Source organism: Heterodontus francisci, unplaced genomic scaffold (genome assembly GCF_036365525.1).
Source record: "Heterodontus francisci isolate sHetFra1 unplaced genomic scaffold, sHetFra1.hap1 HAP1_SCAFFOLD_62_2, whole genome shotgun sequence".
Lineage (NCBI taxonomy): Eukaryota > Metazoa > Chordata > Chondrichthyes > Heterodontiformes > Heterodontidae > Heterodontus > Heterodontus francisci.
In genome coordinates, this window is record NW_027141112.1 from 2057948 (window position 1) to 2130036 (window position 72089).

Consider the following 72089-nt stretch of genomic DNA (forward strand, 5'->3'; position numbering starts at 1 on the left):
AGCATCGATATCCTGGGATATTTAGTTGCCAATCATGTCCTTCCCTCAACCAAGTCTCAGTAATAGCAATGACATCATACTCCCAGGTACTAATCCAAGCCCTAAGTTCATCTGCCTTACCTACTACACTTCTTGCATTAAAACAAATGCACCTCAGACCACCAGTCCCTTTATATTCATCATCTGCTCCCTGCCTGTTCTTCCCCTTAGTCACACTGACTTCATTATCTAGTTCCTTACAGGCTTTCGTTCCTACCTCCTTACTGTCAACTGACTTCAATTGGTTCCCATCCCCCTGCCACATTAGTTTAAACCCTCCCCAACAGCGTTAGCAAAAGCACCTCCAAGGACATTGGTTCCAGTCCGGCCCAGGTGTAGACCGTCCAATTTGTAATAGTCCCACCTCCCCCAGAACCGGTCCCAATGTCCCAAAAATCTGAACCCCTCCTTCCTGCACCATCTCTCAAGCCACGCATTCATCCTGACTATTCTTTCATTTTTACTCTGACTATCACGTGGCCCTGGTAGTAATCCTGAGATTACTACCTCTGAGGTCCTACTTTTTAACTTGGCTCCTAACTCCCTAAACTCTGCTTGTAGGACCTCATCACGTTTTTTACCTATATCATTAGTGCCTATGTGCACAATGACAACTGGCTGTTCACCCTCCCCCTTTAGAATGTTCTGCAGCCGATCTGAGACATCCCTGACCCGTGCACCTGGGAGGCAACATACCATTCGGGCGCCTCGTTTTCGACCACAGAACCGCCTATCTACTCCCCTTACAATCGAATCCCCTACGACTATAGCCCTTCCACTCTTTTTCCCGCCCTTCTGAACAGCAGAGCCAGCCACGGTGCCATGGACCTGGCTACTGCTGCCTTCCCCTGGTGAGCTATCTCCCCCAACAGTATCCAAAACGGTATACTTGTTTTGGAGGGAGATGACCGCAGGGGACTCCTGCGCTGCCTTCCTGCTCTTTCTCTGCCTTTTGGTCACCCATTCCCTTTCTCCCTCAGCAATCCTAATCTGCGGTGTGACCAATTCACTAAACGTGCTATCCACGACCTCCTCAGCATCGCGCATGCTCCAAAGTGAGTCAATCCGCAGCTCGAGAGCCGTCATGCGGTCTAACAAGAGCTGCAGTTGGACACACTTCCTGCACGTGAAGGAGTCAGGGACATCAGCCGTGTCCCTGAGCTCCCACATTGAGCAAGAGGAGCATGACATGGGTTTGAGATCTCCTGCCATTTTTAATCTTAAGCTTAACTTAGTTAAATGAAAAAGGAACGAAAAGTTTTTACCAATCACAATAAAACCAGAGAAATCGAAAAAGCCTTACCTTATAAACACCACACCGAGTCGTTTTTTTTTTGGTTAGAGGAGGAGGGCGGGTGGGAGACACGACAAGTGTGGTGTCTCGGGTTCAGAAACCGCCCAAATATATAGTGTTTTACTTACCCAGCAGCCCCCTGGCCTCCGCCGAAAAACAAAAGGAAATTAAATTTACTTTCAAACTTACCTTCCCAGCTGCTCACTCGCTCACTCTCTGCTCCCGAAAAAGCTGCTTCCCAGCTGCTCACTCGCTCACTCTCTGCTCCCGAAAAAGCTGCTGCAATGAAAAAATATTAAGCATTCTGCACAACGGCGTCTCACCTTGTGATGATGAGAATACTTGGCTTTTGGACCTCACTTCCACCCTCAGTACCTTCCTTCCTGTCCTGAGGGGGAGATCCAGAGGCCTGCCGCACTCTTCCTTCTTGTCCGCAGCTACTTGCTTTCCTTTCACTTTCCCTATTTATATCCTTCTTGCATTTGTGGGGATGATGGGCAAAGGGTCTGGGCTTGCCAACAAGCCTCTGTTCGTCAGCAATTTCCACTGCCTGTCTGGCTGTTGGTACCTTCTGGTTCTCTACATGGATTCTTTCCAATGGAAGGAATTTTTAAAAAAATTTTCCAGGAGAATTACTTCTCTAAGAACCTCATCCGTGGTTTCTACCTTTAATGCCTGCATCCAACGATCACAATTAATTTGATTAACCCGCTGAAATTCTACATACATCTGCCTAGGCTGTCTCCAGAGGTTGCAAAATTTTTTGTCAGTAATCTTCAGGGTCACCTCATTCACAGCTGGAATAGCCTTTTTGCCACCTTATAATCTGTGGAAGTCTCCTCAGGATACAGGGTATAAACTTCATGAGCTCCGCTCATCAACCTGCTTTGCATAAGCAGTGTACAGCTAATACTTGCTAACTTTAAAAGAAAAAAAAGAAGACATGGAAAGATGTCGCTTGCCCCTTTATGTCTGGCGTCCCAATTACACATTGACAACTTTCACTGGGATCTTCCTGGAGCAGGTCTTTGGAGGTTACGTTGAGAGCAGATTGGCAGGCCTCTCAGGAGGAATGTGGCAATAATTTCAGTCAGTTTCCTGCAGTTGTTTCTCAGTGCTCCTTAAAGAGTTTGAAAAGCTGAAAGCCATTTTTCTAAGAGGTGGAAGTAGCTGAGTTGGGGTTTGTCCGTGGAAGGTTGTTCTTTAAATTCCTTTTAGAACATTCTCCACACCCCCAATTCTCTGTCCAAAGCAAAACCAAAAATAATGTCTCCAAAAACCAAACGTCAAAGAGCAGGTCAATATCCTCCTGATCCTCATTGCTCTTGCCTTGTCACTTCTCTGTTAATACTTTCCAGTAAATGTTGTTTATTTATCTTAGCAGGTGATCTCCAGTAAGGGCTGTTTACAAACCAAGTCCAAAAAACCTTCTGATGACATCTTCCTTGAAAAAAAAAAACAAAAAAAAACATAAAGTCCTGCATCTGTGAAATCCTTTACAGTTTTAAAAAGACAAATCCTCAAAATGAAACAACAAGTGGAAGTACTTTCGCAACAATAGACATGTCTTGGTATTTCACTGTGTGGTCAACACTGTGAGGTCTCTCCTGGTAAATAATCTTTCTATGTTTATCAATATTTCAGCAGAATATTTATACACACTGAGCTCTAAGATCCCGAAGTGAAGAGCACACGAGAGGAATAATGCTGACCAGGGTTTACTTTCTCCAAAAAGAATGAGGTAACGATTTATTTGATGTGAGATAGAACTAGTTCAGCTGGGAGAGTGCTACACTCAGTGTCCCTGGCTTCAGTCGGGTTTCTGGCAGTTTTTAGTTATGTTGCATCTCTTCCACTGGTCGAATTATAAAAGTGTGATTTACACTGAAGTTATTTCTCCGCTACTAAAGGTTGTGTTGAAATAAGAATGTTCAAGGATGGGGAATATTAATATCGAATGAAGTGAAATTTTATTTATCTACCTGCTTTTGTTTATTTGGGGTGTACATTTGATTGGAACCTTTTTGTCCTATGCTGACGTATTCCTTACATCATGGGATATTCAGACACAATCAGTCTGTTTGTTACTGGTTGCGACCATTAAGATGAACAGGCTGTGAGTTAAACATTTATCAACAAGCCTAAGAAAGGCTAATTTAAAGAAAAAAGGTTTTACTCCACCCCAGCAGCAAAGGTGGAATGGATATTATTCAAAATAATCCCCCGCGCCCGTTCCCACCAATCAACGTTTTGTCTGAATTTATTTGCAATGTCCCGGCATTAAATGTTAGGAAAATACCCGTGCCTTTGGTATTATTAGCATAACGTTCGAACCAGTTGATCTAACCGACAAAAAATATCGCTCTGGATTAGGTTTCAGCCATACGCTGGGTGGATTCTGAATGTTACTGCTCAAACTGGGTGACAGAATTAATTTGGAAAAAAAAGAACACACACAACCCTTGAACGATGCTCAATATAAAATTGTGTTAAATGAAAATGGAGGGCTCAAATCGACAGTAAATGAAAAATAAAACGCGTATGACCATAGGTTTTTGAACATATTCATTGCAGCGACACTGGAAAAAGAACATCCTCAATTCATTACCCTGATGTAAAGCCAGGATGCTGAAACTGTGGAAACTCTATCATCTAGATGTGATTCAAAGACGCAGCTTCCTGTTCTGGACATAGATGCGCCACACTTATAGCACTCGGTCCACACCGAGCATTTACATCTGGACCAACAGGAGGAAGACGAGCACAAAACAACGCCCGGGATTTCCTCAGTAACAATTTCCAATTGTTACCGGCCGGTAATCTGAATAATAGCACAAGATCTTCACTTTCTAATCCAACTGCTCTCTAGGAGGGAGATTGGTACAGACCACCTCTCAGATTGTGAGAGGTACAAGCAGCAGCAGCCAGGCTGCCACAAAAAACATCTCAGGATCCCACTCTGTAATCGAACCCCTGATGGTGTTCTAGTTTTGCTGAGATTGACTGATCGAGGTGCAGCTTAAACCCACTCACAGGTCATGGAAAGCAGCTTTTACGACTGAGTGGAAGGGCCTCCCGTGATGACTTCATCTCATTGGCATTGGATCCGCTTGTCGGTGAATGTGGCGAAGCAGAAACAAACAGATCGCAGTCTCTTTTATTCTGTGGATCACTTTACAGGTTCGTGTTCATATTAGTTGCGATAGATCAAAGGTACTGTTGGTATTTGGGAACATCAAGTAAGGTAAAGCATTAAAAACGTTACTAAAATATCTGTGTGGATGAAAGGTCAAAATGGCGGCAAAGGTAGCATCAGATTTTACATTCACTGATGACACTCAGCTCTACATCACCACCACTTATCTGGACTCCAATTTTGCTAAATTATAAAACTGTCCATCTGACATCCAGTGTTAGTAATGTCTTCCAATTAAATATTTGGAATCCAACCCTCCTGAGGCAGGGTCATTGGATATTTTAAAGGCTGATTTACATACACACTTCATTAACAAAGGAGTTAAACGTTATAGCAGGTGATCAGGAATGTCGAGTTGAGGTGGCGATCAGGTCAGCAATGATATTATCAAATACAGAGCAGGCTCGAAGAGACAAATGGCCTGCTCCTCCTTCGAAGTCATATGTTTGCATGTTCCTTTTGATCCGCACTCCAAAGTCCAATACCTAACTACCAACACCACCCCTCTCCCTGGTAATAGTCTGATATTAAGCTGGCATCTTCGAAACCTCAGTTTAACATTTGACCCCGAGATGATCTTATGATCTTATATTTGTACCTTCACTAAGATCACACATTTCTACATCCACAAAGTCGTCCGATCTCTCCCATATCTCAGCTAATCTGCAGCTGAAACCTTCGTTTTTGCGTTCGTTACCTCTAGACTTGACTATTCCAACGGACTCCTGGCTGCTACACCACTTACCACTCTCGGTAAACTTGAGGTCATCCAAACCTCGACTGCCTGTGTTGTAACTCACACTAACTCCTGTTCAACTATCAGTCACCGACCTACTACATTGAAGCAACATCTGATTTTAAAATTCTTATCCTTGTTTTCAAATCTCTCCATGGTCTCATCCTTCCCGAACTCTGTAATCTCCAGCAACTCTACAACCCTCTAATTCTGCACTCCTCCAATTCTGGGGACTTGTGCATCCCTGATTTTCATCGCTCCACCGCTGGTGGCCGCACTTACAGTTGCCTGGGACCAAGCTCTGGAACATCCTCCCTGCACCTCTCCGCCTCTCCACCTCTCCACATCGCTTTCCTCCTTTGGAACCATCGTTAATACCTACCTCTTCGACCAAGCTTTTGGTCATCTGACCCAATCTGTCCTTTTGTGGAGCAGTGTGATAATTGATTCTTGATGCGCCTGTGAAGTGCCTTGGTATATTTTATTATGTTAAAGGTGTTATGTAAACATAATTTATTGTTGTTGCTGAAGTTTAACAAACACGATTTGCCATTATCATATCCGTGCTGCTTGTCATTTATTAACCCATGTCTTTCCAAACAACACATACTTTTCTCCTGGGTTATGACCTCTAGAAATTTCTCAGGCAGTGTCGTTAGACTGACTGGCCTTTCGTTACATGATTTGTCTCACCTGTTGAATATCGTTATATTTCAGGTAAAGTTCTAACAGCTAATTAGTTGAGAACTTATTGTTATAGGTAAGTGTGCTCCAGGCAGCCACATTCACTGCTGCACTGGAGTCATGTGATATGTAACACGACACCGGCCGCATGACAGTTTCTCCAGGATGAATAAAAGCGAATGAAATATACAGAGTGTTCAGAAGTTCTGAAGTATGATTATTTGACATTTGTGGGAACCAGAAGACATAAAAGGGTGGCAACAAATATTTAAATCAATTTACTGCTGCATTAAATACAAAAAAAAGCCCCACATTGGTGCCAGAGAGACATTTAGGATACGGTGAATTGTGCAAAAGCAAAAATGACCACAGGCACAGCTCTGAATGCTCAGCCATAGCTCATAATGAAATGGATGACTGGCGGGGTCATAGAGGCATTTAAGAAGTTTAAACAAAAGTACATATTGAGATTCAGCAGTTTTCTAAAAGGCAGTAATGAAGAGCAGTGGCTCAGCGATATCCTTCTGTGGGCAGAAGATAAAGGATTACATTTGTTTATTAGCTAGGAGCTGAGTAAAGAGGACACCAGAAACCCAGACAAAATAGTTGGAAGATTCAGCACCCATCTCCAGCCAAAATCAAATCAATATATCTGCAGATATGAATTTCAAGGCCTCATACAGGAGCTAGGTGAGCCTATTGAGAACGTAGTAACTTAGATTAGTTTACTTTAGTTCAGGGATACAGCACTGAAACAGGCCCTTCGGCCCACCGAGTCTGTGCTGACCATCAACCACCCATTTATACTAATCCTACACTAATTCCATATTCCTACCACAACCCCACCTGTCCCTATATTTCCCTACCACCTACCTATACTAGGGGCAATTGCTAATGGCCAATTTACCTATCAACCTGCAACTCTTTGGCATGTGGGAGGAAACCAGAGGAAACCCACGCAAGAACAGGGAGAACTTGCAAGTTCCACACAGGCAGCACCCAGAATTGAACCGGGGCCGCTGGAGCTGCGAGGCTGCGGTGCTAACCACTGCGCCACTGTGCCGCCCTTCTTATGAACTTATAAACTAGGAGCAAGAGTAGGCCAATCAGCCCTTCAAGCCTGCTCTGCCATTCAATAATTTCATGGCTGAACAGATTACTCCACATTTCTTTCTACTCCCGAACACATTCCACCCCCTTGCTTATCAAGAACCCATCTACGTCTGCCTTAAAATTATTCAAAGACTCTGCTTCCAATATCTTTTGAGGAAGCGAATTCTAAAGACTCACGACCCTCTGAGAGAAAAAAAACTCCTCGTCTCTGACTTAAATGGGCGACACCTTATTTGTAAACAGTGACCCCGAGTCCTCGATTCTTCCACAAGGGAAACATCCATTCCACATCTACACTCTCTGTCAAGACCCCTCAGGACCTTATCTGTTTCAGTCAAGTCGTCTCTTACTCTTCTAAATTGGAGCAGATACGAGCCTAGCCTGCCCAATCCTTCCCCGTGAAACAGCCTACCCATTCCAAGTATGAGTCTAGTAAACCGTCGCTATACTGCCTCCAGCGGATGTACATCCTTCCTTAAATAAGGAGACCAGTACTGTACACAGTACTCCAGATGTGGTCGCACCAATGCCTTATATAGCTGAAGCATAACCTCCCAACTTTTGCATTCAATTACCTTGGCATTAAGCGTTAAACAAGATTGTAAAATGCATCCAGAAAATGTAAGTTTAAGGACACTGATGAAAGACTGACAGATCAGCTAATTTGGGGTCTGCACTCCCATTAAGTACAAAATGTTCGAATTGGAATGGACAAGCTCAAAATGTAGCAGGCTGTAGGCTCTGCTAGAGCACATTACTCCACGAGCAGACAGAAGAAGACATTGACTTTCCAAAAGACCTGCCTTCAGTTAATTCAAGAGAAAGGCAGCAGGATTGATGCAGTGAAACAGCAACCAAAATGCACATTGGACAGACAGAAATGTGTGTAGGCGTTATGGATGGCCATATGAGTACGCAGACAGAAGAAAATGTCCCTCATATTTATCAATCTGCAAAACATGCAGAAAGACCAATCACTAAGTAATGATGTGCAGAAAAAAAGAACGTGGTGTAGGAGTCACCAGGGACAGAGCAACAGGGCGCATGAACAGGAAAAGAAATAAAAATGTCCATACCGTGGAAAATGACGATGAGTTTGAGCACACGGTATATATAGGAATCATACAACTGCATGAAATGTCTGGATGCGACCGTTTCCAGAGAAACAAAATTCACACAACCATGCAGATCAGGAAGAGGGTGAGAAATAAGGGCACAACGATAAATCTGAAGGTGATGATTAATACTGGAGCACACAGTAACTTTATCCTGCTCAGACTGTAGCAGAATATACTTCGAGAAAATTTGGATGACAATGGCTATCCAAGAAAAGATGCTCTGATAGCAAACAACGTCGTGCTAACAACATACAGGGGAATTGAGATTCGACTACGAGGAACAACGCAAATCAGAGGGACACACAAATGAAACGTTGTTAAGTGCATGTTCTACGTCCTTGAAACTGATGGTCCTGCTATGTCGGGTTGAGCAGTTGCAGCGAGCTGCAGATGATCTCAATAAAGCATGAGGAAGGAGGCGACACTGATGGTTGAAGACCGTACATCCATTGAAAGGCGCCCTCCAATCGAAAGCAAACAGGATCGGGGACAAATGTCCCCAAAGTGTTCTGATAAGACAGTTAGATGCTTTGAAGATTTTGACTATCACAACAATATCGACCCAACGATAAAGCCAGTCACAGGATACGGGGTACAGTCTCAGGATATGGGATATTCCATTTAGAACCGAGATGAGGAGACATTTCTTCACTCAGAGCGTAGTGAACCTGTGGCCTTATCTACTGCAGAAGGGAGAGGTGGCCAAGCCATTCAATATGGAGATAGATACAGTTCTAACTGCCAAAGGGATCAAGGGATATTGGGAGAAAGTGGGAACAAGGTAATGAATTAGATGATCTGCCATGATCCTTTTTGAATGGCAGAGCAGGCCTAAAGGGCCAAATGGCCTACTCCAGCTTCTATTTTCGATGTTTCTATGTTTCTATGTAAGCGAGTGATTCAGCCCCAACATAGAGTACCAATAGAGCTAAAAGATAAATTTGCAAGGTAGTTCAGGAGATGGAAGGAAAAAAGGTGATCACCAGAGTCAGAGAGCCTGCAGACTGGGTAAATTCCAGCATGGTGAGAACGAAGCCAAATGGATAGCCAGAATTGGCATGGATCCCAAAGATCATAATCAAGCAATAAAGAGTATTCGCGACCATATTCCAGCACAGGAAGAGATTCTACCTTCACTGGCAGGGTAACAATCTTTCCGAACGATTGATGCCAGAAATGCCTTCAGGAACGTGAAGCTTTATGAGGAATCTTCGTTGTTGATAATACTATAAACTCCTGTTAGTTCCAGAGATTGATGTGTTTAAAAATCGTGATATGTTCTTTTGAAGAAGATTATGATTACGTCAGCGAAGGAATGATTTGTACGAATGAATTGTAATGGATTATAATCAATTGATTGTCTGGATTTTACCCGCAATATCATGTGCTCTAAGAAAGGCTATGTATGCTAAGTTGAATGCAAGATGGGATATTAAGCCACGCCTGATAGTGTTAAAGTACTAGCCCGACCTTTGGGCAGGCGTCGGGGAGCGAGATGATAATGCTGAAATCAGAAAGTTTGCAGAACTTGGCTGATTGAAACCACAAGCATTAAATCATGATGCTGACGGCACAGGGCACGACATTTGGGAGGCTATGCTAAGATTTATCTGGAACAGATAGGTTCCACAAGAGGATAAATGTCTAGTAAATGATAGAATAGGCACAACGTGATCGAATCAAAGAAAACAACTGTACGGTGTGTATATGTCAATGAAGACAGTCCGGGGAAAGGAGCAATGGGACAACAGTGACGTTAGAATTAGGCAATCATACGAGGAATGGCAAAATACAGACGAATATGGTTAAAGAAGTAGCGGATAAAAAAGGGCTGAAAATAAGGAACGATGCGCAGTTATCATGAGAGAATAAAGAACAAACATGTTGAAGACGACATCAGTTGTGCTCAGCAGCTTCGGGAAGCAAGAACTGAATGATCGCTGAATGTCTACTGCCTGCTGATAAGCGTACTTTTACTTATTTAATAAACTCCGATTTGATTTGCCAGTGCACGGCTCATCCAACTGTCCTATTGGACAGATTCTGGTCCCAAAACCCAAAATAAACTTATACACCCTTTGGATTGCACAAATTCCTTCGTCTACGTTTTGGAATTGACGTGAGCCAGGATGTGTTCCAGCAGCAAGTTGATAAGGAATACTGAGTATGTAAAGGAACAGCTGGCCTGGCTGATGATATACAAATATATAAGATCATGACAGCCAACTACATGAAGCCATGGAGAGAACCAGGTAAACTGGGATCAATTGAATTGCAGGCAGATGCATTGTGAAGGTGCCCAAATGCCAATTCTTCTGAATGGTGTGCACATCTGATGGAGTTAAGACAAGTACTTAAAGAATCTTTACTAACTCCGGAATGGAAGCCCCAAGACACAACGGAGAATTGTGAAGTTTCCTTCGCTTGATCCAATGCATTAACTGCTAAATGTCACACATGTCAGAAGGCACCGCAAGCCAGCAGGATCTGATGAAAGAAGATGAAGAGGACCCGTGGTCAGTGTCACACGACAGGAGTGTTAACAAAATCAAAAAAGGTAGTGTGTTAGGAGACAGGTCTCCTATACTACGACAGAAAGAAACCTGCCAATCTGCAAGTAGTTGCTTCAATGGAAAGACTGGGAGTGACCCTGGTACAAGAAGAAAATCCGATAGCATTTGCATCGAAAGCTCTGGCATCAGCTGAAGCAAGATATGCCAACACAGAAAAAGAGATTTTGGCAGTTGTGTATGGGTGTGAGAAGTTCCACACATATCTCTATGGAAGACACTTCATAGTGGAGTGTGATCATCGTCCACCGGAGCAGATCAACAATATCAATCCAGGTAAATCACCAACAAAGCTGCAGCGGTTAGGCTTGTGGCTTTGCAGTTAGGATTTCACTCTGAAATTAAAGCCAGGAAGAAAAATGGTACAGTCAGGCACGGTATCTCGGTTGTTGCCACAGGAGAAACACAATATAAACGATTTGGATATAAAGGTTCATCACCTAGCGAACGTAATACCAGCAGCAAAAACGCAGTTACAGTTGCCCTCTCAGCAAGTGATCCAGGGAAGGCCGCATAAGATACATCAAACAGAGCCAACAAAACGACAGTACTGGTCAATCAGAGATGACATCTCACTAGAACACTGTATTCTGCTAGCCGGATCCGGAATGATCAAACCCAAAACAATGCAGGAAGAACTTCTTCAGAAGATACATGAAGGCCAAGTGGGAATGGGAAGTGTAAGCTGAGAGCCATATCTGGATAGGCACATACAAAGGTATGGAAAAAAATTGTCTACCTGCAATGTATGCCAGAATTACAGAAACACACTACAGAAAGAGGAGATGACAGCTTCACAAGTACCACGCAGGACATGGCATACTGTGGAAGCCAAATTATTCAGAAAAAATCAACAATGATACCTCATAGTCGCAGACTACAATATAATGTTCCCTTTTTGTCCAGAAGGTAAAAGAGTTGAGAGCTACGCCAAGCATTCCAGCAGTAGGAGGTTAGTTTCTTCAGCAAGTTATTCCTGAAAATTAATATGATGATGGCACCCAACCCACCTCCAGAGAATTCAATGACTTTGCTTAACAGCTTCACCTCACTTGCCACAGGGACACGGGTATCAATAAAGAGATGACCACGCGGTGAAAAGAGACCTTAGAAAAAATCGGAGAGATGAAGGAAGACCCAAACTTTGACTTATTGTGACTTCGATCCACACCTCTCAAGGCTGACATGAAACTGCCTGCAGAGCTGTTGCATAGAAGAATGTATAAGAGAACTCTGCCATGAAAGATACATCCTTCAAGTACCCAGGGGGAAGTGAAGCAACAACTCACTGAAGCACAGGCAGAAGATGTCAACGATATATCATGCATGCTAAATCCCTACCTGAGCTGTTGAAAGGATAAACTGTATACGTACAGTATCCAATCATAAAATCCTGGAAGATAGAGAAAGCTGTTATTGGAGCTCATAATCCAAGGTCCTGCACCAGTGAGGCAGAAATGAGAAGAAACAGAGTCCATATTCGACCTAGAACTAAGCTGGAAAAAACAGAAAAAAGTTATCAGCAACACCGGAAACATCACGAACCAATGGGATAACACAAACAACGTCACCAGAAAGTGGCACAACATTAGCAACAGCAAGTACGGCTACTACAAGATCAGGACCATCTCACACAACATCACCTGCACAGCGTGTGAATTCACCACGGAAAGTGCCAAATACCAAATCTACAAGATGGACGTTCAAAATATTTCCAGCTAGGTGCTACCGTGAATAAAATGTTTAGCAAAGAAAAGAAGCCTTAAATAATTTTCCAAAAGTGGTTTGGGTTATTTCTGATAGTCTGCTGTTAATTTTTTTTAGTTCCGAAAAAAAAGTTAGTGAGTGCAACAGTAATACTCATATGGAGGTGTCATTATTTTAAAGAAAGACTGATGTTTTATGTTGTTTGTAAAGAGTTAAAAACCAACGAGATAGGAACTTATTTTTATGTGTTAGGGTGCTCCAGGCAGCCACATTCACTGCTACACTGGAGTATGTGACATGTAACACTACATCACCCTAAAGGCAGTTTTCCCAAGCAGCATGGAAGCTGAGTGATACAAACAAAGAGCTCCAGCAGTTCTAAAGACTAATGCCTGATGATTTCTAACTTATGAAACCCGAGGACATTGCACTACCTCTCCTTTTGTTAAACAGAGTGTAACATTTGTAAATCTCCAGTCCTCTGTCGCCAGTCCTATACACAGGGAGGATTGGAAGATTCTGGCCCGTTCCTCTGCTTTTTCCCACAATTCCTTCCATAGTCAGCCCTCATATATCCCTTTTGGGCCTGCTAAATGTTATACTTAATTGTGGCTCGAAACGTATTGGATTGAGAGGACTTAACTGAACCTATTTGTTCAGTGACCGTACTTAATGTCAGTCTATATGGACTCTAATTGTATCACTGGAGGGTTTCTCTCTTCTATTAATAAGGGACTCGTTTCAATGTGTGATCCCATACTTTCACCTCCAGTACTAAAAGCGATCAGCGGCTCCAGAGAGAGGGAGAGGATAGATCGGAATCTGAGAGCAATAGATTGCAATGATACAACAATGCGTGAATATCTGAAAAAATAAATTGGACAATTACAACAATGGGCCAGAATATGAGAACAGTAGATGGGAATGTTACAACAATGGACCGGAGTTTATCCTGGGATTTTGATCATCTTTCTGCGAATTATGATGGGCTACCATTAAAATGGCGGATCTATTTTGCACTTCTGATTATTCAATACATTTACTACCCAATGCTCGCTATTGTTGGTGTACCTGGTAAGATGCTATATCCAGCTATTAATTCCATAGTCATGTTTAACTGCACTACTGTTCTTTTCATTTACCCCTCGCTCCTTGCTGATGTTGCTGCCCCTAGTAAGTCTTTCTTTCTAGCTATCAGATATGCAAACTATTTTTCATTGAAATACAGTTGTTGTAATTTACTTTCTCATCTTTGCTGCTGTTGCTGCCCCTGGTAAGTCTCTATTTCCAGACGTTAGATGTGCAAATGCTGTTTCACTGAAATAGTGCACTTGAAATTTTAGATTTCACCGATCTTTCTCACAAACTCTGTTCCCTATCCACGAACTGCATCTCCCTCCCTAGCCAATGACTGAACATGCAACAGACTGTCAACAACCCCTGTGTTCTATTCAACTCGGAGCTGAGTTCCGACCCCTTATGCTCTCCATCACCAACGCTGCCAACTACCAACATCTCGAATATTGCCCAGCTCCACCTCTGTCTCAGCCCATCTGCTACATTAACCCCTCATCTGTGCCTTTGCTAACTCCGCACTTGACTATCCCATTGCTATCCTGGCCATCATCCAAGTTACATAGCTTTCCAAACGTCAACTCATCCAAACTGCTTCTGCCTGTATCCTAGGGTTCACCAAGTCCCGATCACACATCATCCCTGTGCTCTCTGACCTAGATTGGCTCCGGTCTGGCAGACCTTAATTTTAATATTATATTTCTTGTGTTTAAATCCCTCCATGGCCTCATCGCAACAATTAGTCCCTTTCCCTTGTTTATTTTTTCATATTCCTGCAAATCCTTTGCCTTCAAGACTTTTTCTAATTCGCCTTTTAGAATGAATTTATTTTCTTCTGTATCCTTCCCTGGCACCGATGCTACGGAAACCTTGATCCATAAAATATCTCTTTTGTACTGTTGTACACGTCCAGCGTGTCCTGCACAGTTCCCCATGTTTTTCAGGACTCTAGTTCATGTCCACTGTACTCGCGTGTTAGTCACCCACAGTTGAACATGCGTTCAGTAGCACGAGAAACCACCTCCAGTGTTATTTAAAAGTCCCAGGTATCCAACATGCAGGCTTTTGACTTATGCCTGCTATTGCACAGTTAGTGGAGGTGCTGTGGATGGTTTTCTTGAGGTTGTTTTGTGAGCTGCTGCAGACATTCAGGGAGGCCATAGGATTTAGTGACCTTACTCCAGTCAAAGATTGAGGACTGTAATTGCAGTAGCTCTGGGTCTGCAACATTACCAATCAATTCATTAGAGGCTGCAGAGAAATTTAAGAGTTGCAAAAGGAGATGTTTTCCAGAGTTTCCAGGGCCGCTTTTTATACCTACACCTAACCAAGGAGCATTATGCGTGGTGCCTCCGATTCAACAAGAAACTGGTCATTTAGATTTATGCAACACAAAAGTAGGATATTCTGCCTGTTGTGGCCATTCTGGCTCTTTGAAAAACATTATCTAATTATTCACCTCACCTCCACTTTCCCCAGACTATGGCTTTGATATGTTTTATCTTTTCATTTTGATGTATTTGCTAAATTTCCTTTGGAAATATATATTTTTGGATCTGTTAGCAGCATGTTTGCAGGCAGGAAATTCCAGATGCCAACAGCTCATTATGTAAGAGAATTTTCCTCATTTCCGCACTGGTTCTTTGGTAATTACCTGAAATCTATGTTTTCTTAATACTGAACTTACTGACACGAGAAAACGTTTTGCCTTAATTACCCGATCAAAATCTTCTTGAACTTCTATATTAAATCTCCCCTTACCCTTCACTGCTCGAGAAACAACAATCCCAGCTTTTTCAATCTCTCCATGCAACTGTAGGTTCTGATCTCTGGTGCTACCTCCACTTCTCCACTAAGTCCTTGAAATCCTTGCCAAAGTGTAATGCTCAGAAGTGGACCCAATGCTCGAGCTGGGAACTAACAAATGATGGATAAAAGAAATATTATGATTTTTGTTACTCTGTGCCTCTATTTGTAAAGCCGAGGAGTCTATGTTTTTGAAAGACTTCTCAACTTGTCCTGCAACTTTCAAAGTTCTGGGTACGGATAACTCAGGTCCCTTTAATCCTGCATCCGCATGAAAATTGAACTGTTCAGTTTAAATGCCGTTTCCTCACATGTCTTAAGAGCAGGTATCTCATCACATTTCAGATTTAAATTGCATTTGCAAGGTGGCTGCGCATCTCACCAGTCAGTCTCTGTCTTCCTGAAATAGGTTACTGTCCTTCACACTGTTGATTAACATTTACCAGTTTCGTGCCATATGAAAACTTCGATATTATTCACCTGTGTACAAATGCCCATGACATTAACATACATCAAAACAGCAGCGGTCCCAACCCCACTGCATACTTCCCTCCAGTCTGAAAAAACAACCTTTCTCCACCACTCTCTGCTATCTGTAGTTCAGCCAAAATCCGAGCCGTGAAGCCATTGATCCTATCATCGCATGATTTCCAATTTGGTAGCAAGAATTTTATGTGTTGCTTCATCAAACACTTTGAATAAGATCGCCCAGTTCCAACTCCTTAACAGCACTTGAAATTCACTCTGCCACATTCGATCTGATGAAACCCTCCAGACTGGACTATTACAATGCACTCCTGGCTGCTCTCCCACATTCTACCCTCCATAAACATGAAATAATTCAAAGCGCTGCTGGTCATGTTTTAAGTTGCACCATGACCCGTTCACCTGGCACCTCTGTGCTCGCTGACCAACGCTGGCTCCCAGTTAACAAAAGTCTTGATTTTAAAATTATTTTCCTTGTTTTCAAACCCCCTCATGGTCTCGCCTCTCTATATATCTGTAATATCCTCCAGCTCCACAACCATCCTCGATATCTGTGCTCATGCAGAACTGGCTCCTCATGCATCGCTAATTGTAATCGCTTCACCATTGTCGGACTTGCCATCAGTTGTCTCAGCCCTAAACTCTGGAATTCCCTGTCCAAATCTCACCTCCCCTCTCCGGCGCTTTTCTCATTTACCACACCCATTAAAGTGTACCGTTTTGTCCATGATTTTGGCCAAATAGCTTAATATAGCCTCATCTACATCATAACAGCTCAGTGTCTTACTTGGTATTCTTATGCTACTGCCACACACCTTGGCACGTTTACTTACAATAATGGCGTGTTACCAATGCATATTGGTGCCCTTGTGTCCGCCCACACTACTGCTCAGCTATTCCCTTTAGAATTCCATTAGACTTAGAATTAGAATTAGAACATTACAGCGCAGTACAGGCCCTTCGGCCCTCGATGTTGCGCCGACCTGTGAAACCATCTGACCTACACTATTCAATTTTCATCCATATGTCTATCCAATGACCACTTAAATGCCCTTAAAATTGGCAAGTCTACGACTGATGCAGGCAGGGAGTTCCACGCCCCTACGACTCTCTGAGTAAAGAAACTACCTCTAACATCTGCCCAATATCTATCACCCCTCAACTTAAAGCTATGTCCCCTCGTGTTTGCCATCACCATCCGAGGAAAAATACTCTCACTATCCACCCTATCTAACCCTCTGATTATCTTATATGTCTCCATTAAGTCACATCTCCTCCTCCTTCTCTCCAACGAAAACAACTTCAAGTCCCTCAGCCTTTCCTCGTAAGACCTTCCCTCCATACCAGGCAACATGTTGGTAAATCTCCTCTGCACCCTTTCCAAAGCTTCCACATCCTTCCTATAAAGTGGTGACCAGAACTGCATGCAATACTCCAGGTGCGGTCTCACCAGAGTTTACTACAGCTGCAGCATGACCTCGTGGCTCCGAAACTCGATCCCCCTACTAATAAAAGCTAACACACCATGTGCCTTCTTAACAGCCCAATTAACCTGGGTAGCAACTTTCAGGGATTTATGTACCTGGACACCAAGATCTCTCTGTTCATCTACACTACCAAGAATCTTCCCATTCGCCCAGTACTCGGCATTCCTGTTACTCCTTCCAAAGTGAATCACCTCACACTTTTCCGCATTAAACTCCATTTGCCATCTCTCAGCCCATCTCTGTAGCCTATCTATGTCCCTCTGTACCCTCCAACATCCTTGGGCACTATCCACAACTCCACCGACCTTAGTGTCATCCGCAAACTTACTAACCCACCCTTCTACACCCTCTTCCAGGTCATTTATAAAAATGACAAACAGCAGTGGCCCCAAAACAGATCCTTGCGGTACACCACTAGTAACTAAACTCCAGGATGAACATTTGCCATCAACCACCACCCTCTGTCTTCTTTCAGCTAGCCAATTTCTGATCCAAAGCTCTAAATCACCTTCAACCCCAAACTTCCGTATTTTCTGCAATAGCCCACCGTGGGGAACCTTATCAAACGCCTTACTGAAATCCATATGCACCACATCCACTGCTTTACCCTCATCCACCTGTTTGGTCACCTTCTCGAAAAACTCAATAAGGTTTGTGAGGCACGACCTACCCTTCACAAAACTGTGCTGACTATCGCTAATGAACTTATTCTTTTCAAGATGATTATAAATCCTATCTCTTATAACATTTTCCAACATTTTACCCACAACCGAAGTAAGGCTCACAGGTCTATATTTACCAGGGCTGTCTCTGCTCCCCTTCTTGAACAAGGGGACAACATTTCCTATCCTCCAGTCTTCCGGCACTATTCCTGTCGACAATGACGACATAAAGATCAAGGACAAAGGCTCTGCAATCTACTCCCTAGCTTCCCAGAGAATCCTAGGATAAATCTCATCTGGCCCAGGGGACTTATCTATTTTCACACTTTCCAAAATTGCTAACACCTCCTCCTTGTGAACCTCAATCCCATCTAGCCTAGTAGCCTGAATCTCAGTATTCTCCTCGACAACATTTTCTTTCTCTACTGTAAATACTGACGAAAGATATTCATTTAACGCTTCCCCTATCTCCTCTGATTCCACACACAACTTCCCACTACTATCCTTGATTGGCCCTAATCTAACTCTGTTCATTCTTTTATTCCTGATATACCTATAGAAAGCCTTAGCGTTTTCCCTGATCCTATCCGCCAATGACTTCTCGTGTCCTCTCCTTGTTCTTCTTAGCTCTCCCTTTAGATCCTTCCTGGCTAGCTTGTAACTCTCAAGCGCCCTCACTGAGCCTTCACGTCTCATCCTAACATAAGCCTTCTTCTTCCTCTTGACAAGCTCTTCAACTTCTTTAGTAAACCACGGCTCCCTCGCTCGACAACTTCCTCCCTGCCTGACAGGTACATACTTATCAAGGACACGCAGTAGCCGCTCCTTGAATAAGCTCCACATTTCGATTGTTCCCATCCCCTGCACTTTCCTTCCCCATCCTACGCATCCTAAATCTTGCCTAATTGCATCATAATTTCCTTTCCCCCTGCTATAATTCTTGCCCTGCAGTATATACCTGTCCCTGCCCGTCGCCAAGGTAAACCTAACCGAATTGTGATCACTATCACCAAAGTGCTCACCTACATCTAAATCTAACACCTGGCCGGGTTCATTACCCAGTACCAAATCCAATGTGGCATCGCCCCTGGTTGGCCTGTCTACATACTGTGTCAGAAAACCCTCCTGCGCACACTGGACAAAAACTGACCCATCTAAAGTACTCGAACTATAGTATTTCCAGTCAATATTTGGAAAGTTAAAGTCCCCCATAACAACTACCCTGTTACTCTCGCCCCCGTCGAGAATCATCTTCGCTATCCTTTCCTCTACATCTCTGGAAATATTCGGAGGTCTATTAAAGACTCCCAACAGGGTGACCTCACCTCTCCTGTTTCTAACCTCGGCCCATACTACCTCAGTAGACGAGTCCTCAAACGTCCTTTCTGTCGCTGTAATACTCTCCTTGATTAACAATGCCACACACCCCCACACCCCCCTCCCCCATCTTTTACCATCTTCTCTGTTCTTACTGAAACATCTAAATCCCGGAACCTGCAACATCCATTCCTGCCCCTGCTCAACCCATGTCTCCGAAATGGCCACTACATCGAGATCCCAGGTACCAACCCATGCTGCAAGCTCACCCACCTTCTTCCGGATGCTCCTGGCGTTGAAGTGGACACACTTTAAACCAGGTTCTTGCTTGCTAGTGCCCTCTTGCGTCCTTGTAACATTTTCCCTGACCTCACTACTCTCAACATCCTGTACACTGGCACTACAATTTAGGTTCCCATTCCCCTGCTGAATTAGTTTAAACCCCCCCCCCCCCCGAAGAGCACTAGCAAATCTCCCCCCCCCCCCAGGATATCGGTATCCCTCTGGTTCAAGAGAAGACCATCCTGTTTGTTGAGGTCCCACCTACCCCAGAAAGAGCCCCAATTATCCTGGAAACCAAAACCCTCCCTCCGACACCATCCCTGCAGCCACGTGTTCAACTCTTCTCTCTCCCTCTTCCTCGCTTCGTTATTACGTGGCACGGGCAACAACCCAGAGATAACAACTCTTCCTCACTTTTCTCTGGACCTCCACACTTCACATCTTCTACAAATTTCGATATTGTGCTTTGTACCCCGAAGTCATTCATGGATATCATAAACAGCAGTGGTCAACGTACTGAACCCTGAGGAATGCCACTGTATAGCTCTCTCTGGTCCCAAAAACAGCTGTTCACTAAAATGTTGGTAAAAGATCTCCTGAATTCTGTTATCAATATTGAGTGTAGTGCTGATTTATTAGCAACCAGTTACTAACTTGAATCACAATATTCTATCTTCAAGTCCCAATCTCGGGTTTGAGCACAAAATGACAGTGTAATACTGAGGGAGAGATGCACTGTTGGACGTGCCAGCTTTCAGAAGACACACTACCCAAGGCTTGTTTAGCTGGTTACAAACGAATCCGTGGCACTATTTCAAATAAGAGCTTGGAGGCCATTCCTGGTCTCCTGGTCAATATGTGTCCCTCAGTGAACATCAGAAAAACAGGTATTTAGGCAGTTTCTGGCAGTTTGCTGTCTGCATACTGGGCGCTGCGTTTCCTGGATGAGAAGAGTGACTGAACTTCAAAAATGCTGCATTGTCAGTATAACGCTTTGAGATGTCCGGTGGTCGTCAAAGGTGCTATTTCAATGCAAAGCCTCCCTTTCTTACTCATGTTTAATGCAATCCGATAAATCCATGTTTTATCAAGTTCTGGATCAATTGCTGATTCCAGCTGAAATCGATGCTTCCTTTTAGTCTATTTGCCAGGCCAATCAGAATGATTTAATGTAAACGGAAGCTCGAGGGACAGCACCTCATCTTCCTTTTAGGCATTCTGTAGTCCTCACGACTCAATATTAAGTTTAGCAACTATGTTTTTATTCGATCATGTGCTGTTGGCGTCGTTGGCCAGGCTAGCATGTATTGCCCATCACTAATGGCCCTTGAGAAGATGGTGGTGAGCGGCCTTCTTGAACCACTGCAGTCCGCATCAGGTAGGTACATCCACATGGCTGTTAGAAAGGGACTTCCAGGATTATAACAAAGTGACAATGAAGGAACGTTGATATAGTTACAATGCACGCTGGTGTGTGGCTTGGAGAGGAAGCTGCAGGTGGTGGCATTCCCATGTTCACGGGTTTGGAATTAGAATTAGAACATTACAGCGCAGTACAGGCCCTTCGGCCCTCGATGTTGCGCCGACCTGTGAAACCATCTGACCTACACTATTCCATTTTCATCCATGTGTCTATCCAATGAAGGTGCTGCCGAAGGCGCCTCTTCTATTTGGTACACTCTGCTGCCACGGTGCCTTGGTGGTGGAGGAAGTGAATGTTGAAAGTGGTAGATTGGGTGCCACTCTGGATGATATCGAGCTTCCTGAGCGTTGTTGGAGATGCACCCTTCCAGGCAAAAGGAGGGTATTCCATCACACATCCGACTTGAGCCTTCCAGATGGTGTACAGGCATTGAGAAGACAGTTGGTGAGGTGCTCACCACAGAATTACCAGCCTGGGTGAGGTCCTAGAGGACTGGAGAATAGCCAATGTTGTTCCTTTATTTATGAAGGGTAGCAAGGATAATCCAGGTAATTATAGGACGGTAAGCCTTACGTCAGTGGTAGGGAAAATATTAGAGAGATTCTTCGGGACAGGATTTGCTCCCATTTGGAAACAAACAAACGTATTAGCTAGAGACAGCATGGTTTTGTGAAGGGGAGGTCATGTCTCACTAATTTGATTGAGTTATTTGAGGAAATGACAAAGATGATTGATGAAGGAAGGGCAGTGGATGTTATCTATATGGACTTCAGTAAAGCCTTTGACAAGGTCCCTCATGGCAGACTGGTACAAAAGGTGAAGTCACTCAGGATCAGAGGGGAGCTGGCAAGATGGATGCAGAACTGGCTCAGTCATAGAAGACAGAGTGCAGCAGTGTAAGGGTGCTTTTTTGAATGGAGGGATGTGACTAGTGGTGTTCCAAAGGGATCAGTGCTGGGACCTTTGCTGTTTGCAGTATATATAAATGATTTGTAGGAAAATGTAGCTTGTCTGCTTAGTAAGTTTGCGGACGACAGAAAGGTTAGTGGAGTTACGGATAGTGTTGAGGATTGTCAGAGGATACAGCAAAATATAGATCGGTTGGAGACTTGGGCGTGGAAATGGCAGATGGAGTTTAATCCGGAAAAATGTGAGGTAATGCATTTTGGAAGGTCTAATGCAGGTGGGAAGTGTACAGTAAATGGCAGGACCCTCAGAAGTATTGACAGGCAGAGAAATCTGGGCATACAGGTCTACAGGTCACTGAAAGTGGCAACGCAGGTGGATAAGGTAGTCAAGCAGGGATACTGCATGATTGCCTTCATTAGTCGGGGCTTAGAGTATAAGAATTGGCAAGTCATGCTGCAGCTGTACAGAACTTTAATTCGACCTCACTTAGAATATTGCGTGTATTTCTGGTCGCCACACTACCATAAGGACGTGGAGGCTTTGGAGAGGGTACAGAAGAGGTTTACCAGGAAGTTGCCTGATCTGGAGGGCATTAGCTATGAGGAGAGTTTGGATAAACTCGGATTGTTTTCACTGGAACGACGGAGGCGGAGGGGCGACATGATAGAGGTTTACAAAGTTATTAGCGGTATGGACAGAGTGGATAGTCAGAAGCTTTTTCCCAGGGTGGAAGAGTCAGTTACTAGGGGATTTATGTTTAAGGTGATAGTGGCAAAGTTTGGAGAGGATGTGCGAGGCAAGTTCTTTACACTGAGGGTGGTGACTGCTTGGAATTTGCTGCTGGGGGAGGTGGTGGAAGCAGGTACGATAGCAACATTTAAGATGCATCTTGACAAATTCATGAATAGGAAGGGAATAGAGGGATACGGTTCCTGGAAGTGCAGAAAGTTTTAGTTTAGGCAGGCATGAAGATCGGCGCAGACTTGGAGGGCCGAATGGCCTGTTCCTGAGCTGTACATTGTTTGTTCTTTGTTCTTTGTTCACTGACCTGCATTTGTGGATGAAGCATTTATCTGTCTGGTCGAGTTCAGTTTCTGCTCAATGGTGACAACCAGGATGTTGATGGTGGGGGATTCAGCGATGGCAATGCCATTGAATGACAAGGGGAGATGGTTAGATTCTCTCTTGTTTGAGATGGTCATTGCCTGGCACTTGTGTGGCACGAATGTCACTTGCCACTTATGTGCCCAAGCTGGACGTTTTTCAAGACTTGTTGTATGTGGCCATGGGTTGCTTCAGTATCTGAGGAGTCGCAAATGGTGTTGAACATTGTGCAATCATCAGTGAACATTCCCACTTCTGACATTATGCTGGAGGAAAGTTGGTTAATGAAGCAACTGAGATCATTCGCCCAGGACACTACTCTGAGCAACTCCTGCAGTGATGCCCTGGGACTGAGAAGATTGACCTCCAACAACCACAACCATCTTTCTTTGTGCTATGTACAACTCGAACCAATGGAAAGTTTCCCCCCTGATTTCCGCTGGCTTCAGTTTTGCTAGTGCTCCTTGATGCCATACTCTGTCAAATGTTGGCTTTATTTCATGGTCAGTCACTCTCACCTCACTCCTGGAGTTCAGCTCTTTAGTCCATCTTTTTATCAAGGGTTAAATGAGGTCAGGAGCTGCATGGCCCTGGCAGAAGCCAAATTGAGCATCAGTGAGCAGTTTACGGCTGATCAAGTGCTGCTTTGTAGCATTGTCAACGACCTATGCCATTCCATTGCTGATAATCAGGAGTTGACTGATAGGGCGGTAATTCGCCGGGTTGGATTTATCCTGCGTTTTATGTACAGGACATACTTTTTTATTTGTTTTATGTGATGTGGGCGTCAATGACCAGGCGGCATTTACTGCCCATGCCTAATAGCCCATGAGAAGGTGGTGGTGAGCTGTCTGCTTGAACCGCTGCAGTCCATATAGGGTAGGAACACCCACAGTGCCATTTGGAAGGGTGTTCCAGGCTTTTGACCCAGCAACCATGAAGGAATAGTGATATGGTTCCAAGTCAGGATGGTGTGTGGCATGGAGGGGAACCTGAAGGTGGTGCTGTTCCCACGAATCTGATGCTCGTGTCCTTCTAGGTGGACTGTGTGGACGGTGGTGCCTGATTAGCCTTGGTGCATTGCTGCAGTGCATCTTGCAGATTGTACACACTGCTGCCACAGTGCGTCGGTAGTGGAGGGAGGGAATGTTTGTTGACGGGGTGCTAACCAAGCGGGCTGCTTTCTCCCGGATGTTGTCGAGCATCCGGAGTTTTGCTCGAGCTGCATCCATCCAAGCAAGTGGAGAGTATTCCATCACACTCCTGACTTATGCCTTGAAGATGGTGGACATGCTTTGGGGAGTCAGGATGTGAGTTACTCCCCACAGGATTTCTGGCCTCTGACCTGCTGTTGTACCCATGGTATTCATATGGCTACTCCAGTTTAGTTTCTGGTCAATGGTAACCGCCATGCTTTTGAAAGTGGGGGCTTCAGCGATCGTTGACCACAAACTGAACTGGAGTAGCCATATAAGTACCTTGGCTACAATAGCAAGTCAGAGGCCAGGAATCCCGTCGTGAGTAATTCACGTCCTGACTCCGCAAATCCTGTCAACCATCCACAAGGCACAAGTCAGGAGTGTGATGGAATACTCTTGACCTGCTTGGATGGATGCAGTTCCAGCAACAGTCCGGAAGCTCGACCTGGTATTTTACACTGATTTGCTGCGCTACCCTATCATTGAGGTTCGGGAAATTTATGAATCTACTTCCTCCAGTTATTTATTGAAATATCCACCACCATTCATGACTGCAGAGCTTCGATCTGAATCGTTGGTTGTGGGATCACTTAGCTCTGTCACGCCCATGCTGATTATGCTGCTTTGGCATGCAAGTAGTCCTGTGTTGTAGCTTCAGCAGGTTGGCACCTCATTTTGAGGTATGCTTTGTGCTGCACCTGGCATGTCCTGTTGCACTCTTCATTGAACCAGGGTTGATACCCTGGCTTGATGGTAACAGTAGAGTGGGGAATATGCCGGGACATGAGGTTAGAGAGTGTGTTTGAGTACAATTCTGATGCTGATAACGATCCACAGTTCCTTATGGATGCCAGTTTTGCATTGCTAAATTTGTTCGAAAGACATCCCACTTCGCACGGTGATAATGCCACACAACACGATGGACGGTATTTTCAATGTGAAGGTGGGACTCCGTTTCCACAAGGCCTCTGCGGTGGTCACTCCTACCAATGGACAGATGCATCTACGGCAAGCAGATTGGTGAGGATGATGTCAAGTATATTTCCCCCTCGTGTTGGTTCCTTCTCCGCTTGCCGCAGAACCAGTCCAGCAGCTATGACCTGTAGGACTCGACCAGTCGTGGTGCTACCGAGCTACCAGGCATTGAAGTCCTCCACCTAGAGTGCGTTCTTCACCCTTGCCACCCTCAGTGCTACCTCATCGTGGTGTTCAACATGGAGGATTACTGATTCACAAGTTGAGAACGAGGGTGGGGAGCGGGTGCAGTAGGTGGTAATCAGCAGGAGGTTCCTTGACTATGTCATGAGACTTCATGGACTCAGGAGTCGATGTGGAGGACTCCCAGTGCAACTCCCTCCCACAGGCCCACCACCTCTTTTCGCTCTGCCCTGCCATGAATGGCGATAATCGTGTCTGGGACAAGGTCCGTTAGGAATTATGTAGAAAGTATGAGTTTGTCAGGCTGTTGTTTGACCAGTCTGTGGCACAGCTCCCCCACCTGTGACAGAATCTCCCAGACGTTAGTAAGGATCAACAAGGCTGGATTTGCTGTAGTCATTTCCAGTGCCTAGGTCGATGCCAGCAGGTCCGTCTTTTTAGTGTTTTTATTGCTTTCATGGGATATAGACATCGCTGCCCAGGCCAGCATTTATTGCCTATCCCTAATTGCTCAGGTGGTGAGCTGCCTTCTTGAAACGGTGCAGTCCATGTGGTGTTGGTAGACCCGCAGTGCTATTAAGAATGGCGTTCTGGGATTTTGCCGCAGTGATAGCGAAGGAAAGGTCATATAGTTGAAGTCAGAATAGTGTGTGGTTTAGAGGGGAAATTGCAGCTAGGGCTATTGGCGTGCATCTGCTGCCCTTGTACTTTCAAGTGCAAGAGGTCACATGTTTGGAAAGTATGGGCTGATTAGCCTTGGTGCATTGCATCTTGTAGATGGTACACACTGTTGCCACTGTACATCGCTGGTGGAGGGAGTGAATGTTCGTGGAAGAGGTGCAACTGAGTGGTTTGATAGACAATTTTCAGAGTCAACCACATTGATGTGGGTCTGTAGTCAAATGTAGGCCAGATCAGGTAAGAACTGTGGATTTCCTTCACGAAAAGGCAATTGTGAACCAGACTGTTTTTGGTGACCTTTAACAATGGTTTCATGACCATCATTAAATTAGCTTTTTAGTCCCAGATTTTTTTATTCATGGATTTAAAATTTCATCTTCTGCCATGGTGGTATTCGAACCCATGTCCACAGGGGAATACTCGGGGCCTCTGGGTTATTAATCAAACGACAATACCACTGCAGCAACACCTCCTCTCAACTTGGGCAGTTTTCTACATTGCTGGGTTGCAGCTGTACTGGAACAGCTTGGCTCAGGGCACAGCTTATTTTGGTCCACAAATAGGGTTGGTCGGGTGTGGCAGTGATTTACTTGTATTCTTTTTAATTTTCTATACTGCATTCGCTGCTCATAGTTCGGTCTCCTCTACATTGGGAGACAAACACAGATTGGGTAACCACTTTACAGAATACCTCCGCTCGGTCGACAAGCATGATCCTGAGCTTCCGGTAGCTTCCCGTTTTAATGCTCCATCTTGTTCCCATAGCCACATGTATGTCCTTGGCCTGCTGCAGTGTTCCAATGAACATTAGCTCAAGCTCGAGGAACAATGCCTTATTGTTTCATTAGGCAATCTACAGTCTACTGGACTCAATATTGAGTTCAATAATTTCAGACCATGAGACCAATTATTTTTGATTATTTATTACTTTTATTTAATTTATATATATCATTTCTTAAGCGTGTGCTATTCTCTAAATTACTTTTCATGTTTTTGCCTTCGTGCACAGCTATTCAATATTCTGCCTTTGCATTCTCTCTGGACTCATGCTTTCTCTTTTACTGCAACTATTTAGTACTCAATTTGCATTCTGTTGCATGGCATCTGCCATTTAATCTCTCCTCACTCTGTCCCATCACAGTGCTTCCTTCTTGCTCCACTTCCCCCGTTCCCCATCTCACTTGTTCATTTTGCCAGTTCTCATGAAGGATCGCAGACCTGAAGCTTTAAATCTGTTTCTCCCTCCACAGATTCTGCCAGACCTGCTAAATATTCCTGGTACTTCCTGTTCTCATTTTAGTGTTCCAGCTTCTGAAGTACTTTGCTCTTATCCCATAACCTTTGCAGTACCCAGTGCCTTCAGCCGTTTCTTTAAACCACGTGGAGAAAATCGGATTTCGACCTTGACTGCCATTTTGTTTTGCATTCTGCTGGGCTTAAACTTGTTTTCATGTTTTTCCTTTCAGACAGAGCTGTTCATTATTCTGCCATTAACACTCATGTTGGACTCATGCCTTGATCTTTTACTATTACCAATCCCTTTGCCTGCTGTTGCAGGATATTTCTTTCATTTCATCTTTCCTGCCCTATACTCTATCAAAGACGTCCCTTTTGCTCTTCTTTCCCCCTTCCCCCACCACCAATTACTCAAAGTTGATAACATTTATAACCGTTTCCAGTTCTGATGACGTCGCAGAACTGAAACGTTAACTCAATTCCTTTCTCCACAGATGTTGCCAGACCCGCTATGTCGCTCCAGCACTATAAAAAAGTATTTAATTCAAACCCTTTTTTCATCGGGAATTTCCTGCCAGAAATTATATGCAGCACTGAATCTGGTAACCAATGTACAAATGTCACCCCAACTTCTTCAAACGCATCTTTTTACTCATTACCTGGTGTACAATTTCTCTGACAATATCTGTTTACAGTTAACTTAGCAATTACAGAGATTACTTGCTTCAGTGATTTTCAAGTGGACTCATTTCCAATCATTGTTCTGAAATAACTGAATTCCGTGGTGCCTGTCACAGGTGAAGGAATCTCTCAGTCTTTCCAATAACTAACTTTCTATACAAAGCAAAGTGCTTCAGAACCTGGAAATCTGTTATAAAATCATAACATTCTGGAAATTTTCAGCAGGTCTGGAAGTCGCTGTGGAGAGAGAAAACATAACTAATATTTCTGGTCAGTGACCCCACCCCCCGTCAGAACTGGGAGTGCCGAGAGAGGGAACAGATTGTAAACCAGGCAGGGAAAGGAAAGAGAGAAGGAAAGTATAAGCGGAAAATTCTGTAATAGGGTGGAAAACAGGAGAGATTAAATGACAAAACGGATGATGCTATAATGTAAATTGGCAATGGGACAAGTAAAGAAACAAAGAATGGGTGTAGAGGATGTGTACATGGGAAAATGCCGATTCACCAGCAACAGCCGCCGTCCAATAATGAGATCAGATTTTATGATCTGAATTGTTTTTAACTTAATGTTGATGATTTTATCTTTCCCATTCCCTGCCTGGAGGAAAAACTATTACATCTCAAAGCACTGCCAGTTCTGGCGATGTATCACTGACCTAAAACATTAACTGTTTCGCTCTCCACAGACGCTGCCGGACCGACTGAGTATTTCCAGCATTTTCTGTTTCTACTTAACTTTCTATCATATCCTTCCCTCCGTTACTGTAACTGGTTGTATTGATATATAACTGAGGTATAGTGAATGGCGATGGCTTTGGATATTTTACTGTCTTGGCCCCTTTGAAAATTAATCCACTTATCACTGAATGAGAACAAGTATGTTAGCCCAATTTATGTCTATTAGATAGTTTCTGAGATGTCAGCTAATGTATCCTAGCAGAAGTATTGATGAAAAACATAAAACGTGTAAAAATAAAACACATTACTATCTGTCTGCACTTTTCTGATTGGATAGTGGCTTGATTTGCTATGAGGTGTCTGCTATACAAGCCTCGATTACATGGCTCCGGACTTCAGCTCTCACAACTGCCTTGCCTCGATTACCTGGCTCTGAATCTCACTGATCCCTCATCTCAGTTACCTGGCTCTGGCTTTCACTGCTGCCTTGCCTCAGGTACCTGGTTCTAGCGCTGACTGTTCTTTGCCTCGGTTACTGGGCTCCGGATACCAGCGATCACTGCTCACGCCCGTGAGTTCTGGGCTCTGGCTGGTTCCTGGTCCCTGTTACTGCGATTCAGCTCTTTCTTGGCTCGGACCTTGGTACTACGCTCCAGCTCTCACAGCTCCCCGGCCTCAATTACTGGGCTCTGGCTCTCACATTCCCCCACCCCCACCCCAACCACCCCGGCCTCAGTTACTGGGCTCCAGCTCTCACTGTTGTGCAGCCTCGGTTACTGGTCGCCAGCTCTCACCGCTCCCTTACCTCGAAAGCTGGGCTCCAGCTCTCAAGGCTCCCCAGCCTCGGTTACTGGGCTGCACCTTCAATGCTGTCATGCCTCGGTTACAGGACTCCGGCTCTCGTTGCTCCCTGGCCTTGGTTAATGGGCTTGGGCTCTCACTGCTCCTTTGCTTTGGTTACCAGCCTCCAGCTTTATCTGCTACACAACCTCGTTTACTCAGCTTCCACTCTCACTGCTTCCCGGACTCAGATAGCGTGCTCCATCTCTCATTGCTCCCCAGTTTCACTTACTGGTCTTCGCCTTTTCCTGCTGATCGGCCTCAGTTACTCGATCCCAGCTCTTGTGGCTCCCCAGCCTCTGTTACTGTATTCTGGCCTCCCACCAGCGGTCCTGATGATGATGGGAGAAAGAGGTGCGACGCCATTGTGGGGGAGGAGTGGAGACGGCATGGTATGATGGAGACAGGATGGCATGGGTGAGTTGAGGATGGACGTCATGGTAGTTTGGAGTGGGGCGGTAAGGGGTGGGAATGGCATGGGTAGTATATGACGGTGGTTGGGGACGGCATGGGAACAAGGTGTATGATGGGGAATGGCATGTAATGATATGAGAATGTTAAAATGTTTGGGATGATATGGCATGAGACGTATTGCATGGCAATAATGGCCAATTTACCTATCAAACTGCAAGTCTTTGGCATGCGGGATGAAACCGGAACACCCGGAGGAAACCCACGCAGACACAGGGAGAACTTGCAAACTCCACACAGGTAGCAACCAGAACTGAACCCGGGTCGCTGGAGCTGTGAGGCTGCAGTGCTAACCACTGCGCCACTGGGCCGCTGTTACAGCATCGATATTAATTTCAGCACTAACATTTCTGAATCTCTGCTCGCGGATAAGAAACAGCAGTGATACTCGGTCTGAACCCGGGGACCATGACTACAAATCTTGCTCCAGTCTGAAAAGCAACTGCCATTCACCACAATGTTGATACGAAAAACGTACTGAAGTTGTAACTGTACTCATTAATATTTACCAGTCGTCATATTTATTATAAATCTGTTATTGCTCATGTTAACTTTAATAGTTTTTTTTATTTACTTGTCAATCCATTCACTGATTCCAGCTGTTTTTTTATTGTATTTCCTAATACAGTCGTGATGATTTACTTTAAAACCTGTGTCCAGCAGAAATAACTGTCAAAGGTACAGTAATTAGATCCATCATTGGCTATGTTAATCAATGTATAAATGTCTCTCTCAACTTCTTTAAACTGATGTTTTTGCTCCCAACCTAATGTCTGATCCCCTATAATTTCCCGTGTTTACAGTTATCATAGTGACGATTGAGATTATTTGTTTCATTATTTTTTCAGTGGGCTCATTTCCAATTACTGCTTTAAAATAATTGAATTCCGCGCTGCCTGTCACAGGTGAGGGTATCTCTCAGTCAGTCCAACATTTAACTTTCTATGCAAGGGAAAAGTGCTGCAGATCCTGCAAATCTGAAATAAAAACAGAAAAGGCTGGAAATATTCAGCAAGTATGACAGCATCGGTGGACAGAGAAAAAGAAATAATGTTTCAGGTCAGTGAATTAATGTTTCCTTCGTCAGAACTGGGAGAGGTGAGAGGTGGGACGGTTTTTAATCCAGGTAGGTAAAGAAGGGAGTTGAGGAAAGTACAAATCACAAGGTATATAATACAATGGAAAACAGGAGAGATTATATCACAAAATGACGATAGTGGAACGTAAAATGGGATGGCAATGGGATAAGCAAAGAAACAAATGATGGGTGTAGAGAAGGTATATGTGGGAACATGTAAAATCACGACAAACAGCTGCCATACAATAACATGATTAGATGTTATGATCTGAAATTGACAAACACAATTTTGATGATGGCACCTGCCTCTTTGCTGGCTCTCGGTTCTCACTGCTCCCCAGCCTCAGTCGCCTCTGGCTGTCAATTCTACCTCACCTTGGTTACTGTTCTCTGGCTGTCGTTGTTCACCAGCCATGGTTACTGGGCTCCGGCTCTTGCTGCACCCCGACCTCAGTTACTTGACTCCAGGCGCTGCTACTGCCAGCCTCAGTAACTGGGCTACTGGCTCTCACTATAATTTCCATCCCTGGTTAATGGACTCCAAACCCTGATGTTACCGGCCTCGGTTACTAGACTCTGACTCTCACTGCTTACAGCCTTAGATTCTGGGCTCTGGCTGGCTCTTGGCCTCGGTCAATGTTATTTGTTTCCTGCTGCTCTCCAGACTCAGTGCCTCGGCTTCTGGGCTCTGGCTGGTTTCTGGCCTCGGTTACTGGGCTTCAGCTTTTGATACTCTTTGGCCTTTATTACTGCATTGGCTTTCGCTGCAGCTGGCCTCAGTTACCGGACACCGGCCCTTGCTGTTCCCTTTCTTCGGTTACTGCCCTCCTGTTCTCACTGCACACCAGTCTTGGCTACTGGATACTGATTCCAACTGCTGTCCGGCTTTCGTGACTGGGCTCCAGATCCCTTTTGCTTCCTGGATTCCATTACTTGGTTTTGGCACTTGCTGCTTCCCGGGCTGGAGAACTGCGTTCCAGAACTTAGTGCCCCTGGCATCGATTACTGGGTTCCAGCTCTCGCTGCACCCCACGCTCTGTTGTTGTGCTCCAGACTCCGCCTCTTGTTGTAGCCCAGCTTCTGTTACCAGACTCCAGCTTTTGCTGCTCTTGGCCTCTCATACTGGGCTCAGGCTTTTGATGTTCCCTTGCCTTGGTTACTGGCCACTACCTCCCGCTCTCCTAGCCTCAGTTAATGGCGTCCAGATCGCGCTGCTTCCTGAAATTGATTTGTGGACATTTCTTTTCTGTTTCCTGGCCTCGAAAACTGGGATCAGGCTCCATTATTGGCCTCTAGGCTCCGCCTTTCACTGCACCCCGGACTTGGTTCCTCGGCTCCAGCTCTCATTGCTTCCACCTTTGTTTACCGGGCTCCAGCTCTAGCTGCTCCCTGGCATTGGTTACTGGGCTCTGGCTCTCACTACAACCAGCCTCAGCAACTGCTCTCTTACTCTCAATGACCTCCAGTCTCGGCGAATGGGCCTCTGGCTCTCGCTGTTCACTGGCCTCATTTATTGGGCTCTAGCTTTCACTATGCCCCAGTCCGCTCATGGGCATCAGGGCTTGTTAATCCCCAGCCTTGCTGACTGTGCAGTGACCCGTAGACCTCACTGTTTCCTGGCCTCAGCTATTGGGTTCTGGCTCTTCCACTCCCCAGGCTCAGTTACTACGGACCTGCCCTCAGCTCTCGCTTCTCGCTCTCCTCGGTTAGTGGTCTCTGTCTCCTGGCCCTCGCTCTTCCCTAGCCTCGGCAATTGGGCTCCTGTTCTCGCTGATTCCCGGCCTTGGTAACGTGGCTCCAACCCTCTCTGCTCCCTGACGTTGGCTACTGGGCTCCAGTTTTCACTGCTCACCGGCCTTGTTTACTAGGCTCCCGCCCTGTATGCTTCCTGGCCTCAGTTACTGGGCTGCAGGTGCCACAGCTTCCCAAACCCAGTTATTGGGCTCTGGCTCTCACTTCTCCACAATCTCAGTTACTTGTGTCTTACTTTCACTGCTCCCCGCCCTTGTTACTAGATGCTGGCTCCTGCTGTTGCTGCACTGCCTCAAATAGTGGCCTCAATACCTAAGTTTCTGCAAGGAAAATGGGGGAGGGGTCGATATGATCAACAGTGAGTTGAACTATTTCAATATTGCTGAAAATAGAGACCAGTTGTTGAAGCTGTCCGTCGTGCACTCATCAGGACATTCCCAAGCATACCAATGTAATGGAAAACTGGTGCATTGTATCAAACATGTCCCTTCCACTGGTCACAACAGGCAATGCACAGGCTGAATCCAACAAGCCGGTGCTTGCAAAACTTAAAACACAGTGTCCAACATTAGATGTGATTCCGTAATTGGGCAGCATTTGCGAAATAATCCTCAGTGTGCCAAGAAGTGTACATTTGCAATTACATGAAGCTGCATGTATTAGTAAACAGAGCCCTGTTCTTTGCAGAAAGAAAGCACATGTACAGACATTGCTCCTGATTCAGGTAAACAAAATAAGTGGCTCTGTCTCTTGGCTCTCACTCTTCCCCAGCCACAGTTCCTGGACTCTGATTTGCGCTGCTTCCAGGCCTTCATAAATATGTTCCAGCCATCCCTGTTCCTGACCTTTGTTCCTGAGCGCCGGTTATTGCTGCTTCCCTACCTTGGTAATGAGACCCAACTCTTCTCTCTCCTCCTAGACCTTGGTCCAGCCATCTCTGGTCCCTGGTCTCCATTACTGGGCTCCGGCTCTCTGTGCTGTGGTCTTGTTCACTGGGCTCCAGCTGGCATTGCTCGCTGGCCTCAGTTGCTGGGCTCTGGGTCACACTGATCTCTCGTATTGGTTACCAGGCTCTGATTCTCACTGCTCCCTCACTTTGGTTACCTTGTTCTGGCTTTCAGTGCTCCCTAGCTTCGGTTACCATGCTCAGTATCCCAGCGCACGCTGTGCGCACCCTTTGGTTCTGCGTTCTGGCAGGTTCCTGGCCCCTGTTACTGAGCGATGGCTCTTGCTAATCTTTGGCCTTTGTACTGGACTCCGACTGTCAATGCTCCCTGTCCTCGGTTACTCACCCCACGCTCGCACTGGTCCTTGGCTTTGGTTACTTGCCTCTGGTTCTCACTGCTCCCCAGCCTCAATTACTGGGTTCTGGCTCTCACATTGGTACCCACCCTCCTGCACCCCCTTCACAACCCCCGTCCCCGCCCGCGCCGCCGGCCTCAATAACTGGGTTTAGGCTCTCATATTTCCACCTCCCCACCATCTGGCCTCGGTTTCAGACCACTGGCTCTCACCGCTCCCCGGCCTCGGTTACTAGGCTCCAGCTGTCAGTGCTCCCCGGCCTCAGATAGTGTGCTCCATCTCTCATTGCTCCACAATTTCACTTACTGGTCACCGCCTTTTACCACCCATTGACCTCAGTTACTGGCCTTCAGCGCACTCTGCTCGATGGCCTCAGTTAATCGGGTTCTACTCTAATGGCTCCCTAGCATCTGTTAATGAGTTATGGCTTCCACTGCTGGCTACTGATGATGAAGATAGAGCGGTGTCACACCATTATGGGGAGGAGTGGAGACAGCATGGTAGGATGGAGAGGGGACAGCATGGGTGGGTTGAGGGTGGATGTCACAGTAGTTCAGAATGCAGTGGTTAGCACCGCAGCCTCACTGCTCCAGCGACCGGGGTTCAATTCTGGGTACTGCCTGTGTGGAGTTTGCAGGTTCTCCCTGTGTCTGCGTGGGTTTCCTCCGGGTGCTCCGGTTTCCTCCCACATGCCAAAGACTTGCAGGTTGACAGGTAAATTTGCCATTATAAATTGCCACTAGTACAGGTAGGTGGTAGGGCAATATAGGGACAGGTGGGGATATGGTAGGAATATGGAATTCGTGTAGGATTAGTATAAATGGGTGGTTGATGGTCGGCACAGACTCGGTGGGCCGAAGGGCCTTTTTCAGTGCTGTATCTCTAAATTAAACTAAACTAAACTCAGTTAAACTAAATGGGGCGGCATGGGCTGGGAATGGCATGGGTGATCTACGAAGGTGGTTGTGTATGGCACGGGAGCAAGGTGTATTATGAGGAATGGGAGGTGATTATATGGGAGGCCTGAAATGTTTAGGATGTTATGGCATGAGTTTGATTGCATGGGAATGATGGATTGGAATCGGACGGGGAGTTAAAGGGAGTGCAATATAGATAGTCATTTCAGCACGAGCATTTCCGGATCTCTGCTGGTGTATAAGAAACAACCGTGATCCGAGTACTGAACCCTGGGAAACATCACTCAAAAACCCTTTCCAGACAAAACAACAGCCATTCACCACAATGTTGAGAAACAAGTTGTGACTGTCCTCATCTGTAATTACAAGATGTCAGATTTATTGTAAATCTGGTATTATGCATTTTAGTTCAATAATCTTATTTTGTTTATTTTTCGATCCTCTCTCTGATTCCAGTTGCAATTCCTGTTCTGTTAAAATTCTATTTCCTAATACTGTCATGATGTTTTAATTTAAATCCTGTCTCCAGCAGAAATACCCCGAACTTCTTTAAACTGGTGTTTTTACTCCCAACCTGATACATTATTTTTCTGGGAATTTCCCTTGGTTACACTTAACTTAGTAATGATTGAGATTATTTGTTTCATTGATTTTTCAGTGGACACGTTTCCAATTATTGCATTGAAATAATTGAATTCCGTGTTGCCTGTCACAGGTGAGGGAATCTCTCAGTCAGTCCAATATCTAACTTTCTATACAAGAGCAAAATGCTGCAGATGCTGCATCTGAAATAAAAACAGAAAATGCTGGAAATATTCATAGGTCCGACAGCATCTGTGGAGAGAAAAGTATAGTTATTGTTTCAGGTCAGTGATCCTTCGTCAGAACTGGGAGAGGTGACAGATGGTACAGATTTTAGGCCAGGCAGGGAAAGGAGGGAGTGGAGGAAAGTACAAATGGCATGGTCTGTAATAGAGTGAAAACAGGAGAGATTATATCACCAATTGATGATAGAGAAATGAAAAATGGAATGGTAATGGGAGAAGTAAATAAACAAATGATGCGTGCAGATGAGGTGTAAATGGGAACATGTGAAATCACCACACACAGCTGCCACTGACACCACTAACAGCTTAGATGTCATCGAGTCATAGAGTTATACAGCACAGAACCAGGTCCTTAATCCCATCGTGTCTGTGCCGGCCATCAAATACTTATCTATTCGAATCCCATTTTACACCACTTGGCCCCGAGTCTGGCGTTCAAAGTGCTCCTCTATGTACTTCTTAAATGCTGCGCGGGTTCCTGCCTGTACTCCACCTTCAGGCAGTGTCTTTCAAATTCGAATGACCCTCTGGCGGAAGAAAATCCTAAAATCCCATCTAAACCTCCAGCCCCTCATCTTACATCTATGCACCCTGGTCATTGACGCTCCGCTAATAGAAAAAAACTTTTCTTCCTATCTATCCTATCAATGTCCCTCATAATTTTCTATACCTCTGTCATATCCCCCTCAGCCTTCTCTGCTGTAAGGAAAATAACCGCGCCTTTTCAGTCTCTCTTCATTGCTGAAATGCTCCGGCCCAGGCAACATTCTGGTGGATGTCCTCTGCAACCTCTTCAGTGCAATCACAGCCTTCCTATAGTGTGGTTCCCAGAACTGTACACAGTACTCCAGCTGTGGCCGAACTAGCATTTTCTGCAGTTCCATCATAACCTCCCTGCCCTTATATGTTTTGCTTAAAAAGGCAAGTATTCCATATGCCTTCCTAGCAAACTTATCTACCTGTGCTGCTGCCTTCAGTGATCTATCGACAAGCACACCAATGTCCATCTGACCCTCTGTACTTCTAAGGGTCCTACCATCCATTGTATATTCCCTTACCTTGTTACCCCTCCCAAAATGTATCATCTCATACTCATCAGGGTTAAATTCCATTTGCTACAGCTCTGCCCATCTTACCAGCCCATCTATACTGTCCTGTAATCTAAGGCTTTCCTCCTCACTATTTATGACACCACCAATTTTCGTGTCATCTACGAACTTACTGATCATACCACCTATATTCTCGTTTAATTCATTAATGCACAGGAGAAACAGCAAGGGTGCCCGCACGGATCCCTGCGGTGCACCACTAGTCACATGTTTCCACTCGCATAAACAACTCTCGATCATTACCCTATGCCTCCTGCCACTTTGCTAATTTTGGATCCAATTTGCCAAATTGCCCTGGATCCCATGGACTCTTACCTTCTTGACCAATCTCCCATGTGGGATCTTATCAAAAGCCATACTGAAGTCCATGTAGACTACATCACTTATTTTACCCTCATCTACATATCTAGTTACCTCCTCGTAAAATTCAATCAAGTTAATTAGACACGATCTCCCTGACAAAACCATGCTGACGATCCCTGATTAATTCCTGTCTCTCCAAGTGGAGAGCAATCCTGTCCCTCAGAATTTCTTCAAATAGATTCCCAACCATTGATGTCAGACACACCTGCCTGTAATTACCTGGTTTATCCCTGCTACCCTTCTTGAATAATGGCACCACATTCGCTGCCCTCCATTCCTCTGGTATTTCTCCAGTGACCAGAGAGAATTAGTAAATTTGTGTCAGAGCCCCTGCTATCTCCTCCCTTGCCTTACATAACAGCCTGGGATATATCTCACCTGGGCCTGCGGATTTGTTCACTTTTAAGCCCGCTAAAACAGCTAATATTTCCTCCCTCTCAATGCTAATATGCTCCAGTATATCACAATCCCGCTCCCTAATCTCTACACCTACATCGTCCTTCTCCTTCGTGAACACTGATGAAAAATAATCATTGCAAACCTCAGCAGATCCGCACACAGATTGTCACTTTGATCCCTAATGGGCTCTCCACTTTCTCTGGTAATTCTCTTGCCCTTAACATAATTATGAAACGACTGAGGATTTTCCTTTATCTTGCCCACCAGTGTTTTTTCATGTCCCCTCTTAGCTCTCGTAATTACTCTTTTAAGAACCCCTACACTTTCGATACTCCTTTAGTGCCTCCGCTGTTTGCAGTGCTCTGAATCTGCCATAAGCCTCCTTTTTCCCTTATCCAATCTTTTATATCCGTTGACATCCAGGGTTCCCTGGACCTGTTGGTCCTACCCTTCACCTTAGCAGATACATGTCTGAACACTCGCTATTTTCTCTTTGAATGACTCGCATTAGTTTTATGTAGAGTTTCTACAAGTAGCTCTCCCATTCCACTTTGGCCATTTCCTGTTTGATCATATTAAAATCGGCCTTCCCCCAATTCAGTTACTTTATTTCCTGTGCATCTTTCCCCTTCTCCATAAGTACCTTAAATTTTACAGAGCTATCCACGAAATGCTTGATCACTGACACGTCATTACCTGTGATGTGACCACCTCACTAACCGTGCTATCCACGACAGCCTCCGCATCGCGTATGCTCCACAGTGAGTCCATCCGCAGATCCAGGTGCGCATTGCAGTCAACCAGCAGCTGCAGCTAGACACATTTCCTGCACACATGGTTGCCAGGGACATGGCAAGTTTCTCAGATTTCCCTCCTTCGCAGGAGGAGCATATCACAGGGCTGAGCTCTATTGCCCTGACTTACCCTTAGAATAAGCTCCTTAGTTACACCCTTTAAGACAGAGTAATAATTAGGGCAGGAACCTTATTCCACTCCATACACTACCACTCAGAATCTAAAATCCCTACCTTTACATTTAATTCAGCGATTGAAAGTAGTAAAAATAGGCTAGAAACACCCACCTGTTCCTACTTACCAATCAGCTGCCTCAACTTATCTTGCCCACCAGTGCTTTTTCATGAACCCACCCCTCTATACTTTCTATACACCTCTAGGGTCACCGTTGTGTTCAGCGTTCTGAATCTGAAATCCTGATACAATCGTCTATATCCCGTTTCATCCAGTGTTCCCTGAACTTATTGGTTCTACCCTTCATCTTTACTGGAGCATGCTGGCACTGAACTCCTCCTATTTCCTTTTTGAATGACTCCCACTGGTCTGATGTAGACTTTCCTACTAGTACTTGCTCCCAATCCACACTGACCAGATCCTGTTTTATCATATTGAAAGCAACCTTCCCCCAATTCAGTACTTTAATTTCCAGTCCCTCTTTGTCCTTTTCCATAACTACATTAAATCTTACAGAGTTATCGTCAAAATCCCCGAAATGCTCCCCACTGACACTGCCACCACTTTTCCGGCTTTATTCCCTAAGATTAGGTCCAGCCCTGCCCCTTCTCTTGTAGGACTATACGTGCTGGTTCAAAAAGCCCTCCTGGGTACACTTAACGAATTGTGCCCCTTTAAGCATTATGCACGGCGTTCTTCCCTATTCTGGTATGAAACTCTTGAAGTCAACTTTGATGATTACACCTGCCTCTTAACTGGTTCACGGCTTTCACTGCTCCCCAACCCCCGTTAGTGGCCTCTAGCTGTCAATTCTAACCAGCCTTTGTTACTGGTCTGTGGCTGCCGTTGTTCGCCAGCCTTGGTTACAGGGCTCTGGCACTTGCTGCTCCCCGGCCTCGGTTACTGGGCTCTGGGTCCTGCTGTACCGACCTCAGTTACTGGGCTACTAGCTCTCACCAAATTCAAAGCCTCGGTTAATGGGCTATGGCTTCCACTCCTACCCGGACTGCCTCTCACTGCTCACACCCTCAGGCTCTGGTCCCTGGCTGGTGCCTAAATAATCTTCAGTGTTCTAAGAATTGCGCTGACAACCAGTTCATGATTGCCAGTAGGGCTCGCAGTGTGGCGAATTTGCACTTACTGGAAGCTACATATATTAATACACAGAGCCCGGTTCTTTGAAGGCAGAAAGAACACGTAAATTAAATGCTCCTGTTTCAGCTAAACAAAATAAGTGACATCCATTCGTTGGCTCATTCCTCCGGGCAATGCCTTAACTGATCAGAGTCAAGCTCCCTGGTTTAAATTGCAAACAAAGCTGAGCAGTTAACGGTCAGTCATCGGAAACTGATGCATTCTCCATGGCAGTGCCTCTACCAATCAGATTTCACTTGCCAACTGAGCAGCACCTTCTTCTCATATAGCATAAAGTTACTGTTTTTTCCTCACATTCATATACTTTTGGATTGGCCTTATGAGTGTGTTTAAGCCGAAAAGCTGCGAGAAAATGTCTCTATTTTCAGAAATACTCAAGTTTTATAATATTAAACGACTATTTCAGTGTTTTCCTTTCATCATTTAATCTATCCTACCTTCCTCCGTTTCACAGACCATCCCGTTTGTTAGTTTAGTTACAATCACTTCAATGCATCACTGGACACAGGAACACATATCGAAATCTCAATGAGTCCTCAATCAAACTGGCAACTTTGCGCACAGCCTGATGTATAATTTCCCTGTTTATTTCCCTTCCTCACAGTTAACTTGCTGACGATTGGGATCATGTGTCGGCGAAAGTGCGGTCTCTCCAATTGTGTCACTCGCTACCTGGTGGCCATGGCAGCGGCGGATCTACTGGTCATTATCTTCGACCTGATATTGAGGCACATTCCCATTGTTTATCTGGAACAACTTAATTCCTTGCGGTCCATCCCCGTGTGTAATATCCACGCAGTCCTGCTGTTTGCAGCCACAGACTGTTCTGTCTGGTTCACCGTCACTTTCACCTTTGATCGATTTGTGGCCATTTGTTGCCAGAAGCTGAAAAGTAAATATTGCACCGAGAAAACGGCAGCTGTGGTTCTGGGAACAGTGACTGTGCTGAGCTGTTTAAAGAACATCACCTGGTATTTTATTTTTACAGGTCGGTATTCTAAGGTGAACATGCCTTGGTTTTGTTCTGTTACAGATGGTATTCGGTTCTCTCGGGTCTGGATAACAATCGAGCTCTTCCGTCACATTCTAACCCCATTTGCCCCATTTGTGGTGATTCTTTTTCTCAATGCTTTCACTGTCAGACACATTTTAGTAAGTAGCAGAGCACGCAGCAGACTCCGGGCTCACAGCATTGGGGAGATTCGCAGAGACCCAGAGATGCAGAGCCGAAGGAAATCGATCATTTTATTGTTAGTTATCTCGGCAAATTTCATATTGTTATGGGCAGTATTTATGGTGGTTTCGATCTGGAGCCAGTTGTATAATTTAGGAGATCGGTCTGTAATTCCACCAATGTTTCTGCTGCAAGTTGGTTACATGCTGCAGCTCCTGAGTTGCTGCACAAACACTGCGATTTATGCAGTGCCCCAGGCTCAGTTCAGAGAGCAGCTGAAGAATGTGTTCAAATATCCCTTTACTCAAATTGGTAAATTCATTCAATAATGAGAGGAAGCGAATCACTGACTATTTCCAACAGCATCTAATTTCATTACACATTTCCAGCAGCTGACGTATTGCATCTGTCACTATGATGACAGCGGGGTGGGACCTAAAACTGGCCCTATTATGTCAGAGCAGTGGGGCGTGCGGGTCTGGGTGGGAGGTGTTGTTGGGGTCATGGGGCGGGAAGCTTATCGTTATGGAGACAGGGTGCAGCCTGTTCCCATGCTGATGGCAAAATGAACAGTGAGCAGGGTCTGATGACTGCCGAACACGCCCATCGCGCTGACACAGCTCACTACGCTGAGAGCAGAGTATGCTGGGAGAATGCGGCAACAGCAGCCCCGTCCACCGCACTGACCCCGCCCAACGCGTTGAGGGCAGAGTCTGTTGCTGAAAAGCGTCACCAGCAGCCCGGCCAACCGGCAGTCTCAACAGCAACCAGGCAACAACCAAAACTGCAACACCAGGAAGAATAGAGCAAGTGGTGAGAAGATTCAGCCTTAAGTACTTCATACCCGTTTATAAATCTTTATGATAATTTCGAAACTTTATCATCGTTTACAATTCTTAGAATCATTACAAATGATCTTAAGAACTGCATAATCCTTTATAGTCCTTTACTCTTCTTTATATTACTTTCTCACCATTTTAACTATTTTATGACACGTTATAAACATTTATAATCCTTAATTATAGCCCTTTATAATGCTTTATAATACTATATAATCCGTTATAGAACTTGAGATACCTTTATAATACTTCGCGTTCCTTCAGACAATTTAAAATTATTCACAACCTTTTATGGTCCTTCAGAACCCTTGATAATCCGTTCTAATACTTTATAAACTTTTGTAATACTTTATAATCTTTATAATCCTTAAAAGCAATTTATAATGCTTAATAACTATTTTACTGATGCTAACTCTTTGTCCTCCTTTATAATCCGATAAACCAGCATAATCCTTTATAACCCTTTTTACCAGTTCATAATAATCTCTCATCTTTACAATATTTATACTCCTTTGCAGCCTTTTATAATCTTTCATAAGTCCTTAGAAGCCTTTGTAATTCTTTATTACCCTTTTTATTTTTATAATCGTTTGAATCGTTTATAACCGTTCATCATCTTTAAGAATTCTTTCTTTTTTTATAATCCTTTATAAACTTTTAAGCTTCAGAATCCACTGTAACATTTTAAAATACTTTATAGCATCTAATATCAATTTATATTTTGTAATCCATAATATGTTTTATATGTTATAACCCTTTACAAACCTTTATAATCCTTTATAACAGTTTATTATACATTGCAATTGTTTCTAGTCCTGTGCAATCATTTATAGCACTTTATAATCCTTCACAATCATTCACAATTCTTGACAGAAGTCTATAATCATTCAAAACTCTTTATTGCACTTTCTAACAGCTAATAATCCCTTAAACCCCGTGGTAATCCTGTATAACCCTTTTAATCCTTCCTAATCCTTTATAATTATTTATAACCCTTTATAAACATTTATAACACTTCACAATGCATTGCTATAATTTGTATTGCTTTATAATGATTTGAGAACTTTATAACACTTTATAATAATCGTAATCGTTTATAACACTTTGTGATTCATCATAGCCCTGTACACTAATTTATGGAGACTTTACCACTTCATAATGCTTTATGAACGTTATAACCAATTATAATCCCTTCTAATCCTTTATAACCCTTCATAATACCTAATAACCTGAATAATTCTTTGAAAATAATATATTCCGCTATAACCCTTTATCACCCTTCATAATCCTGAGTAATCCTTTATAACATTATATAATTATTCATAGTATTTATAATGATGTATAATATTTTATGAACTTTATAATAATGCATTGTAAGCTTTTATAGTTCATTATAACCCGTCATACACCTTATCGGTCCTTTATAGCGTCATTACGACATAGAGAGTCATTTACTACACAGGAGGAGGTCATTCGACGCACATAGGCCATGGCGGCTTTCAGCAGAAATCAGTCAGTCCCACTCCCTCGCTCATTCTCTGTAGCCTACGAGTTTATTTCCTTCAGGTGCCTATCCAATTTCCTTTTGGAATCATTGATTGTCTCTGCTTCCACTACCTACGTGGGAGGTGAGTTCCAGGACAGAAACACTCATTGCATAAATAAAATAGTTTCTAATATTCCCCCTGCCTCTGTTGCCCAGAATTTTAAACTGTGTTCCCTCGCCCTTTCACCAGCAGCTAACTGAACATTTTTTTTCCTTTTCTAACTTATCTAAGCCTGTAATATCTTGTTCACCTCTAGCAAAACTCCCCACAATCTATTTTGCACCAAAGAGAACAAACGCAGCTTTTCCAACCTAACCTTGTAACTCAGATCCCCCATTCCTGGAACCATTCTGAAAAGTCTCCTCTGCAAGCTCTCAATGACTCTCATATTCTCCCTGAAGTGTGACTGGAACTGGACGCATTGATCTAGTTGGGACCCAACCAAATCTTTATATAGGTTCATCATAGGTTCTACACCATCGTACACAATGCTTCTATTTATGAAGCCGAAGATGCAACCAGATTTACTAACCACGCTCTCAATAAATCCTGCCACAGTCAAAGACTGATGCACATGCTGCCCCCGGTCCCTCTGTTCGTACACACCGTTTTGAGCTGTGTCATTAAGTCTATATTGCCTTACCCTATGCCTTTTGGCAAAATGCATCGCCTCACACTTGTCTGCATTAAATGTAATCTGCCACTTGTCTATCCATTGTGCTAGCCTATCTAGTTCCTGCTACAGGCAGTTCACAACATCCGCACTGTTTGCAATCGCTCCAAGTTTGGCATCAAATAACAAAAACAAAGAACAAAGAACAAAGAACAACACAGCACAGTAATAGGCCATTCGGTCCTCGAAGCCTGCACCGATCTTGATGCCTGTCTAACTAAAATCTTCTGCACTTCCGGGAACCGTATCCTTCTATTCCCATCCTATTCATGTATTTGTCAAGACGCCTCTTAAACGTTGCCATCTACCTGCCTCCATCACCTCCCCAGGCAGCAGGGTCCAGGCGATCACATCATCTGCACATTTTGGAATTCTACTCTGTATTCCAAATCCTTGTCATTAATATATAGAGCAAAAGGAGCAGAGGTCCGAGCACTGATCTGGAGGAACAGCACTATCTACTATCCTCCGGTCTGGAAAAAAAAATAATTTAAGAAATCTCCCCGTTATCTGTCCTTGAGCCAATGTTTTATACAATTAGACACTGACCGGTCTATTCCATATGCTTCAATTTTGTTAACATGCCTTTTATGTTGTACTTTGTCGTAGACTTTCTGAAACTCCATATTGACCGCATCCACCACATTCCCTTCAACATTCCTTCACTGTTATTTCATCAAATACATTAATTGGATTTGTCAACCATGATCTGCCTTTAGGAATTCAGTGCTCGCTATCCCTACTGATGTTAACCTCTAACCAGTAGATGTAGTGCATTTGCATGTCCAAAAAGCATTCGATAAGATGCCACATAAAAGGTTACTACACAAGATATGTGCTTATGCTGCTGGGGGAAATATATTAGAATATATGTAGAATGGCTAACTAACAGGAAGCAAAGGCTTGGGATGAATGAGTCATATTCCGATTGGAAAACTGTAACCCGTGAGGTGCCATAGGGATCAGTGATGGGTGGCAACTATTTACAGTCTATTTTAATGAATTACATAAAGTGGATAAAGTGACCGACTGAATTGTAGCCAATTTTGATCACAATACGAAAATAGGTCGGAAAGCAAATTGTGAGCAGGATGCAGAGTTATATGAAGGGTTAGAATTGGTTAGGTGAGTGGGAAAAACATTGGCAAATGGAGTATAATTGTGAAAATGTGAGCTAGACTACTTAACTTGGAAGAATAGGGGGAAAAAACAAATATTATTAAAATGGAGAGCGATGGAGAAATTCTGCGGTGCAGGGGGACCTGGGTATCGTTGCACATGAATCAGAATAATTAAGCATGTAGAAATAGCAAGTAATTAGGAAGGCACATGGAATGCTGACATTTATTGCAAGGCGGGGTGGAGTATAAAGTTGGGAATTCTTGCTAAAACTGCACATAGCGTTGCTGAGACAGACTTAGAGTACTTTATAGAGGTTTGGTCACCATACTTAAGGAAGCATATACTTGTATTGGCAGCAGTTCAGAGAAGATTCACTCGGCTGATTCCTGGGATGAGTGGTTTGTCTTCTAAGGAAAGGTTAAGCAGGTTGAACCTATAGTGTTTGGCGTTTAGAAGAATGAGAAGTGATGTTATTGAGGCATGTACGATTCTGAGGGGGCTTGACAGGATAGCTGCAGAGAGGATGTTTCCTCTCGTGGGGGAATTTGGAACTGTAGGGCACAATCTGAAAAATACGGAAATCTCCCATTGAAGGCAGGGATGAGGAGGAATTTCTTCTCCTCCAGGGTTGTTAGCGTTTGGAATGCTCTTTCCCAGAAAGAGTTAGCGGCTGGGTCAATCAACGTATTCAAGGCTGGGATAGGCAGATTTTTCATTGACAAAGGAGCCAAGAGTTTTTGGGGCAGGCATTAAAGTGGAGTAAGGCCACAATCCAATCAGCCATGAATGATGCAGCAAGCTCGAGAGGCCAAATAGCCTACTCTTTCTCCTGTTTCTTATGTCCTTATGTTATTTTCTTATATTTCTAATCGTAGCCATAGAATCACCATCAATAACTACCCTTTCAGTTACCACATTGTAAATACTGGTGCCCCCAATGTCCGTGCCCCCTTCCTCTCCCTCGTCTAACTGCTGTCCCTCAGCGGTATCATTTGAAATCACAGCGTTATTTTTGACATGTATTCTTATGACACTCAACTCTACCGCACAGCCATTTCTCTTCACGTTTCCAGTGCTGCGAAATTATCAGACTGCTTATCCAACGTCCATGTTTGAAAATGCAACAAATTCGTCCAATTAGCTACTGTGATGACGAAACACAAATTTCATCAGCTCCGACACAAACTCAATTCCATACCTACTGATTACATGCCTTTAATATAAAATAAACCAATTTGGAAGACAACCAGATTCGATACATTTTTTTCAAGCAGCCTATGTGGTCCATGATAAGCTGCTAAATGGCCGATGAAGCCAAAGTGTTTGGGAAGATGGGCATTCTCCAAGGGTCAGGTTGTGAGGAAAAATTAGATAAACTAAACCTGTATTCCCTGGAATACAGAAGGTTACGGGGTAATCGCTCACTCTCTCAGTCACGGGAGGACCGTACGTAATGTTGCTTAGTCAACAGAAACTGATGAGATACATCCAAGATTACTGATGGAAGCAAGGCAGGGAATTCTGGAGATACTGGCCATAATTTTCCAATCCTTCATATATAAGTGTGCGGCCAGAGGACCAGAGAATTGCAAATATTACATCATTGCTCAAAAAGTGTGCGATTGCAACCTCAACATCGACAAACTAATCAGTTTAACCTTGGGGGTGGGAAATCATTTAGAAACAATAATCCATGAGAAAAGTAACAATTATTTGGACAAATTTGGATTTATTAAGGAAAGTCGCATGGAGTAGTTAAAGGAAAATCATGTTTAACTACTTGCTTGAGTTTTTTTTGATGAGGCAATGGAAAGGTTGATGAAGGTAATGTGGTTTATGTGGTGTACATGGACTTCCAAAAGACATTTTAAAAGGTGTCACATAACAGATATGTCAACAAAATTAGAGCCCATGGAATAAAAGGGACAGTAGAAGCATGGATTCTAGGTTGGCTGAGAGATAAGCGAGTAGTGGTGAACAGTTGTTGCTCAGACAGGAGGATGATATTTAGTGGGGTTTCCCATGGGTAAGCATTAGGGCCACTGCTTTCTTTGATCTAAATTAATGACTTAGAGTTGGGGGTGCAGAGCATAATTTCAAAATTTGAAGATGACACAAAACCTGGAAGTATTGTGATCTGTGAGGAGGGTAGTGAGAGATTGCAAGAAGACATAGACAGGCTGGTGGAATGGGCGGACATGTGACATGTAATTTAATGTAGAAAAGTGCGAAGTGATTCATTTTCGTAGGAAGAACGAGAAGAGGCAATTTAAAATAAGGGGTACAATTCTAAAACGAGTGCAGGAGCAGAGGGATCTGGGGATATATCAGCACATATCACTGCAGGTTGCAAGGCAGGTTGAGAAAGCAGTTAATACAGCATGTGGAATCCTGGGCTTTATAAATAGAGCGATAGCATACAAAAGTAAGGAAGTTATGGTAATGCTTTATAAAATGCTGGATCTGCCTCTACTGGAGATTGTGTCCAGATCTGAGCACCACACTTTAGGAAGGATGCTTACGCAGTTGAAACGGTACACAAAAGATTTACAAGATTGGTTGCAGGGCAAGGAAATTCTGATAGGTATATGCTGCAGAAGCTGGAACCATTCCCCTCAGAGAAACGTGAGAGGAAATTTGATAGAGGTGCTCAAAATAACGAAGGGTCTGGAGAGAATAGATAGGGAGAAACTGTTGCAATTGGTGGAAGAGGCAAGAACCAAGCAACACTGATTTAAAGTGATTGTCAAAAGAAGCAAAGGCGGCTTGAGGAAAAACCTTCTTTGTGCAGCCGGTGGTTAAGATCTGGAATGCACTAGCTGAGCGTGTCGTGGAGGCAGATTCAAACGTGTACTTCAAAAGGAAATTGGAGAAATCTTCTGAAGAGAAACAATTTGTAGGACTATGGGGAATTGGCGGGGGAATGGAACTTGGTGTGTTGCTCTTGTAGAGAGCCAGCCCAGCCACAAGGGGTCAAATGGTCTCCTTCTGTAAACATTCGACGATTCTATGGGAAACCATTTAAACGTTCTGACTATGAGAAGAGCTTTGAAAGCAAAAGTAATCTGTTGATACACAAACCCACTCACATTGGGGAGAGGCTGTTTATCTGCACCGCATGTGGGAAGGGAGTCACTTTATATCAACACCTGCTGATCCACAGGTGAGTCCACACCAAGAAGCGGTTCTTCATCTGCTCCGTGTACGGAAAGGAATTTAACTGATCATCGAACCTGCTGAGATTCCAGCAAGTTCACAAGTGACTGCAGGGGTTTATAAAGCTCTGGCTAGGCCACAAATAGAGTATTGTATCCAGTCGTAATTACCATACTTTAGGAAAGATGTGAAAGTCCTAGAAAGGGTGTAGAGGAGATTTGCCAGAACGGTTTTAGGAGTGAGAGATTTTAGCTACAAGGTTGGGTTGGAGAAGCTTTGTTGGTTCACCTTGGAGCAAAGGAGATGATGGGAAATCTGATCTAGGTGTTCAAAATTATGACAGGGCTAGGTAAGGTAGACAAAGAAAAGCTGTTCCTATTAACTGATAGTACACCGGCTAGGGAACACAGATTTTCGGGTTTGGTCAAAATATACAGGGGGGATGTGAGGAACTATGTTTTTACATAGTGAATGATAATGACCTGGAACTCGCTGCCTTGCAGTGTGGTAGAAGTGGAGAAATTTAATGATTTAAAAAGGCAAATGAATGGGCACTTCCCGGATTTAAACCTGCAGACCTATAGGGATAGAACAGGGGAATGGGATTATTAGATTGGTCTACAGGCAGCTGGCATCAAGCCAAAAAGCTGAATGTCCTCCTTATGTGCTGTATTTACTGTGACTCATTTGCGTAATCTGTCCTTGTAAGGTTTTAGTTTAGGCAGGCTTCAAGATCGGTGCAGGCTTCGAGGGCCGAATGACCTGTTCCTGTGCTGTACCGTTCTTTCTTCTTTGTTAATTTAACCGTTGGAGACAAGGTACCATTCAGGTAAATCTATACTGCACTGTCTCCAAGGCCAATATATCCTTCCTAAGGTGTGGTGCACAGAAGTGAACACAATAGTCCAGAAGTGGTCTAACCAGCGCTGTGTATATCTCAGTACTGATACTTGCTAACTTTTCTCATGGACAGAAGTGACTAACCTTTTTTCCTTCCACATTTAAAGGCGTTTGATATTCAGCTCCTCACGAATCAAGTGACAGTCAGACCTTGATGTGTTGCTTGATTTGAATTTCCCATTTGTCAATCTTCCCCTTCCAGATCCCTGTAAAAGGAGTTTACAAAAGCCATGACTGTCAGTCCAGCAGCGGAATTCACAATATTCTCTCCCCTTGCTTCCTGGTCCAGGATGGCTGCACAGGCGCCCTGCAGCACATTGTCCCCTACAAAAATGGCAGCCGTTAACCCGGGCCTGTCACCGGGTGAAACACCGCAGCTGCCACCCTGCTTGGTGTAAATGTGAGACCTGGAGCATGTTATGGGGGTTTGAGGACTACACCAGGTGATTGGAAGTCGGAAAATGTTCCCTGTTTTACACTGGAGTCTGGGGCTGCACTCAGTGAGTGTGAAGCTTAATTTGCCCCGGAGTTTATGAACCCGTTCCCTCCAGCCTCCTCCTTCAATTTCCATTCCATTTCCAGGACTTTATCTCAAATTCCTTTGCAGATATGGTTCTCCTTGTCCTCACCTTCCACCCCACCAGACTGTGCATTCAATGCCGCATCCTCCATCATTTCCCCCATCTCTAGTGTGATGCCTGCAAACACATCTTCCCCTTGCCTTTAAGTATTCCGAAGGGACCATTCCCTCAGTGACACCCTGCTCCAAACCTTTATCCCATTCAATACCCACTCTCCCTCCCATGCAAGAGCAGGGGATGTAGCAACTGCCCTAACACAGTCTGACTGTCCAAGGCTGTAAACACTCACTCAAGATGAAACAGCTATTCATTTGTACTTCATTAAAGTCAGCATACTGTATTCACTGCTCATGTTGCAGTCTCCTCTTCAATGGGGAGATAAACGCAGACTAGGTGACCACTTTGAACATTTCTATACAGAATACAAGCTTGACCCTGAACTTCTGATCTCCTGTCATTTTAATTCTCGACCTTGCTGCCATGCTGACCTCTCTGTCGTCAGCCTTCGGAACTGTTCTAATGAAGTTCAACAGCCGCTCAAGGAAGAGCACCTCATCTTTAATTAGGCATTACAATTCGGCGCAGACTCGTTGGGCCGAAGGGCCTGTTTCAGTGCTGTATGACTCTAAGATCAGCCACCCTCTTATTGAATTACAGAGCAGATATCAGCCTATGCCTGGAAAATGTCTGGGTCTTGCTGCATTTCTACATGCAGTCATGAATGGTGCTAAGCATTGTTCAACCAGCAGCGAACTTCTCCATTTCTGACCTTATGATTGAAGGAAGGTCATTGATGAAGCAACTGAAAATGGTGGGGCTTGGATACTATCATGCAAAACTCCTGCAGTGATATCCAGGAGTGGAGATGATTGACGACCAACAACTGCAACCATCCTCCTTTGCACGAGGTACATTTCCAACCAGCGGAGTGTTTTCGCCCCGATTCCCATTAACTTCAGTTTTGATAGGACTCCTTGATGCCATACTCGGTCAAATGCTGCCTTGAAATCAAGGGCAGTGGCTCTCACCTCACCTCTTGAGTTTAGCTCTTTTGTCCATGTTTGACCCAAGGATGTACTGAGGTCAGGAGCATAGTGGCCCTGGCGGAATCCAAACTGAGCGTCACTGAGCAGGCTATTGCTAAGCAAGTGCCGCTTGATAACATTGTCGATGATAACATCCATCACTTTACTGATGATCGAGAGTAAACTGATAGCGCGGTAATTGGCTGGGTTCGATTTGTCCTGCTTTTTGTGTACAGGACATAACTGGGAAATCTTCCGCACTGCCAGGTTGCTGCCAATGTTGTAACTGTCCTGGATCAGTTTGACTCGAGGTGTGGAAAGCAATGAACACAGGACTTCAGTAGAATTGCCGTTATATCGTCAGGGCCCATAGTTGTTGCAGTATCCTGTGCCTTCAGTCGTTTTTTTTTTAATATAAACCCAAGTCAAGCGAATTGGCTGAAAACCGGGATCCGTGATGCTGGGGACCTCAGGGGCAGGTCGAGATGGATCATCCATTTGGAACCTATGGCTGGGGATGGTTAGAAATTCTTTAGCTTTATCTTTAGCACTGATGTGATGAGCTCCCCCATCATTGAGGATGGGGATATTTGTGGAGCCACCTCCTCCAGTTCGTTATTTAATTGTCCACCACCATTCACGACTGAATGTGACTTGACTGCAAAGCTTAAATCTGATCTGTTGGTTATGAGATCGTTACGTTCTGTTTACTGCGTGCTGCTCACACTGTTTTGCATGCTGTAAGGCACAAGTTACCTGGTTGACACCTCATTTTTAGGTATGCCTGGTGTTGCTGCTGGCATGCCTTCCTGCACTCTTCATTGAACCGGGGTTGATACCCCGGCTTGATGGTAATGGCAAAATGAGGAACATGCCGGGCCATGAGATTACAGGTTATGGTTGAGTACAATCCTGCTGCTACTGATGGCCCACTGTACCTCAAGGATGCCAGGTTATGAGTTGCTGGATCTGTTTGAAATCTATCCCATTTAGCATGGTGGTAGTGCCGCACAAAACAATGGAAGATATCCTCAATGTGAAGGTGGGACTTTGTCTCCACAAGGACTGTGTACTGGTCACACCTACCAATACTGTCAGGGACAGATGCATCTGCGGCAGGCAGATTGGTGAGACGCGGTCAAATAAGTTTTTTTCCCTTGAGTTGGTCCCCTCACTTTCTGTCACAGGCCAAATCTAGCAGCTATGTCCTTTTGGACTCGGCCAGCTTCGTCAGTAGTGGTGCTCCTAAGCCACTCTTGCTGACAGCCATTGGATCTTCCCAACCAGAGTACATTCGGCACACATGCAACCCTCAGTGTTTCCTCCTAGTGCTGTTCAACATGGAGGTGTACTGATGCATCAGCTGAGGGAGGGTGGTAGGTGGTAATCAACAGGAGGTTTCCTTGCCCATGTTTGACCAGATGGCATGAGGTTTCATGGGGGCCAGAGTCAATGTTGTGGACTTACAGGTCAGCACCATCCCTACTGTATACCACTGTACCTACACCTCTATTGGGTCTGTCCTGTCGTTGAGCAAGTGCTGTTTGATAGCACTTTCGATGATCCCTTCCGTCACTTTGCTGCTAACTAAGAGTGGACTTCTCGAGGAATAGTCTGGGCCTTTGTGTTACTGGTCTGGTGACATCACCGCTATACCACTGGCTTCTCTGCATGTTTCTATGTACGTGAAGCTTATCCAAAGTTCTAACTAGGAAGCAAAGTGAAACATAACTTTGAAGTAAGTCTTTTTCGGTTTTGACTCAAGTTGTATGACCTTTCCGCTTTTTGTTAAATATTCCGCAGCATGAATGTGGTTTTTTTTCTTTCACTAGTGACTCCGTTAATCTGCAATGCAAACTGCTTGAAGCAATTAACAGGTTACTTTAGCTTGGAGAAAAAGCCCTTTCGGCCTTCAAAATTCATGCTGGTCAGGTTCGGTCCGTTTCCTGTACACCTGTATCAAGCATAGGGCACATCAAGGGCAATTTGGGTTGGGAACAAATGCTGGCCTTGCCAGCGAACCTCACATCTCTTGAAAAGATTAAAGAAAAACATATCTTCCTCTATTTGTTTTAAAATATCGATGTTCCTGAGTTGAATAGTACAGCAAGTAAAAATCACAAATGTTGCCGAAAATAATATTACCATCTCTTACCTTGTCTGACTGAAGTTAATAAGAGGTCCTTACCAGTTATAAGCAAAGGGATGACCTTATGTGCTGGGGGCTGGAATAGGAGGCGTCCACCTTGGGTACCTGGTCCCTTGGTAATTGGACCATTGAATGAGAAGATGTAATTGGTCAAGAGATTGGCATAAGACAACCACCAGCCCCCAAAATAAAGTACATAAATGGGCATCAGAGAATAGAAAAACACGGACGAGATGAGGAGGCTCCTCAAGGTGGATCCATGTTCACTTCGGCTCAATACCGTGATCAGCCGAAAGGCACGGCAGTGAACAGTATGGCAGACAGCAGAGGCCAGGCCATTCCATCCATTCGATCCCGGAGAGTAAACCATTCTCACCTGTCACAGGTCAGACAGCAGAGACCAAGGTGCAACTGCAATTATGGGTGATGTTAATCTGCATATCGACTGGACCAACCTAATTCTCAATAATACTGGAGAGGATAAATTTCTGGAGTGCGTACATAATTTTTTTGGTCCAATCTGTTGAGGAACCTGCTACAGAACAGGCCATCCTAGACTGGGTATTGTGAAATGAGAATGTGTTAGTTAACAATCTTGTTGTGTGGGGCCACTTGGGAAAGAACGACCATAACATGGTAGGATGCATCATTCAGATGGAGAGTGAGAGAGTTGATTCCTAGACTAAAGTCCTGAACTTAAATAAAGGAAACTATGCAAATATGAAGCGCAACATGGCTCTGATGGATTGGGGGACGTTACTTAAAGGGTTGACAACGGATAGGCAATGGCTAGCATTTAAAGAGTGCATGGATGAATTACAACAATTGTTCATTCCTGCCTGGTGCAAAAATAAAACAGGAAGGATAACTCAACCGTGGCTGACAAAATCAGGGATAGCATTAGATCCAAAGAGGAGAAGCATAAAATTTCCAGATCAAGCAGCAAAGCTGTGGATTGGGAGCAATTTAGAATTCAGCAAAGGAGGACAAAGTGATTGATTAGGAAGGGGAAAATAGAGCATGAGTGTACGCTTGCGGAGAGCATAAAAACTGACTGTAAAAGCTTCTATAGATGTGTGAAGAGAAAAAGATTAGTGAAGACAAATTTGGGTCCCTTCCAGTCAGAAACGGGGGAATTTATAATGGGGAAAAAAGAAATTACAGACCAATTAAATACATACTTTGGTTCTGTCTTCACAAAGGAGGACACAAATTATCTCCCAGAATCTTGGGGAACATAGGATCTAGTTAGAAAGAGGAACTGTATGAAAGCAGGAAATGGAGTTCGGGAAATTGATGGGATTCAAAGCCGATAAATCCCCATGACCTGGTAATCTGCATCCCAGAGTACTTAAGGAAGCGGCCCTAGAAATAGTAGATGCATTGCTGGTTATTTTTCAAAATTATAAAGACTCTGGAACAGTTCCAACGGATTGGAGGGTAGCTACTGCACCCCCACTATTTTTACAAAAGGAGGGAGAGAGAAAACAGTGAATTATAGACCGGTTAGCCTGACATCATGGTTGAGGAAAATGCTAGAGTCCAGTATAAAAAATGTAATAGCAGAGTACTTGGAAAACAATGTCAGGATCGGACCAAGTCAACATGGATTTACGAAAGGAAAATCATACTTTACAAATCTACTGGAATCTTTTTGAGGATGTAACTAGTAGAATAGATAAGGGAGAACGAGTGGATGTGCTGTATTTGGACATGCAGAAGGCTTTTGATAAGGTCCCAAATAAGAGATTAGCGTGCAAAATTGAAGCAAGTGGGATTGGGGGTAAGGTACTGATATGGAAACAGAATTGGTTGGCAGACAGCAAAAAAAGAGTAGGAATAAAATGGAGAATGTTTCCAAGTGGCAGGCAGTGACTAGTGGCGTACCGCAGGGATCAGTGCTGGAACCCAGCTATGCACAATATCTACAGTCATAGAGAGATGCAGCAATCAAACAGTCTGTGCCGACAGACAACCACCCATTTATACTAATCTTACGTTAATCCCATATTTCCTACCACATTCCCACCGTTCTCTTACCTATTCTAGGGGCAATTTACAATGGTCAATTTACCTATCAACCTGCAAGTCTTTGGCTGTGGGAGGAAACCATACCACCGGGCAGAAACCCGTGCAGTCACAGGGAGCACCCGGGTCGCTGGAGCTGTGAGGCTGAGGTGCTAACCACTGTGCCACTGTGCCACCCGAATATTAATGATGTAGATGAAGGAATTAAATGTAACATATCCAAGTTTGCAGATGAGACAAAACTGGGAGGGAGTGGGAGCTGTGAGGAGGATGCAAAGAAGCGCCAGTGTAATTTGGACAGGTTGAGTGAGTGGGCAAATGCATGGCAGATGCAGTATAATGTGGATAAATGTGAGGTTATGCACTTTGGTGGCAAAACAGAAAGGCATACCATTATCTGAACGGCGATATATTGGAAAAGTGGGAGGTGCAGCGAGAACTGGGTGTCCTTGTGCACCGGTCGCTGAAAGAAAGCATGCAGGTGCAGCCAGCCATTAAGAAGGCAAATGGTTGTTCGCCTTCATAGCGAAAGGATTCGAGTACAGTAGCAATGGCGTTTTGCTGCAATTATACAAGGACTTGTGAGACCACATCTGGAGTATTGTGTGCAGCTTTGGTCTCCTTATCTGAGGAAGGATGTTCTTGCTATGGAGCGAGTACAGCGACGGTTCACCAGACTGATTCCTGGAATGGCAGGACTGGTGTATGAAGAGAGATTGGGTCAATTCGGCTTGCATTCGCTAGAGCTTAGTAGAATGAGAGGGGAGCTCACAGAAACCGACAAAATTCGAACAGGACTGGACAGACTAGATGCAGGAAGGATGTTCCCGATGGCAGAAAGCCCAGGACAAGGGGTAACATTCTTAGGATAGGGGCTACGCAATTTATGACTGAGATGAGGAGAGATTTCTTCCCCCGTAGACTGGTGAACCTGTGGAATTCAATACCACGGACAGCAGTTGAGGCCAGTTCATTAAAATATCTTCCAGAAAGGGTTTTATGTAGTTCTTTGGGCTAATGGGATCAAGGCACATAGCGAGAAAGCGTGAACAAGTTACTGAGTTTGGAGGAACAGCCTTGATCGTATTGAATGGCAGAGCAGGCTCGAAGGGCCGAATGGCTTAATCCCAGTACGATTTGTCTATGTTTTCTATTCCATCAATCCAATCCAGGATAGCAAACCATTCTCCCTGTCGCAGGTCAGAAAGCAGAGAACAGGCCGTTCCATCCAACCGATCCGGGATAGAAAACCATTTTCACATGTCACAGGTCGGATGTCCATATTGTCTATTCTGACTTTGTGTTGTATTTGAACTATTGCTCCTAAATAAACTGCTTATAAATCCACGATCTCCTTTTGGGTAATCTTTAACACTTGAACAGATCTTACAGAAGTGTTGGAGAGGAATGACAGGGTGGAAAAAAAGGCTTGGTTTACTTGGTTTGTGAGAAACGATAATCTCAGTTTGCCATGAGGGATCATTTTGAAATTTTGAGACAGATAGAGCTTACACTCGGTGAAACGTGTGTGACCTTACTAAGAGGGGGTCCAGAACGTTGAGAGAACTTTGAATGCATGAAGCCAGAAGTACAATGCCGTTAGCACATCACTGGGAATAGTTGATCAGCAGCCTGACAAAAAAACAGTCACCAAAATGAAAACAAAATACTGGAGATGCTGGAAATCTGAAAAAAAAAACAGGAATTTCTGGAAATACTCAGCAGGTCTGGCAGCATCTGTGGAGACAGAAGCAGAGTTAACGTTTCAGGTCAGTGACCCTTCTTCAGAACATGCAAATATTAGAAATGTGAAAGGTTTTAAACAAGTAAAGCGGGGGTGGGGCAAGATATAACAAAGGAGAAGATGTAGATAGGACAAGATCACAGAATAGCTGACAAGAAGGTCATGGAGCAAAGGCAAACAATATGTTAATGGTGTGTTGGAAGACAAAGCATTAGTGCAGATAGGGTGATAACGAACTGAGAATTGAACATCCACAAGCACAAACATTAAAATAGTGGGTAAGGAAACTGAACAAACTAAGATTAAATAAAATAAAATAAACACTAACAAAATATAAAAAAGAAAAATAGAAAAATTAATTCAAAATAAAAGTAAAATGGGGGCCCGTAATCCTCTGAAATTATTGTGAAAAACAGTCACACCTGGAATAATGTATTTTGGAGGATTCCAGTGGGGTTTACAATTCCATTCCCAGCGGTAGCTCTGAGAGCATCCAGAAATGCAAATTTGGCAAAAAAAAAGGAATGAGAACAGTTGGGCAACGGTGATCATCTCTGCACCTCACAGTTCAATAAAACAAACACAAAGCATTGAAGGGACCAGTAGATAAGTTATAGAAGGAAAATAAAGTTGGCAGGGGAACATTTGCTTCTTGCACAATAAGTTCCTCTGGGATCAGGAGGTAATGACACTGCACATTAGATGTGGAGAAAATGAGAGCAAATCTTGGATTAAAATGATTTATAGACAGAAAATACCAGACTAGATGAAGAGTTAGAAGATGTGAGGAGGGAATTTACCGGAATTAGACCAGTGTTAAAGCTCTGCCTCTCCTCAAGCTGAATCATGGGGAGGCGGTGGCGTAGTGTTGATACCACTGGACTAGTAGCGCCCAGAGGGCCAGGCTAATGCTCTGGGGACATCGGTTCGAATGTTACCGTAACAAATCGGAACATTTAAATTCAATTAATAAACGTCTGGAATTCAAATATCTATTCTAATGGTGACCATGAAACCATTGCCCATTGTTGTAAAAACTCACCTGGTTCACTAATCTACCATCGTAACCTGGTCTGGCGTACATGTGACTCCAGACCCACCGAAATGTGCTTGATTCTGAAATGCCCTAGCAAGCTACTCAATTGTACTGAACGACTACAAAATCTAAGAAAAGCAATGAAACTGGAGGGACCACCTTGCATCGAGCTAGGCGCCAGAAACAACAAAAGCAAACCCAGCCTTTTCGACCCTGCGAAATCGTCAATGAACATCTGGGGGCTTGTGCCAAAATAGGGAGAGCAGTAGCACAGACTAGATTAGCAGCAGAAAACATACTCATATTCACCGATTCGTACCTCACAATGTTCCAGGCACCACCATAACCATCCCTGGGCGTGTCCTTTCCCAGCGGCAGGACAGATCCTTGACTGCAGACCCCATGAAGCTTCATGGCATCAGGTCAAACATGGACAACGAAACCACCTGTTGATTACTATCTACAGCCCTGCCTCAGCTATTGAATCAGTGCTTCTCCTTGTTGAACACCAATTGGAAGAATCACTGATGGTAGCAGAGGCACAGAATGTACTCTGGGTAGGGGACTTCATTGTCCATCGGCTAGAATGGCTGGGTGGCACCACTACTGACCGAGGTGGCCGAGTTCTAAGGAACACAGCTGCCAGACTGGATCTACGGTAGTCGGTGGCAGAACTAGCAAGAAAGGAAAATCTATTAGACCTCGTCCTCGCCAATCTGCCTGTCACAGATGCATCTGTCAATAACAGTTTTAGTAGGAGTGATCATCACACAGTCCTTGTGGAGACAAAGTGCCGTCTTCACACTGAGGGTACCCACCATCGTGTTGTGTGACACTAGCACCGTGCTAAATGGAATAGCTTTCATACAGACCCAGCAACTCAAACCTGGGCACGCATGAGGCGATGTGGGCCATCAGCAGTAGCAGAATTGTACTCAATCAAAATTTGTAACCTCATGGCCCGGCATTTACCCAACTCTACCATTACTATCAAGCCGGGGGACCAACTCTTGTTCAATGAAGGGCATGCCAGGAGCAGCACCAGGCATATCTAAAAATGAGGTGTTAACCTAGTGGAGGTACAACACATGCCTAGTTGTTTGCAAAACACCGGAAGCAGCATACAGTAAACAATTCTAACTGATCCCACAACCAATGGATCAGATCTAAGTTTTGCAGTCCTGCCACTTCCAGTCGTGAATAGCCGTGGACAATTCAGCAACTAACTGGAGGAGGTGGCTCCTCACCTTTCCCCATCTTCATTGATGGGGGAGCCCATCACATCAGTGTAAAAGATAAGTCTGAAGCATTTGCAACAATTTTCAGCCAGAACCGCCAAGTGGATGATGCATCTCGGCCTCCTCCTGAGATCCCTAACATGACAGATGCCAGTCTTTCGCGCCAATGCTATTCACTCCAAATGATATCAGGAAACGACTGAAGGCACTGGATACTACAAAGGCCATAAGCCTGACAATATTTCAGCAATAGTACTGAAAACTTGTGCTCTGGAGCTTGCCATGCCCCTAGCCAAACTGTTCCAGAACAGCTACAACACTGGCATCAACCCAGCAATGTCTAAAATTGCCCAAGTATACCGTGCCCACAAAAAGCAGTAGAAATCCAACCTGGCCAGCTCCCACTGTTTCGGACTACTCTCAATGCTCAGAAAAGTGATGGAAGGTGTTCTCATTAGGTCATGGGATGTGGGAGGCGCTGACAAGGCCAGCATTTATGGCCCGTCACAAATTGCCTTAACACTGAGTGGCTTGCTCGACCATTTTAGAGTCAACCACATTTCTGTGGGTCTGGAGTCATATGTAGGCCAGACCAGGTAAGGACGGCAGATTTCCATCCCTAAAGAACATTAGTGAACCAAATGGCCTTTACAACAATTAATAATTTTGTATTACCTTTTCACAACAATGGCACCATGAGACCAGCTTTTTAATTCCGGATTTTATAAATTGAATTCAAATGTCACTATCTTCCCTGGTGGGATTCTAACTCATGACCCCAGAGCAATAGTCTGGGCCTCTGGATTACTATTGCAGTGTCATTATCACAAAGCCAACGCCTCCCCTGCCATCAACAGAGCTATCAAGCATCACTTACTCAGCAGTAGTGTGCTCAGTGACTTTCAGTTTTGTTTCTGCCAGGGCAAATCAGCTCCTGACCTCAATACAGCCTTACTTCAAACATGGATAAAAGAGCTGAACTCAAGAGCTGACATCGAGGCAGCTTTCGACCGAGTAGGAAATCAAGGAGCCTTAGCAAAACTAGAATAAATGCAAATCAGAGGCAAAGATCCGACTTTGGCTGGAATCATACCTCGCACAAAGGAAGCTGGTTGTAGTTTTTGTAGGCCATCAATCTCAGTCCCAGGACATCACTGCAGGAGTTCCTTCACGTTAGTGTCCTCGGCCCAACGATCTTCAGCTGCTTCCTCAATCACCTTCCTTCTAACCTACGGTCAGAAATGGAGATGCTCACTGCTGAGTGCCCAATCTTCAGCACCATTTGTGACTCAATGTGTAAATGCATCAATACCTGGGCAATGCGGCACGACCCGTCATCCACCTAGGTACCAGAAGCAACAACGACAAATGGAGGCCTGTTAACCCTGCAAAGTCCTCCTCACTAAAATCTGGGAACTTGTGCCACAGTCAGGAGTGCTGTCCTAGAGACGAGTTAAGCAACAGCCTGACATAGTCATACTCATGGAAACATATATTACAGATAATGTCCCAGACACCTGCATCACATTCCCGGATATGTCTCGACCGTCCGGCAGGACGGACCCAGCAGAGGTGGCGTCCCAGTGACATATGGTCATGAGGGAGTAGCCGAGCTGCCAGGGTGTTCTCCACATACACTCCAGACCCCATGAAGCCTCATAGCCTCAGCTGGTGACTCAGTACTCCTCCACGTTGAAACCCACTTGAAGGAAGCACTGAGGGTGGCAAGGGCACGAAATGTACTCTGGTGGAGGACGTCAATGTCCATCACCGAGAGTGACTCCGTATCACCACGACTGACCGAGCTGGCCGAGTGCTAATGGACATAACTGCTTGACTGGGTATGCAGCAGGTGGTGAGGGAACCAACACGAAGGAAAACATACTTGCCTCGTCCTCACCAATATGCCTGCCACAGGTGCAACTGTCCATGGCAGTATTGGTCTGAGTGGCCACCGCACAGTCTTTGTGGAGACGACGTCCCACCTTCACATTGAGGAAACCCTTCATCTTTTTATGTTGCACTACCACATTGTTAAATGGGATACATTTCGAACAGATATAGTAATGCTAAGCTGGGCATCCATGAGGCGCTTTGAGTCATCAGCAGCAGCAGAATTGTATTCAACAACAATCTGTAACCTCATGGCCCGGCATATCTCCCACTCTACCATTACCATCAAGCCGGGAGATCAAACCTGGTTCAATGAGGAGTGCAAGAGGGCATGCCAGGAGCAGCATCAAGCATAACTAAAGATGAGGTATCAACATGGTGACGGTACAATACAGGAGTATCTGCGTGCCAAACTACATAAGGAGCATGTGATAGTCAGTGCTAAGCCATCCCATACCCAATGGATCAGATCTAACCTCTGCAGTCCTGCCACATCCAGTCGTGAATTGTGGTGAACAATTAAAGAACTATCTGAAGGAGGTGGCTGCACAAATATCCCCATCCTCAATGATGGGGGGAGCCCAGCAAATCAGTGCAAAAGATAAGGCTGAAGCATTTGCAACAATTTTCAGCCAGACGTGCTGAGTTGATGATCCATCTCAGCCTCCTCCTGAGGTCATTTGCATCACAGATGCCAGTCTTCAGCCAATTCGATTCACTCCGTGTGATGTCATGAAACGACTAAAGGCATTGGATACTGCAAAGGCTATGGGGCCTGACAACATTCCGGCAAATGTACTGAAGCCCTGTGCTCCAGATCTTGCCACACCCCTAGCCAAGCTGTTCCCGTATAGCTACAACGCTGGCATCTACCCTGCAATGTGAAAAATTGTCCAGGTATGTCCTGTACACAAAAAGCAGGACAAGTCCATCCAGGCCATCTTCGCCCCAACAGTTTACTCTCAATCATCAGTAACGTGATGGAAGGTGTCGTTGACAGTGCTTTCAAGCCCCACTTGCTCTGCAATAACCTGCGCAGTGAGCTCAATTTGGGTTCTACCATGGCCATTCAGCTCCTGATATTATTAAAGCCTTGGTTCAAACATGCACAAAAGAGCTGAACTCAAGACATGGGTTGAAAGTGACTGCCTTGACATCCTGAAAGTGACAGCCTTGACATCCAGGCAACATTTGACCGAGTGTGGCATCAAGAAGCCGGAACAAATCTGAAGGCAATGGGAATTTGTGGGAAAACGCTCTGCTGGCTGGAGTCACACCTAGCACAAAGGAGGAAGGTTGTGGTTGTTGGAGGCCAATCATCTCAGCTCCCATATATCACTGCAGGGTAGTGTCATATGAACATACAGACATACGAGCATACGAATTAAGAGCAGGAGTAGGTCACTCGACCCTTCGAGCCTGCTCCACCATTCAATAAGTTCATGGGTGAACTGATAACTGCACATTTCCATGTACCACGATAACCTTCTAACCTTTGCTGCAGCACAACATTTTTCAGTTAGGAAGAAAATTCTCCAGCAGGGAAGTTTAAGTCTGTTTCTCTTTCTAAAAATGCTGCCTCGCCTACAAAGTAGGTCCAACATTTTCCGTTCACAGCTCAGATTTCCAGCATCCGCAGTATTTCGACTTTTCTGAAGAAGATGGTATCAGGATGGCAAAGGGGAATATGATGGGATTAGGAAAGTGATCTCTTTAGGCACACACTTGTTCAAATGGGGCCTTGATGTTGAGGGCAGTCCCCTCCATTATCATTACCAACATTACCAGGAATACAGCAATCAGTTATTTTCTTGGACAGTTTTGCTGCATTCGCCAACTGGAGAGTGGCAGAGTGTTTCTGAACCGTTCTTCTCAGAAATGCTGCACAACTATACTCCATATAAGGACTGTGTAGCTTTAGAAGGTAACTTGTGAAATCTTTGCGGAAACGTGGCCACTCAGTGAGACTGTCGAGAGAAGCAGAACACAAAGACACACTGACTGGTAATCAGAAGTTCCAAAAATTCACCATCGTTGAATTGTACGGGGTGGGACGTGGTGTGTTCCCTGCAAGCAGACAGGAATGCGCTTTATTAATTGTTATCATTTAGAATCAAAAAAATAAGTTCCATTACCGAAATATGTGAAAAGCAGCTCACAGTCTGCAGAGCCTCAGAACTGTATGTTTTGTTGTTCTGTTGAACTGACAGGAAGCGCCTGACATTGTGACAGTCACTAAACATACAAGGTCAGTGACATGCTTTCATCTGAACACCTTATATGTCAAACAGTGTACTTGCCCAGATATTGCACAGACAGGAATTGAAACGTTCCAAAGCCCAGAATATAATTTGATTGACTATTCCACTGCTGAAAACTGCACAGCGCTATAGTTACTTTGATATAATACTGTCCATATCTGCCTGTGGATTTTGATCAGTGCCATGCGTGCATTTAACAAGTACTGCCTCCCTCTGCTGGTGAATACTGCATAGTACAATTGTTGCATTTATACAGTAATACCTCCATTCTTTTGTCGGTATGACAGTGCAGTATTATAGTTATATAGCAACGATGAGCGCAAAGATTACATTGATATAGTAATGTCTACCTCATTTGGTGAATACCAGTTTATACCTCTGGTGGGGAAGACTAAACAGTGCACTGGCTACATTTGCACAGTGATATCGTCGTCTCTTTGGAATACGGATGAGTGCATTGGTTATTGTTACGATCAGGTGATGAGGGTCACACGACTCCCCACTTGTCCTTCCTCTTATTTAACCGCAGCAGGGTTTATTCCTTTCTAAACACTGGATGTATTTATCACTTCAGTGAGTGTTTTACATTTTTCCTTTGTTGTGATCGTAAAAGAAACAATTGGACAGGTTTTCTTGAGGTTAAACAAGGAAGAGGTGAGTTTATTATACTTAATAATACGATCTAAGAAAAAAATTACACCACACATTCACACACGCACACAGGCACACAAACAAACAGAGGCACGCAAACACACACCTAAATTACAGCGTGATAATAAGTTGATCGGTGTTTGGATTAGAGTCCAGAACACAGTCTATCTTGCATCCAGCAAACAGCTTTACTTGCCCCACACGAGGTCTTCTGGAGCGAGGTAAAGAGACACCCTTCATGGCTTCTGCACATGGCTTGTGTGCTTTTTCCAAGGGGTAACTCCCAGCTTTCACAGAGACGGACCGACGGTCACATGACTGCCTCAGTGTATTGCCTGGAACATTGTAATGGGATTCAAGTTTAGTAATTTCAGTCCCTCAGGCCTCAGGATGTTAACGTTTACACCTGGAGGATTGGCTCTTTCAAGGTTAATGTTGTAGGCTGGCTCTGTACAGCCTTCTAATGAAAGGAATCTCCTGTGATTAACTCAGTAGAGCAAGTCATTATTTTGGGTACAGACCCATCAGACATGTGTCTCCTCTTTGAGGCCTTGGAATGTGCAAGGTTTTCAAATATAAATTGTGGTGACCATTTTGTCTGCCAGCGTTCCAAACAAGTTAACTGTCGAATTCCAGCTTCTTCTGTTTCATTAAACGTTTAAGGTAGGTTTCCAGTCCATGATTTTTTTAAAAATCCCCTTTTTACAGCAGGTTTTCTTGACATTATGCTTAATAACATAATGCTTACCGCCACTGGTAGATCCTCCTCCATAAACTGCACTAATGGCTCCAACTGATGCAATAAGTGTTTTCACACGAGACACCCTAAATTCATACAGTATTTCTTAACTGTTTCAAGGTCAAGAAAATAAATGTACATGGCATCTATAGAATGGCACATAGAACATCAACTGGTGACTAACTATAAACAGACAGTAGTTAGTTAGAGATACAGCACTGAAAAAGGCCCATCGGCCCACCGAGTCTGTGCCGACCATCAACCACCCATTTATACTAATCCGACACTAATCCCATATTCCTACCACATCTCCACCTGTCCCTATATTACTTTACCAACCACCTATACTAGGGGCAATTTATAATGGCCAATTTACTGATCAACCTGCAAGTGTTTTGGCATGTGGGAAGAAACTGGAGCACCCGGAGAAAAACCACGCAGACACAGGGAGATCTTGCAAACTCCACACAGGCAGTACCCAGAATTGAACCCGGGTCGCTGGAGCTGTGAAGCTGCGGTGCTAACTACTGCGCCACTGTGCCGCCCATATTTTCATTGACCTACAACGGACAAACTGACCAAGTTCATATAAACTGACCCCAACCATACATCTAAGCTATTCATAAAATGCTGCGTGACTCATTAACTGAACGGGTCTCTAAAGCTGACACAACGAAACAAAATACATAACCATCGACATCGATTTGTTTTGTGATGGGTTCTCTTCTTTTCTTGTCCTAAAGGTGCATCTCTTTAAGGGAGTTGCGGAAAATTGTGTGTGCCTCTCCACTCTCACAGCTATGTGGTTGCTTAGTCTGCCTCGTACTCATATTTCACTTTTACTGTCTCCGCTGACAGAATCCTCTGCACGGCTCGGCCCTTCAGAAGCAGGAGAACCCAGCCAGCAATTCCAATCTGAACAGTCACCCCTCATACTTCAGCACGCACCAGTTCAGCATTTAGCAAAATGCATGGGACTGATGGTGAGATAGCACAGTCTGTACAGGGTGAAGTTCACATTACAAGTGAGTAGCACTGGCAGTGTTGAAAGGTACAGCAGAGGAGAGAGGAGGGTGGTGAGTGAGCCCTGACACAAACTAGTGTCGGGAATACCAATTCAATGCCTGAGTCTTCACGCAAAGGAAATTGGAATACTACCAGCAGAGAACGGTTGTGTGGGAAACAGTCAAAGAGTTTCCACATCATGGATGAGACGATGGAGGAGCCAACAGTCTATGACTGGCACCTGGACGTTCCTGTTCATGGGACGAGTTGCCTGTGTTCTGTTATGGAGAATGTGCTGTCCTCTACGGAAGCTGCAATTACGCTAACAATTCAAGAGCCCTGGTAACCACCAAGGCCAGCTTTGATTGAATCCCAAACTGCTGCTATTCAGGCTGTGGTTTCAACATTATCTTCCAGCCTCGAAAAGTAGAGAAGCAGCGTTGACAGATTTAGTGGTTTGATTGGAGAGGAGCTTTGGTCGGATTACTGATGTCCTTTAGTTTTCTCTCATGCAGATCAGTTAGAGATAATGTGCAGCCCCATGGGATCAGACTGGCGCTACAGCAGCTGCAGATAGTATCCTCTTTCAAGAGGGAAGTTCATCTGTGCCCTTGACAGACCCTAGTCCCATGCCCATGCAGGCATCAGCAAGTTAGTCCAGATGCACCAACCTGAACCCAGTCCCATTCTCGGTCGCACCGCCGAAAATGCCGGTTGTAAATATCTGCAGTGCCATTTTTACGACTGCAGCAAGCGTTCACCACGCTGAACTAAAAGGGGCAGCTCTATAATTATAAAATACCAGCCTTCAAGGAAAGAGTATTATTTGGCACATGAATGAATGTTAATTTGAGTGCAATTTATTAACGGAGTCTGAGTCAATCGTCTATCCATGTCAATTTGTGCAAAATGTTTTGTTAATAATTTAGGGCCTTCACAGTATGTTGGCATGTGAATGCCTCCTGCAGGGATTTTCTCTGTCATGGTGCAGTGGAGATTTGAGCAAAATGTAGGGGAAGAATCAACTTCGTGAATCATTTGGTGCAGGGGTGGGAGGAAGGGGTGTGAGAAGCATTTCAATACAACCGATATTTAGTCACTTGTTCTCAGACTTCACATGTCATTCGCTGTTTCACCGTGCAATGCCAGGCACCACAGGGTCAGCTTTCGGTGTGGTCTCCAATTCTGCTGCACAATGACAGTGCAGTGACTGGCACGTCAGAGCCATCTCTCAGTGTGGGCTCCAGGTCTGGCTGCTGACACAGGGCAGTGGGAGGGAAATATGAAATATCAGTCAAAGAGGACCACATATCTGCCAGTGTGATAGGAAAGAGGAAGGTTGATCCCAGGGTAACTGCTACTGTCGTGAGTCAATAGGGGATCCCCACACCGAGAACGAACCCACACTTCCTCCAATTCAACTTGTTTGTTCATTACCAATACCCGCTATTCAAAAATACAGGAGCGCTTTTAAGGCTGAAAAGTGCCAATAGAAACTTGACGTGTTCATTGAAGCCTCTTCCAATCGCGGTTGGGTCTCTGCAGAATATGCTCCATTGGGAGTAATGAATACCATGAACTCAGTTGGAAAAAGTACAATTAGATGCTTGTTTCATCCAGAAAGAATGTTTGCGACACTCTCTGTGAAAAGGGAGGAGGGGAAAGAACAGGTGTCGCATCATCCGACACTTGCATGAGATGTTTTTGTTTAAAGAGGATTGATTCTGGGATTGATAGAGGACTAAACTAGGGCTTCACAGAGGGAATAGAGCCTTTGGATTGTTGAAAGGAGATGGGGGAATGATGCCTTTTGTGGTCACATGTCACTGGAAGTAGCAGAAATTGCAGAAAACTGTTGAATATGTAAGTGTTGCTGTGGAAAGTGAGGACAAGGTGAACTGGATCATGGCTCTGGTGCCGACGAGAAGGGATGAGGGGGGAATTGCAGGTGATGTGCCTGAAGAAGGGTACTCTTCAGCCGAGCAAAGACAGAAGCCAATTCGGAAATGATGTTGTGGAAGGTGGCATCGTTGGAACTGCTGTAACAGAGACGTAGATACCTGGAAAAGGCAACAGAGACCTGACACGTAGCAGAATGGAGGAAGTAGTGGTGCATAATCAAGGTAGGTCTCCGAGTTCGTGGCAACAGATAGACATTGTGAGCTACCTGCCTATCCTCAGTTATGAAGATACCAATTCGAGGAACCGAATTGGAGATGGGTCGTGTAAAGGTAAGGTAGGCATGGCAGTTAGAAGCAAAGTCCCTTCCTTTCAGTTGAGAACGAGGTCAGGAAACTACACTGAAATAATCATCAATGTACCCAAACAAGATGCCGTGTGCTGGTGGGAGTTAAAGGTGTCAAAGGACTGGATGGCGAGGCAAGTGATAATGATGCAGAGAGGCTGCACGTCGTAGTCAGAGATACTTGTGTATGTGGAAGATACATCCTGGTAAAAGATGGACTGTAAAGCGACTGGACATCCAGGTGTGGGGTGGTAAAGTAGAGAACTGAATATTTTGAATGGGCTAAGTTGCAGATGGTTTGAACATCCTGGTAAGTGATGGAAGTGTTGAGGGTATGGCCACCCTGATGAGGGATGGAGTAGTAGGGATCCGAATTTCTTGAATGGATTGAGTTTTAAAGGGATTGATCATCCTGGTGAGTGATAGAGTTTCAGCAGTATTACATGCTCTGGAGAGAGAAAGAGAAGTTTAAAGGGAATGAACATCTTGGTGGGAGATGTAAATGTAGAGTGGTTGGACGGCCTGGGGAGGGATGGCGTTGAGGGAGTCTACACGTCCTGTTTACAGTGTTGGACTGGATGTCCATGGCGAAAAGTAAACGCTGCTGGCCAGGAAACCAGAGTAGTTAAAATCGTGGTTGGCGACAGCAGAAGACAAGGGGAGAAAGTGCATTGGAAAGAGTTAAGATCCATCGGAAAGGAACAGATTGAAATGTTGAGTCTTTCGAGGTAACCTTGTTTGTGGATGTTTGGAGGATTTAGAAGGGACTGTGCGCAGTTACAGGCACGGGGTGAAGAACTCAAGAGGAAATGAGTTCAATGATACTCTGTCAAAGGATGACATGATGTTCGGTGGTGTGGTCATGGTCTGGGGGAGGTGGAATGATATGTCAGAGAGTTCGTGTTCAGGCTCCCCAAGGTTGAGGCCTTTTCAGAAAACAACAACAGCGATTCCATTGTCAGCAGGTTTACTGACAACGTCAGGGTTTGGAGAAGAATTGCTGCAGATCACAGGGACATTGATAAGAGAGAGTAAAGTGGGGCGGGATTCAGTTAATCACACTTGCCTCCATCTTAACACAAACCTTCACTATTTTACTCTCTCCAGTCCCCCTTTTTCCATGGTTCTGTATTTGCTAAAAGTAATAAATTTCGACTAATATATATTTCTGAAGAAATCACATTAACGTTCAAAGCTAGTTCTGTGTCCATCGCCACAGATGATATCTTAGCTGTTAAGTATTTCCAGCATGATTCGTTTTCAATTCAAATGATGGTCGTCGTCTGCTGGTGGATACGGGTATTTCAAAAAAGCCAACGAGTCAGAAAAATCACAATTTTCTGGAGAGTAATGCATGGTGTAGCTGCTCTCCCGACAGAGTAACAATTGCGCTCTGCTGATGACTCACTGAAATGTTTAAAATTGACGGCAAAAACGCATGGATTTCTGACCAGATTCTCCTGCTCTGCCGCCATACTCTGGGATAGTGTAGCACAGTAAAACAACATTGTATTGTATCTGTGAATTGGTGTATATTTAGCACTTGAAACATCAAAGAGTTATTAATATTGACAAAGGCACAAATTCCAACTGCAACATTGAATAAATGCTTTTTAAAATTATTTTTAAGGTTATTCCTATTGTACATCAGCACTTACATTATAAACTGCAGTAATTTGTCCACATCGAGTATATGGCGATGGAGGAAGCAGTTACAATAAATGCAGATTAAAGAGACAGACCATTTATTTGTCACCTGACGTGTTCTAAACCTTTTTTTAACAGGATATGGAAAAGTGAATCGGTTACAAAACGAACATTGCATCAACTCTTTATTAATAAGCAATGGTTTTAATCTCTGTGACAGTGTTGGTAATTACATGCGGAGTAATATATCTCACTATTTGTATAAACAGAGAAATGATCCGAAATCAATTCTGTTTGGTATTTTAATTAAACAGAAAACACACACCTTCAAACAAAATATGGAGAAATGCCAAATCCAGTTATTTCAACACAAAGTAAAATAATGGTTAATTAAAATAAAGTGATGTTTATATAGTAAAGCAAAGCACATTCATCATGTTCACACTGTTGGGAAAGTTCATGCCATTCCCTCAGATTTAACACAGATCCGCCTCCAGACATCATTCACAGGATTTGAGGCTGACTTTTACCTGAAAGGACAACAAAAACGACTTGAGAGGTTTACAGCAATGTTACCCATCAAACAAATACGTCAAATACCGTATATGATCTCCTCAGAATATTTCGGCTTCAATAAGCCTCCTATATCTTTAGTAAGTACAGAAAATGTTCTCTTCTGATACTTTGGAATCACTGACCGTTGAAAACACCATTAATTATCATATTAATATCGGAAACAGCCGGGATTCCACAGTGTCAGCACAAATGCATGGAACAAATAATAAAGCATTCGTCTTACCGGTGTGATGGAGATGTAAGATGTTGAACCACACAACAGTCACTGCCCATTGTTAGTGGAATGTCTGCTATTGTGAACGTATCACAGTGAACATCCTCATTGTTTTCAGGACTGGAGGGAACCAGCAAAGCGGTATCAGTGCGGGTCTGAGGGCTGTATTCTGTGGGGGGAAATATTATGGATTAATGATTGGACTGAAAGCGGGAACAGTGCGGGTCTGAGAGGTGTAAACTGTGGAGAGAAAGATGATGGATTAATGATTGGACTGATAGGTGGAACAGTGCTGATATAAGAGCTGTATATTGTGGAGAGAAAGATTATGGATTAATGATTGGACTGATAGGTGGAACAGTGCTGATATAAGAGCTGTATATTGAGGAGAGAAAGATTATGGATTAATGATTGGACTGATAGGTGGAACAGTGCTGATATAAGAGCTGTATACGGTGAACAGAAAGATTATGGATTAATGACTGGACTGAAAGCGGGTTCAGTGCAGGTTATCTATATCTGTGTCAATAACGTAGAGGGGACTGGAATTTGTTGGCCTCTGAATGTTCTCCAGCTCCATTCACCGCTGTTTTTTTACCGCTGGGTGATAGCAGATGAAATGGATCAGCTGGTGACTGTGGGAGTTTAACTCACCGAGAGTGGAGAGATCACCGCCGGCACTTGTCAGTGTGAAGAGATCATCGGGACCACTCTCCAGCAACAAGTGACCATCCTGAGTGTCAATGGCTCCAATATCAACGTCATCATAATCACCGGGAACCGGACCTGAGAGGAAATAATGATTTTCACTGAAATTAAATGGCAACGCTTAATACTTAGAATTATATTATGAGACATCAGTCTACACGGGCCGGCCAGGGTAGACTGTGATCTTCAACCATAGTGAGATTAGAGGCTGGCGAATGGTGGGAACTTGTCGTGTCACGACAGGTAAGACATAGCTCATGCTATGTTTAAAATGCAGCCTGCAATCGAATGAAAGAAAGGGCAGAGTAGGACATTGGTTGGGAGACTGACAACCTGCATGTTTGGCAGATGGCAGCAGCCAGAGCAAGGGTGGCGCCCAGATTTTCGCATGCCTCCATGGAAGTGCACCTTCAGACAGAAAGGGCAAGGAGGGAAGCGCTTTTCAATCGGGACGGGAGGAGGAGGCCAACTAGGCAGGTGGGGAGGGGGGTGGCAAGGCAGGAGATTGAGCAGGAGGTGACCAGCCATGATGTGGTCCTATGTAAGAGGTTTCAGTACAGAAACAGGATCATTGCCCTGATGTAGTATGGCAAGGTGAGTGCAGTGCCTAACATTAAGCTGACGGCCTCAAATGTCGGAAAAGATGAAAATATATTTGGGGAAGGGGTGCCCCCACTCATTGGTTCAGATCCTCCTCCATCATAGTGCACAGCTCAGTGACCGCCTCCCTGGAGAGGCACAATCTTCAGTGAGACTGCTGCTCTGACATTTGCAGGAAGCAGAGCCTCTGATGGTAAACCCTCTCTGGTGGGTCGCATCTTCTGCACTCAAGAAGCTGCTTGCGTGCTACTGTGTGCCCTGCTCGCCCACCATCTCTTCCAGCGTCATGATCCTTGTCCCTCTCTGGGTGCTGCAGCCCAAATCCCGGGGACTACAGTTCTCTCCATCTCTGATGCTCCTCCACAATGGGAGACCTCAAAACCTGAGTGGATGACATCTATTGTAAATTATTGCACTCATTTCTCAATGCCTCCACTCTTTTCACTTTGCATACATATGTTGCAAGTCGGACAGGATGCTCATCCTGAATACCTCTGTTGTGATCGTCAAGATC

At 44.4% G+C, this 72089-nt stretch overlaps 1 protein-coding gene across 1 annotated transcript; it reads left to right on the forward strand.

Annotated features, from left to right (window-relative positions):
* Nucleotides 1-13335: 13335 nt before the first annotated feature.
* Nucleotides 13336-41327, forward strand: LOC137362127 (probable G-protein coupled receptor 139; the record flags this gene model as incomplete). The annotated part of the gene is made up of 2 exons (XM_068026633.1): nucleotides 13336-13531; nucleotides 40429-41327. Coding segments are annotated over 2 exons (1095 nt in total), but the record flags the coding sequence as incomplete, so codon positions are not given.
* Between the last annotated feature and the right edge of the window lie 30762 nt (nucleotides 41328-72089).